Genomic DNA, 72,089 nt, shown 5'->3' on the forward strand with positions numbered 1-72,089 from the left:
GTTCTCTCTGTATTAGGTAAAATGAGCTAATGCACTAGACTGGGAGGATTGTCCCAAATCAAATTTACAGTAGGGGCAGGCAACTGTAAAGACACCAAGTATAACTCCAAAGACACCAACACGGGGGGAGGGTGGTGAACAATACTGAAGCTAGTAGCCTACACTCTTTTAGACAGTAAACACTACAGAAATGTTTATCACAGCAGTGAGACACAAAATGAAAGTTTTTAATCCTATAAAGGAGCAAGGAGACTCTACAGAATGCTTTTAACTGCAAACAAATCAGTTATATGATACACTTCTTGGCAGGAAATCAGAACAAACAAATAGGTGCTCAACTAGTACAGAAAATTTCCCGTTAATACATTTCACACAGTGAAACTAGCTATAAAGCTTTACAAACAGTGTGACAGTAAAAAACTTATTTCTCAGGTTCTGTAAGGCAGACAATTTTAGTTTAACCGTACAGATTAGTTAATAGCAATAAAATACAGTAAAAAGTATGCAGCAGGCAATAAAAAGTGCTATATATATACATTACCAGAAGCAACAACCAGTAAAAATAAGCCAAAAAAGGATACTTGTTATAAATCTCAGATCAGAGTTGTAGTCAATGCCCCTCCTCCACTCGGCTCAGTGTGTATAGACCCAATGTTAATATAAGCTGTTGGTCGCATTGTAATTTACATTGAGAAATAATACAATCAAGGGTTCAAAAACAAATGTAGAATTAAACAGTACAAGATTGGCAGTAGATTGCTAAACATTTTACTGTATAAGGACATAGAGTAGCCTTTGCTATACTGCATAATTAATATTGTACCACACTGTGAACTCTAGTTACACATACTATGTTACATTGATCACATAATGAATATTGTACCACACTGTGAACTCTAGTTACACATACTATGTTACATTGATCACATAATGAATATTGTACCACACTGTGAACTCTAGTTACACATACTATGTTACATTGATCACATAATGAATATTGTACCACACTGTGAACTCTAGTTACACATACTATGTTACATTGATCACATAATGAGTATTGTACCACACTGTGAACTCTAGTTACACATACTATGTTACATTGATCACATAATGAGTATTGTACCACACTGTGAACTCTAGTTACACATACTATGTTACATTGATCACATAATGAATATTGTACCACACTGTGAACTCTAGTTACACATACTATGTTACATTGATCACATAATGAATATTGTACCACACTGTGAACTCTAGTTACACATACTATGTTACATTGATCACATAATGAATATTGTACCACACTGTGAACTCTAGTTACACATACTATGTTACATTGATCACATAATGAATATTGTACCACACTGTGAACTCTAGTTACACATACTATGTTACACTGATCACATAATGAGTATTGTACCACACTGTGAACTCTAGTTACACATATTATGTTACATTGATCACATAATGAGTATTGTACCACACTGTGAACTCTAGTTACACATACTATGTTACATTGATCACATAATGAATATTGTACCACACTGTGAACTCTAGTTACACATACTATGTTACATTGATCACATAATGAATATTGTACCACACTGTGAACTCTAGTTACACATACTATGTTACATTGATCACATAATGAATATTGTACCACACTGTGAACTCTAGTTACACATACTATGTTACATTGATCACATAATGAATATTGTACCACACTGTGAACTCTAGTTACACATACTATGTTACATTGATCACATAATGAATATTGTACCACACTGTGAACTCTAGTTACACATACTATGTTACATTGATCACATAATGAATATTGTACCACACTGTGAACTCTAGTTACACATACTATGTTACATTGATCACATAATGAATATTGTACCACACTGTGAACTCTAGTTACACATACTATGTTACATTGATCACATAATGAATATTGTACCACACTGTGAACTCTAGTTACACATACTATGTTACATTGATCACATAATGAATATTGTACCACACTGTGAACTCTAGTTACACATACTATGTTACATTGATCACATAATGAATATTGTACCACACTGTGAACTCTAGTTACACATATTATGTTACATTGATCACATAATGAGTATTGTACCACACTGTGAACTCGTTACACATACTATGTTACATTGATCACATAATGAATATTGTACCACACTGTGAACTCTAGTTACACATACTATGTTACATTGATCACATAATGAATATTGTACCACACTGTGAACTCTAGTTACACATACTATGTTACATTGATCATATAATGAATATTGTACCACACTGTGAACTCTAGTTACACATACTATGTTACATTGATCACATAATGAATATTGTACCACACTGTGAACTCTAGTTACACATATTATGTTACATTGATCACATAATGAATATTGTACCACACTGTGAACTCTAGTTACACATACTATGTTACAGTGATCACATAATGAATATTGTACCACACTGTGAACTCTAGTTACACATACTATGTTACATTGATCACATAATGAATATTGTACCACACTGTGAACTCTAGTTACACATACTATGTTACATTGATCATACCTCTCAACCTTGTAGTACAAGATATCTAGGCAAAGCCAAAATTAATGGGGAACAAAGGCCAAAACTAGGGACAAATTTTAAACATTGCTTGTACAATCTTAGAAGGTTGTTGGAATAAAAGGTTTTGTGTTACCATGCATTTTCTGAAGGATATGAAGGCTGAAACTGAAATGGCTGTCATTATTTTATTAATTCAGTCCTCGCTGATTTGCCAGAAAACCAAATGTTTTATCAGGAACTTATAAACAAAGACATTGGCAACCTTCTAACACTGGACCCCACCCAGTTTGGGTTCGTGAATGGCCGATCTCTCATCAACCTTATTGACTTCTCCGAATCAGTCTCCAGAGTCATGAACGAGGGTAAGATGGTCCACACAGCCTACCTGGACCTCGCCAAGGCCTTTGACACCATCCACCACTCTGGAATCATTGATAAACTTACTAAGCTGGGCATTAATCCCTACGTCACTTGATGGGTCGCAAACTGGCTTACTGACAGAACCCAGACTGTAAAAGTAGTCGACTCCAAATCCAGCTCCAGACAAGTGACAAGTCGAATACCACAGGGTTCAGTCCTGGGACCTCTCTTGTCTGGCATCTACTTCTTCAAAGTACAGACCAACACCAAGGGACTGTGGCTAACAAAGTTCACAGATAACTGCAAACTGGGAGCCATTATTGAATCCCCAAGTGATGTGGATATTCTGCAAAAGGGCCTTACAGAGACAAATGCTTGGTGACAGAGCCATGGGCTCAAGCTCAATGCCAAGAAATGTATAGTTATACCCTTTGGGAAAAAACATGTACCCATGAATTACCACATAAGTGGCAGTACACTAAACACTGAAAGTGTGATAAGGGACTTAGGGACACAAGTGGACAGTGGTCTCACCTTCGATAACCACATCACTACAACAGTCAGTAAATCCTTCTATGTGGCACATCTCATCACTAAGGGCTTTTCATCCATAAAAAAGGAGGTCATTGTCTCACTGTACTCATCCCTCATTAGACCCATTATAGAGTACAATGTCCCATTCAGTATGTACCTCATAAGACAACTCCAACAGTTGGAAAGGCTGCAGAAATACCTCACTAAAAGAATTACAGGCCTAAAGCAGATGCCTTATGCTGAATGTCTAAAAAACTCCAGCTATACTCTGTCACATATTGTCTACTCAGAGGCGATCTCTGCTTAACATACAAGGCCATGTCAAACCCAGAGCTGTTGGACATGCTACACTTAAAGAAATCCCAGTCCCTCAGAGCCACGTGTTCCAGGGATCTAAACCTGGTCATCACAATGAACAAAACATGCTGGAAGGATAGGTTCCTGTCCCAGAGACTGCCCATACATGTCAAACAGGGCGCCTCTTTGGCCCTCTTCAAAAGGAACCTTGACAGCTCGATGGGAGATAGGAAATTCACCCTGGGGATCACGTCAGTCACCCTGCTAGACAGGGGACCAGGGAAGTAAATGTCCTGGGTAGAAATAGCCGGAGAACTGTTATGGCTAGGCTTGTATAGACCCTAGGGCTGTTAGCCTAGTACCAACCTAAGAACCGATGAACCTAGGAACAGCTCTAAAATATGAGACACACAAACCCAGGAAAAAAAAAAAACTCCAAGACCGTCCAATGAAGACAATAATTCGATAAAAAGGCAAATCCTTTATTCAGTTGTTAAGTAATAAAAATCCAAAGGACAGCAGAATGAGAAACAGCAGTATCAGACAAGCGCTTTCGCTTGGGTAATACCAAGCTTTATCAAGTCAAAAACAGTTTCTTTCAAAGAAGCTACTGTTTAAATAGGAATCTTAATTGGTCACATGTTTAATTACAGCTGGGTCTCATTAAAGGAATCAGTTTGAAATGTCATAAGCAAGTAAATAAAGCAAATCATTCAAGTGTACATAAAAAAGTTTAACATCTGCACTACTTGTGAGATGATGCATAACTGATAAACCGTATTGGTACCATTATAAAATTTAACATACATGAATCGTCCAACAAAAAAAACAGTATTAAAAATGTAAATGAGAATTAAAATAAAAATAAAAATAAGGATTGTGTGTAAACCAAATAGATTTAAAATCAGCAATACAGAATGGGATAAGAATGTGTGTATTACATTTTTGTTGGTCATAAGAAAATGGTGTCGTAATACACATGAATAGCACCCAGTTTGTAAGTTGTAAGATGTGTGTAAAATATGTATGAAGTGGGGTGTGGGGTGGTAATGGTATGGTAAAACATATTACAGCCTGGCTCTTCTAAGCTTCAACACTGAGCCTATGCTAAGTGTACTGTTTAACCCCGGAGGCCTTCCTGCATCCAACCTGAGCTGCCAAATCAGCTCCCTGTATTCCAGGGTTGATTCCCAGTCACCTCCTCTAGTGCTAGGGTTCACTTGCTCAAGAATCATGAAGGACAGTTTGTAATTGTGACATATGAGTGAATGTTTGAAAAAGGCATTACTTTCCTTTTTCTTTTCAATGTCATAAATGTGCTCATACAACCTTTTCCTGAATTCTCTCGGTTTTACCTATATAAAGGCACCACAGGTGATGCAGAGCCGATATAGACCACTCCTTTGGTTCCACATGAAAAGTGGCCAGGAGATCTAATGTGAGTGTGTCTGGATTTTAGATAAATGTAGGATTTATTTGTAATAAGAGGACACTGCTTACAGGCACCACATTTGAAGGTGCCTTTGTTATGTTGTGAGTTATGGGTGGTTGTTGTGAGTTTTTTCTCAAAGATTTCTTTGAGGTTTTGCCCCCTCTTCCTCACAAAATTAGGTTTGGCTGGAATGATGTTCCTGAAATCATCATTGCTGGCCAATACAAACCAGTATTTGGAAACAATGGTTTCAATTTGTTCGGAGTTATCAGAAAAAGTGTAGATGAAGTTGCCATCCTTCTCTTTGTTTTGTTGTTGTGTAAGGTTGGGAATCTGCACTTGTGTACATCCAAGCAGTGGAGGGTATAAGGTGTCTCTTTTGGTAAGAATTTCATCCGTTAGTAAATTGAGCAAATTGACGGGGTAACCTCTTTCAATGAACATACGGTGTAGATTTTGGATCTCCTCTAAGAAGTCAGAAAATCTGCTACACATTCTTGATGCTCTTATGAGTTGTCCCTTTACTATGCCTTTCTTTTGGTGAATTGGATGCTGACTCTCATAGTGTAAAAGAGAGTTTGAGAAAGTAGGTTTCCTGTAAACCTTAGAATGTAATTCCAAAGATTGAGGGTCCCTGTGAATAGTAACATCAAGATAGTGCAATTCTTCATGGCTAATATTGTGTGTGAAGGTCAAGAACTCCAACGATGGGTGCCTCCTGCGCTACCAATTACGCCAACGTGGTATTACACAGATGGGAGCAAGAGTATATACTTGGCACGAATTGGGCACAGTTTCTCACCTTCTACTGCAGATACCTTGATGACATCTGCCTCATTTGGAAAGGCACTGAAGACCAGTTATCGACCTTCCTGCAACACATCAACAGCACCACGGAGTTCTTGACCTTCACACACAATATTAGCCATGAAGAATTGCACTATCTTGATGTTACTATTCACAGGGACCCTCAATCTTTGGAATTACATTCTAAGGTTTACAGGAAACCTACTTTCTCAAACTCTCTTTTACACTATGAGAGTCAGCATCCAATTCACCAAAAGAAAGGCATAGTAAAGGGACAACTCATAAGAGCATCAAGAATGTGTAGCAGATTTTCCGACTTCTTAGAGGAGATCCAAAATCTACACTGTATGTTCATTGAAAGAGGTTACCCCGTCAATTTGCTCAATTCACTAACGGATGAAATTCTTACCAAAAGAGACACCTTATACCCTCCACTGCTTGGATGTACACAAGTGCAGATTCCCAACCTTACACAACAACAAAACAAAGAGAAGGATGGCAACTTCATCTACACTTTTTCTGATAACTCCGAACAAATTGAAACCATTGTTTCCAAATACTGGTTTGTATTGGCCAGCAATGATGATTTCAGGAACATCATTCCAGCCAAACCTAATTTTGTGAGGAAGAGGGGGCAAAACCTCAAAGAAATCTTTGAGAAAAAACTCACAACAACCACCCATAACTCACAACATAACAAAGGCACCTTCAAATGTGGTGCCTGTAAGCAGTGTCCTCTTATTACAAATAAATCCTACATTTATCTAAAATCCAGACACACTCACATTAGATCTCCTGGCCACTTTTCATGTGGAACCAAAGGAGTGGTCTACATCGGGCTCTGCATCACCTGTGGTGCCTTTTATATAGGTAAAACTGAGAGAGAATTCAGGAAAAGGTTGTATGAGCACATTTATGACATTGAAAAGAAAAAGGAAAGTAATGCCTTTTTCAAACATTCACTCATATGTCACAATTACAAACTGTCCTTCATGATTCTTGAGCAAGTGAACCCTAGCACTAGAGGAGGTGACTGGGAATCAACCCTGGAATACAGGGAGCTGATTTGGCAGCTCAGGTTGGATGCAGGAAGGCCTCCGGGGTTAAACGGTACACTTAGCATAGGCTCAGTGTTGAAGCTTAGAAGAGCCAGGCTGTAATATGTTTTACCATACCATTACCACCCCACACCCCACTTCATACATATTTTACACACATCTTACAACTTACAAACTGGGTGCTATTCATGTGTATTACGACACCATTTTCTTATGACCAACAAAAATGTAATACACACATTCTTATCCCATTCTGTATTGCTGATTTTAAATCTATTTGGTTTACACACAATCCTTATTTTTATTTTTATTTTTATTCTCATTTACATTTTTAATACTGTTTTTTTCGTTGGACGATTTATGTATGTAAATTTTATAATGGTACCAACACGGTTTATCAGTTACGCATCATCTCACAAGTAGTGCAGATGTTAAACTTTTTTATGTACACTTGAATGATTTGCTTTATTTACTTGCTTATGACATTTCAAACTGATTCCTTTAATGAGACCCAGCTGTAATTAAACATGTGACCAATTAAGATTCCTATTTAAACAGTAGCTTCTTTGAAAGAAACTGTTTTTGACTTGATAAAGCTTGGTATTACCCAAGCGAAAGCGCTTGTCTGATACTGCTGTTTCTCATTCTGCTGTCCTTTGGATTTTTATTACTTAACAACTGAATAAAGGATTTGCCTTTTTATCGAATTATTGTCTTCATTGGACGGTCTTGGAGTTTTTTTTTTTTTTCTAAAATATGAGACAAAAATCTAGACATTCTGCGAAAATCTGAACAGTTGGGAGCTGTCACTGATATACTGTATGTTCAGCAAAACTAAGAAAACGTAAATTCGCACAACTTCTCATTGAAAGACTAGTAAACACACTATTGTACACAGAGATATATAAATCTGGAAGGGGAGGCAGTAGGAGAAGGATTTCTGAATGAAACAGATGAGAAGGGAAAGTATAGCTGGGTGTGGTGAGGTTGGGAGGAGTGAGAAAGTTGAAGGCTTGGTACGCAAAGATTCAGGGTAATGAATTATACAAGTAGAGGAGGAAAAAGATAGAAAGGGGAGATTTATGAAAAGGACCTTTATAGGGGATGGCAGCAAATTGTTTGTTTTCTGGGGTAGTCCAGACACCACTACATTTCTACCACTACATGCATAGTCTGTAAGAAAACAAAGTACTCTAAATATCTTTGAGGTGCATATGCAGAATCAGATGGAGTTTCCTATCTGCCAGTTCTGCTCATACTGAGCATTCTTGGTACATGCCATGGAAGGCCAGGTTGGTTTTGTAAGTAATGCTGCCATAGAAGAGGAAGTATTGCTCTTAGACCACCACCATAGTAGATCCCATGGTTCTTTGTGGAGCAATGGCATATCTTATGAAGTTTCCCACAGAAGGGTTGGTATTCATTACATTTTGGCATAGTCGGACTTTCCCAGTAAATGAATTTTAATAAATAATAGAGAAGATGGTAACACCAGTCAGACGGGGTATTTTGATGTAGCGCGCGTATACAATCACAGTATTTACAGAGTCTGTGGCTCTGCCATAGAAGCTAAGACCACCTGAATCAATGTGAATGGCTAAAAAATATTTTTGACAAGTGTATATCATGTTTTCCCTTTTGTGAGTCCACCACTGAAGTGGGTGTCCATTATGCGATAAAGGCTGGTAAAATGACAGAGTATACAGAGCAGGCATTACGAAAAGAAACTAAGAAGTTGTCTTTCTGTGCAGACATTTATGCAAGCTACACGGGGTAATCTCTATGTCTTCCCTCTCATTACTTTATGAATATACAGTGGATTGTTCTGCCTTACTAGAAGTGCGCAGTCAGCATATAAGAACATGCATCCACAGACCCCAGGATTATAAACCTCTATAATTGTTGCATTGTTGCAAAGCTATGACTACAGTACTACCATAAAGAAAAAATATATGCTGTTTTATTGTGCAGGGTACTGTCACCAGGAATAACACAAATGCTATCATTCCTAAACAGTGATGGCTGTGTGTAGCAGCCTAATCAAAGAAATACCACTTGCAGAAGCAGTGTCACCTGTGAAAGAGATATTGGACTGAAATTGGGTAGCAAATATGAGAGGATGGTTTTAAAAATGCTGGTTGTGCATGAACTTGACCATAGTGGCAGCTTTGGAATTGAACCGATCTGCAGGACCATCTATTCATTATCTATCGTCAAAGTATATTGTTTTGTATTGTTTTACTGCACTTACAGTTTCATTACATTAGCAGCCATACTCTAGTTATACTTTCATAAGAAGCCTTTAGCTTTATTGTTTAGTTTATATGTTAGTCCCAGGTTAGCTTACTTCTGAGTAAAACATTAAGTATTTTCCAGTATCATTGTATCTGCCCCATCATTGCCACCAGCACGTATACTTTGTACACTGGGTGTGTTGTACCAGTTTTCTTTGACTGTTACCATGATTTTATATCACAGATTTCAATGTTCCACCATTCGGCTTCATGCTTGTTCTGTCTGTGCTGCATTCTACTTGAAGATCTTAGGATCATCTTGATTATATATCACCCACTAGTTGATAGTAAATAGGGTCTGGCCCCATATCTCTGATATACAGAGACAGTCAGTAACACCCAAACTAACATATCCTTCACATAATCTCTAAAAACTTCCCAACTAACATACCTCTCCTAATAAATGTCTATGATACATAAGGACACAGTTGGGTTGTGTTGCGTGACTAGGCTTATTAAGGCCATGGTAGTTGTTAGCCTATTTACTTGTGAACCTTTGTTAACTTGAGGCTGAACTCCCATAATAAGCCAGTTGTAAGTCCGGTGCTAACCCCCATTTTTATTCTCTAAGTCCGGTGCTAACCGCCATTTTTATTCTCTGTAAGTCCGGTGCTAACTCCCATTTTTATTCTCTGTAGGTCCGGTGCTAACCCCCATTTTTATTCTCTGTAGGTCCGGTGCTAACCCCCATTTTTATTCTCTGTAGGTCCAGTGCTAACCCCCATTTTTATTCTCTGTAGGTCCGGTGCTAACTCCCATTTTTATTCTCTGTAAGTCCGGTGCTAACCCCCATTTTTATTCTCTGTAAGTCCGGTGCTAACCCCCATTTTTATTCTCTAAGTCCGGTGCTAACCCCCATTTTTATTCTCTGTAAGTCCGGTGCTAACCCCCATTTTTATTCTCTGTAAGTCCAGTGCTAACCCCCATTTTTATTCTCTGTAGGTCTGGTGCTAACCCCCATTTTTATTCTCTGTGGGTCCGGTGCTAACCCCCATTTTTATTCTCTGTAAGTCCGGTGCTAACTCCCATTTTTATTCTCTGTAGGTCCGGTGCTAACTCCCATTTTTATTTTCTGTAGGTCCGGTGCTAACCCCCATTTTTATTCCCTGTAAGTCCGGTGCAACCCCCCATTTTTATTCCCTGTAGGTCCGGTGCTAACTCCCATTTTTATTCTCTGTAAGTCCGGTGCTAACCCCCATTTTTATTCTCTAAGTCCGGTGCTAACTCCCATTTTTATTCTCTGTAAGTCCGGTGCTAACCCCCATTTTTATTCTCTGTAGGTCCGGTGCTAACCCCCATTTTTTATTCTCTAAGTCCGGTGCTAACCCCCATTTTTATTCTCTGTATGTCCGGTGCTAACTCCCATTTTTATTCTCTGTAAGTCCGGTGCTAACTCCCATTTTTATTCTCTAAGTCCGGTGCTAACTCCCATTTTTATTCTCTGTAAGTCCGGTGCTAACCCCCACGGTGCTAACCCCCATTTTTATTCTCTAAGTCCGGTGCTAACTCCCATTTTTATTCTCTGTAGGTCCGGTGCTAACCCCCATTTTTATTCTCTAAGTCCGGTGCTAACCCCCATTTTTATTTTCTGTAAGTCCGGTGCTAACCCCCATTTTTATTCTCTGTAAGTCCAGTGCTAACCCCCATTTTTATTCTCTGTAAGTCCGGTGCTAACCCCCATTTTTATTCTCTGTAGGTCCGGTGCTAACTCCCATTTTTATTCTCTGTAAGTCCGGTGCTAACTCCCATTTTTATTCTCTGTAAGTCCGGTGCTAACCCCCATTTTTATTCTCTGTAGGTCCGGTGCTAACCCCCATTTTTATTCCCTGTAGGTCCGGTGCTAACCCCCATTTTTATTCCCTGTAGGTCCGGTGCTAACTCCCATTTTTATTCTCTGTAAGTCCGGTGCTAACTCCCATTTTTATTCTCTGTAAGTCTGGTGCTAACCCCCATTTTTATTCTCTGTGGGTCTGGTGCTAACCCCCATTTTTATTCTCTGTAGGTCCGGTGCTAACCCCCATTTTTATTCCCTGTAAGTCTGGTGCTAACCCCCATTTTTATTCCCTGTAGGTCCGGTGCTAACCCCCATTTTTATTCTCTGTAAGTCCGGTGCTAACCCCCATTTTTATTCTCTGTAAGTCCTGTGCTAACCCCCATTTTTATTCCCTGTAAGTCCGGTGTTAACTCCCATTTTTATTCTCTGTAAGTCCAGTGCTAACTCCCATTTTATTCTCTGTAAGTCCAATGCTAACCCCCATTTTTATTCTCTGTAGGTGCGGTGCTAACCCCCATTTTTATTCTCCAAGTCCGGTGCTAACCCCCATTTTTATTCTCTTTGGATTTAATTTATTCTTTTTAGGCCTGATGGGGCTGCCAGGATATCATCATTTGAGACATTCTCAGCTCCCAATATGCTTATATGGTACAGTTAACTACTTGACCAAAGTCCAGGTAGCATATGCCAACTATCTCTTGGAGTCATCTGACCAAAGAATGTTGTCATTTTATCCAAACTGTCCTACATGAGGAATTCCTTTGCATCTCTGAAAAAAAAATCTCTCATTCATACATGGCAATCAGTACATGAAAAGTAATGCAACCATAAAACAGAAACAATAACAGCAGTGGTTACTTTTGGCAACAAAGGGCACAGGCAGCATAATAGTAGAATCTTATAACTTGGTTTCCTTACCCACAAATGGTGCAACCCTGAAGGATATTCATATTAGCTAGAGGGATTTGTGAGGTGCAGCCACCCACAACATGTAAGACAACCTTTATGGAATCATTTGAGTAACAGGGGAGTTATATATAAAGGCAAAGTATGTTAAGGAGTTGGCACTTGAGCAGTACAAATAACTAGTACTAAAGAACATTAACATAGAGGTAAAAGACTACGGGCAGGATTCAGGAAGCCTCCGTGTAAGAGTTATAACTCTTACACGGAGGCTGCAGTTAAACGGTGTGATGTCAGCATGTCATGCATATGCATGAGATGCATGAGGCATGCTGAATCACACTGTAACTCTTACACGGTCCATGTAAGACAGTAGGGGGCGTGTCCGTAGGCTAAGCCCTGCAAGCGGACATGCCCCCGGAAGTCTAGAATGGCAGAAAGTAAACAGCCACGAGAGAGGCCATGGAAATGTGAATAAACACACTACACAACACATGCCCCCACAGACCAGCAATGTAAAAAGTGAGCAGATGTTATAAAATGAAAATGAAAACTGTTTTATTTTTTTTAAAACCCCATAAATGTTTGCTACTGCGTGCGCTCGTGTGCGCGGGTGTGCTACTAGCGCAACTGCAGTTAGCAATCAGTGGGGAAAAGGATATAAGAACTAAATATGCAAAGTAAGCCAAGAAGTAATAGCATAGTGGTAGAGTTGTCGGTTTAAGAGCAGGCAGGCAAGATTGGAGCCCACACAACTACCTTTTTTTTGTAAATAAGCACTAAAAAGGCCCCTGACAGTATTGTACAAATGTAAAAGTATTTCCTTTTGTAAAATGGAATGAAATGGAGCATATATTTTCAAGTAATACAATAATAAAAATATTTAGAAATGTACTGATAGCTAAGCTGCTGTGAGACAGAGTGCCCCTAGCTGAGTAGTGTTTCAAAGGCTGCAAATTGCTTGCCCGTAGCTATGCACTGGTTTAACAGGCTCAAACTGTGTGCAACTAACTGTGCTTAGCTTAACATGCGTGCTACTAGCCAATTAAGGTTTAACCCAGCGCACACCGTTTGCGCGGAGGTGCGCGCCGCGCCCACAACCTAACCGCCGGTGCGCATGCGTGAGCTCCGTGCAAACGAGCGCAGACCTGGTTTTAAGTGCTTAAAAGTGCCTTTGGCATGTTTGATTGACAGGTCCTGAATTCATTTCTAGACAGTCATGAAAATTAAAAATCAGTGGTCAGATTCAAACCCAGGATACCATGCACTAGAGTCAAGGTACTAAACCACTAAGCCATGACAGCAGTACTTAGAAATGCAGAAATAGCATTTATATAGGATATAATCCAAAACGGAGCATGATAAATCAGTTTCTGTGAAGTAGATACAATTCCAAAACGGCCAATCATAGAAATGTGTGGGAAAATCGGCATATATAAGCCCCATAGGCGGGAATACACAGCATAAACGATTGTAGAATTGACCTGCAGGCAGAATGAGTGGAGTAGGGGAGGGACGTTGCTTTCGAGCACAGCGGTGGGGCATTGAGGAGTCCAGATACATGGTCTGGCTCCTAGTTCACCATCATGAGGCCCAACTCATGCAGGGCCAGGTCTCATGGGGAGCATACAGGGCGGAGGCATGGGACCAGTTGGCTCATGATCTCACTAGTGCTACTGGGATTCCACGTACTGGTGAGCAGGTCCGTCACCACCATGCGGACCTGAAGCGACGTAAAGAAGACCAGTTAACCCAATGGATCCAGGAGGCCTGGGATATGCCCAACGCCCCACTACTGAGTAAGTTACATTTTACTTATGTATGTAAGGAATTCAACTAGCTGATGCCATGGAGATGTGTATTCCAATATTACTTGTTTTGTATTACAGCTGCAGGTGTCTGCTCTGTGAATCGCAGGGCACATGACTGCAGGCTGGTGCGGCTGCGCCACCATGCAGGTTAGTAACCCCACCTAGTACTTGTAAATAAATATTATAGTGTAGCACGTAGCAGAACACTGCAGTGTATTGATTAAAAGTAATAGAATGTGCAAGCAACAAGTGAAAGTCTGCAGGTATGGCTGCAACAAGTTCATCAGTATGCAACTGAAACTGGAAATATAATTGATAGAAATAAATAGTTCTGTAATACAGATGTCCCACCATTAATTAAATGTAGTATAACCTGCAGTAGTCTCAAGAGTACAGCTTCAGAAGCTGAGTTAATCACATGTGAGATATATCCCCTGTTGAAATGCTGAATCATGACAGACGTGAGGCTGCTGGAAAGTGTTTGAATCACCACAGGTCTAATATGTGAACAAAGCCTAGAAGTACCAACCTGGACTGTGAAATAGCAGGATGTGTGAGAGTGACAGAAAGGGTCATGTATCAATAAATAAAGTAGTAATAACTCCTGAATATATAAGCCTCAGTGTGGTTCTACAGAACTAAATGCATGTGGGAATTAAAAATTAACATCCCAAACTGATTTCAGTGTGTCTGAATCTTGAATGTTTAAGCCAAAATCTGTATATGGTGATGACAGTCAACAATTTTCAGATAGAATGAATGATTGTCTGACATACTAAACATCCATAGTTGTCCCCTGCCCTGTCATCAAAGTGTAGCAGGATGATGTATCTGATCAAATTCAAAATAACTAGGATATTGATGTATCTGTAACAGGTCTAGCATGACAGTCAATTCAAAATCATTTGGAAACTATCACCCACAAGTTAATTGTGTTTCTATTACAAATGTATATTAATGTATAATTTATGAATGTGTCATCATTTTCTTTCTCCTCCCCACCCTATAATTGCAAATTAAAAAACTCACTAAATATTGGTATGTGAACATTTCATTAACCATGGACATTTGTCCTGTTGTTACAAAAATATATGCATGTCCGTTGTTGCATGTGCCCTGTTCATACCTGCAAACCTGATGGCCTGTTGCCATTAATCAACCCTGCATGTTGTTTGATTGTGTATTTCTGTTCAAATAATGCATGTGATATTGATATGCCTGTTGTTCAATGGTGTTAATATCTGGGTGTTTGTTTAATGGGAATACCAATGCATGCTGTTACAACTAATTTGAATGGAATAATATGCTACTAACCCAAACTAACATAACATACTCACAAACCTAGAACGCTTGGGAAGGTGGGTCCCAGGGGACCCACCTCTCCCACCTCATCTGGCGACTGCACCTGGCACTAGTGCCCAGGCCGGACCCTCCTCCGGTGGCCCTGTGCCACCTTCAGGTGGAAGCGCTGCAGGGGATGGGGCCTGTCCCCCCTCTGCAAGCGTGGCCGGAGGAACCCGTCCACTCACCCTCCAAGGTGTCCGGTCTGTGGTGTGAAGGGAGATTCAAGACTCTGTTCTTGGGCCCCTACGCCAGCTTGAGGCCTGGGTGGCACAGCTTACAGGCATGCCCGTTGTCCCGCCTGCACAGCTCCCAGCACAGCCCCATCCTGGGCTGTGAAGGAACAGTGGCAACTGCCTATGGGTGGGGATATCAGTTCCACTCTTGCCATCTGTGGGCTCATGTGCCCTGGACATCCCAACCTCCGTCCCCGTCAATTGTGTAACCCCCCCCCACATGTGTCATACACTGCCCCTGTATGCGTCTTGTCTGTCTTGTCTGTTAACCTACCCAACCTACCTCCCCAGCTATACCGACTACCTTCACCTGACATACCACTCTCACCTGAAAAAAAAAAAGGGCACTCTGTACCCACAAAAAAATTACGCCCCATACATAGCTGTCCATGTTGCACACATGAACGCCGGACATTGAAACTGTTAATTAATTGGCTGTACAATAGGTATTAATGTTGTCCTGACACCTCTCTCAGGGGTGGAAGGTTTCAAATGTCACACCAAATTACATACAAATGCACAGCTGTTGCTGAGAAAGACATGGGCAGCTATGGGCCTCACCTACATCCTTCCTGTAAATCCCAAGCTTGTTTCCCTACTGTCTTACCCTCTTTGTGACCCCTTTTTCAACACTTTCCTGTCACCCCTTTTGCTTTTCTTTCAAAGAAAATAGTGCGGGTGTGCGCTGGTGTGCGCAGAGCTAACCGCCAGTGCGCATGCGTGAGCTCCACGCAAACGAGCGCAGATCTGGTTTTAAGTGCTTAAAAGTGCCTTTGGCACTTTTGATTGACAGGTCCTGTACTCATTTCGAAAGAAAAATAAATTCCCACTGCCAGTCTCGAACCCAGGACCTTGGTAACTCTAGTCTGTATGACTTACCACTAAGCCATGACTCTCATACAAGAGCATAGTGCTAAAATAAATATAACATGTAATAGTAGGAATCAATATAAAGGCAATATAGGATGTGTAGTACCCAAAGCATGTCAGGTAGATTTTTAATGCCCGAATTACTGGATTCCCATACTAGTTTAGTGTTAACAGAAACAGCCCTGCTAATTGTTAGCTTGTACATAATAATGTAAGGTAATGTACATATATGAAAGTATTATATGTACACACACATATATATATATATATATATATATATATATATATATATATATATATATATATATATATATATTAATACATATGAAATATAGTGGTAGGTGTCAGTATTCATACACACTCACTACAGGAAACAGTGAAGATAAATGCAGCAACCAGAATCTACAGCACAGCCTGACTCCTGTGAGACCTACTAACCCTTTTAACTGCGTAAAGGTGCCTTCAGCACTTTGATTGACAGGTCCTGTACTCATTTTGAAAGAAAAATAAATTCCCACTGTCAGTCTTGAACCCAGGACCTTGGTAATACTAGTCTATAAGACCTACCACTAAGCCATGACTCTCATACAAGAACATAGTTCTAAAATAAATATAACATGTAATAGTAGGAATCAATATAAAGGCAATATAGGATGTGTACTACCCAAAGCATGTCAGGTAGATTTTTAATGCCCAAATTACTGGATTCCCATACTAGTTTAGTGTTAACAGAAACAGCCCTGCTAATTGTTAGCTTGTACATAATAATGTAAGGTAATGTACATATATGAAAGTATGTATATGTACACATACATACATATATATATATATATATATATATATATATATATATATATATATATATATATATATTAATACATATGCAATATAGTGGTAGGTGTCAGTATGCATACACACTCACTACAGGAAACAGTGAAGATAAATGCAGCAACCAGAATCTGCAACACAGCCTGACTCCTGTGAAACTTACTAACCCTTTTAACTGCTTAAAGGTGCCTTCAGCACTTTGATTGATAGGCCCTGTACTCAACTTGAGAGCAAAATAAAAGCATACTATTAGGCCCTACCACAAGACCATTGTAACACCAGTCTGTATGACCTACCACTAAGCCATGACTCTCATACAGGAATATAGTGCTAAAATAAGTAGAACATGTAATAGTAGGAATGAAGATAAAGGCAATATAGGATGTGTGCTACCCAAAGCATGTCAAGTAGACTTTTACTGTCCTAATTACTGGATTCCCATACTAGTTTAGTGTTAACAGAAACAGCCCTGCTAATTGTTAGCTTGTACTTAATAATGTCAGCTAATGTACATATATGAAAGTATGTATATGTACACACACACACACACACACACACACATATATATATATATATATATATATATATATATATATATATATATATATATATTAATACATATGAAATATAGTTGTAGGTGTCAGTATGCATACACACTCACTACAGGGAACAGGTGAGAGAAATGCAACAACCTGAATTTACAACACAGCATGAATCATGAGAGACTTACTAACCTTCACACTCACAGAACACTGTCGACAGCATAGCAGCATGGTCCACGCCCTTACAATCTGAAAGGGCAATGCCTATCTCACATACCCTTTTATAGCACTGTCCTGAAATCACAGTGAGACATGCAATCAGTACACAACTGGCTGCATGCAATTAGCAAATGCTGCCTTACAATTGGTGCAGAGGCCATCACATGGACCTATGCAGATACCTACAAAAGCATCAAGTACCAACACTCCACACATGCAATACATTCATTGCACCAAACCGACGGAGAGAGAGAGAGAGGGAGAGAGAGAGAAAAAAAGAAAGAAAGAAAGCAATAAAGGCAGTGATAAAAAAAACTGCATCATCACAGCAACAAAACCAGCAGCAGCAGCAAACAGCAAGTAGCACCAGTGACACAGCAACAGCTGACACAAACACAGGTAATGCAAAGTAGCAGGTTAATACTGTGTTTACTGTGAAACCTCCAAATGTATCATAGTTCACTATCTATAGGTATGTCCATGAGATAGGTTGTGTGTACATAGTCCTGATATATATATATACATATGTAATATTGCTGTACATGTCTTCCATACTTAAAACTTCCATAGCTTAGAACACAAGGCCAGTTATGCATATGATGCAGTAGTTCCCAGGGTCAGTAGAGGTTCCTCCTCATTGGTGTGGGACCACTGTGTATGTATGGCACTGTTCAGGTACATATCCTGTAGTATGGCCAGGGTTTAATATCAGTCTGTAATGTGGTGCTATGTCCTCTAGGGTGAACGTATCACACATCCAGGGATATCATTTTGTAACAGTGATGCTGTGTGTTCTGCAATGTTGAGGGTGGCCCTCATCTGGACATGTGAGATGATAGGGAGGTTACATTCATCTGTGATAACTAATTCCACTTGTGTAGGAGAATGGGGGGGGATACCTGCACCTAAACTGTCTGCAACAATGTTGCCAATATCTGTGCATTTGGTGAATGTGAAGCATCTTACCACTGCTGACCACAGATGCCTTGCCTTCATGTGAATCTGCTCTGTGCTGCAGTAGCCTCCTGCTATTGTTATACAATGTGCCTGTATCTGTAGTCCACTGGACAGGATAAATAAGTGGTGTGCATACGGTCTGGGTTAGATATGTGTGTGCACATTACATGCACTATGTGGGATGTCTGTGGTAAGCTTTAGCAAAGGGGCCAGCAGTGTGTGTTGTGGCTTCCACTGGCCCAGTGGGCTGCATGGATAGCATCACAGTCCTAACTAGAGAATAACTGTGTAATTACATACATACACAGCAAGGTAGTGTACTGTGCTTGTGGTGTTGTTGGGATATGTATATCCAGGCTGAGTAATGTGTGTCCACATCACAGTGTTGGATGGCAACACACATACAGTATGTTGGGATGAACACCCAGAGTGTTTCAGAAGTGTTGCCTGTGCAGAAATATCTGGCCATTACCTACACATCCCCCACAACACACACACATGCAACATATGGCAGAAGTAGTATAGCAGTACACACAGGTTTATAGGTTCATACTAGGCTATTTTCCCTAGGGCATTGATAAGCCTAGCAGAATGTGTTTGTCTTTTGCCACCCAATTAAAATTTATGTTGCTATGCCCTTTACCGAGGTTAGTATACTGTGCCTCTGTCTAACAGTGACATAGAAGTGATACCCGGGGTACAACTATGATCTCCATCCACTCATCCAGATTTCTATGGAAGAGAGTCAATGAGGGACTCTGCCTAACCTGTACTGTGAGTTCATTACAGAGTGAAGGGAGCCTCTGGGTTATGAATCTGTCCCTCCAGCATGTCCTATTTATTTCAGTGCTAAGGTTCAGGTCTCTTGAGCGTGTGGCTGTATGGGATTTTGATTTCCTGAGGTGCAGCATGTCCATTACTTTTGGGTTGGACATGGCTGTATATGGCAGGCACAGACTGCCTCTGAACAGGCAGTATGCCACTGAGTCCAGCTGGATTTTCTTTAACTGGGCAGCATATATGGCATCTGTTTGAGCCCTTTGATCCTCTTGATGAGGTACTGTTGGGGTTTTTCCAGTTGCTGTAGGTGTCTGGTTAGGTACATCCCAAAAGGGGCATTGTACTCAATTATAGGCCTGATGATGGTTGAGTAAAGAGGCACGATGACCTCCCCTGATGTACATGTACATCCCTTCATGATTGGCTGGGCTATATAACATGTTTTCCAATCCACTTTGGCCACGTGGTTGTCAAATGACAGATTGCTATCAAGTTTGTTCCCCAGGTCCCCAATTACTTCTTCTGTACTTAATGGCTTAACACCTATGTGGTACTTTGCCACCAATGTGGATGTGTGGGTACCTTTGATGAATATTGATACTCCCCCTCCTTTTGTTGTTTGGTCCAAGTGTTGAGGTCGACAAGAATGGTAACAGGTATAACCTGGTAGTGCTGGTGTGCTCTTGGGAAACCTAAACCAGGTTTCTGTTACTGCACAGATATCGATGTCCATAATGCTAAGTAGAGTTTTGAGTGCGTGTATCTTGAGGTTTAGACTTCTGGTGTTGAGTAGCATTACTCTTAGTTCCTCATCCTTTGTGATACGTATGGATGTGGGTTTGCCTTATGAGCCTTGCCTAATAAAGGCACTATGGGTGTAGCAAGAGCCTTTGCCAAAATCCAAAAGCCCAGGGGTGACAGGTGCAAGCTGTCCCTAGCAAAGCATCGTGGCTTGTACAGCATATCATCCCAAGCTGACAGGCATTGGATCACCTTTGAATGACACCAGTACTTCAGTCAATTGTTGAAAGTGATCATCTTGACTTGATATTGTGGCATCATTCTTGGTGAGGGTAAGATGCTACTCAAGGTCAAGGTCATACTGTCTTGGGCTACATGCTCAGAGAGCTCCTTTCTGTCTCTTTTCATGTAGTCCAGGGAGGTATGTGTCAGGTCATTCACACCAGCATGGACAATGAGTGAGTCATATTTGTACTTGCCTTGGAGTTACTTGAGTGCTTGTGTTATGTGGCGGGTCATAGTGCCCAACAGGCTGCACACTGTGACCCTCTCCTCGTTCAGCCTGGTGAACGTGACGTCAGTGTGCCTGATGATAGAGTCACCTATTACAAGTGTATGAGGTGTGTTTACTGTTAAGGGCTGTGAGTGTTCAGCACATTGGCTTTGTGAGATATGTGTTGCACGTGTTTGGTTTTGGGGTAGCGGTTGCTTGGGTGTCTGCTTTGGAGGTCTCTGCTGCTTAGGCAGATCTTTATTTTGAGCCTCCGAGTATGTTTTTGTGTGATTATGTGTTTGTTTTGCTGTCGTGGTAGGTCTATGTGAGACTGGAATTGTAGTGAGTGTGGTTTCCTTCTCCACCTGACTGTTTATGGCAGTATTGAGTAGAGAGAGCCTAGCCTCCAGTTTGGTATATGGTTGCATCACTCACATGTGTTTGAATTTGTTGTTAGGAGGAGGGGTTGTCTGTGTACATGAGGCTGTTATAACATTGCCTCTGGATTACCACACTCACCAGCTGGACTGGAGAGGAGATTGACAACTGACCTTTGGACATGCTAGAATACTATTGTGAATTCCGTAATAATTGAAAACAAGGTCCAGTGGGGAGTGAGGGTGTACTGATATTAATTTCTACTGCTGACTGATATAATAGCTTCAGTGAGCAAGTGCCAGGTAACTTAAGTGCAATGTGTTACAATTAAGTAAATGCAAAAAAACGACAATCAGTCACTTTCTGTCAAGTGTAACAAGGAAATAAGTACAGTAAGCAATGTAGATATCAGTAGTGATTCACAGAAGTGCTGAGAAGCTGTGTATTATGTGTAATTAGCATACCAGTGAAATAACAAGCTAACAAATAACAAGCATATAAACAAAGCTAGATTCAGGAGGCTTGGATGTAGTGTATGCTACAGCAAACAAGGTGTACCAATGTCAGTAAGATACAGTTCAGATATGCAGGCACTATAAACCTTAAACCAGAAGTTCCCAGCTATGAATGGCAGAGTACAGCCTATTCTCACACAAGAGTGCAGACCACGAACTTTGTTAATGTTAAATAACTGGCCTGAAGCCCAACTGCTTATACCAGAACTAATACACTTGGACACTGGGCTCTCAATCAGCAGTTCCCAACTTAGAAGGATGAAAGCTACCTGTCCTGCCACCACAGTGCTTGCCACAAACCTTCCTAATGTAAAACAACTGGTCTGAAGGCCAAGTGCTTAATCCAAAAGACTTAGAATGATAGCTACACTTTAATCAAGTTACAACCAAGCAGTAATAACTACAATTTAATACTTTATGTATAGAATGTGTACCATATATTGCTGACATACTCTGCTGATATCCTGTTTGTGTACTTTTCCAGGGAGATATGGCTCCAAAAAGGAACCCTGCCTACTCTGCTGCAGAGGATGAAGTGATCCACCAGAGCCTGGTGTGTGACTATGGCATCCTGTTTTCACGCACCACCCAGAATCAGCAGGAGAGGTCTGCACTGTGGCAAAACCTTGTCAGCAGGATAAATGATGTTGGCATGCATGATAGGACATATGAGCAGGTGAGACATCACTGCAGTGATTTGATTAGAAATGTCCGCCAGCGTGCTGCAGATATCCACAGGCAACAGGTTGCCACAGGTGGGGGTGCCACACATCCCCCCCTCACCAGACAGGAGGGGCTACTGCTAAGTGTCGTGGATCCAGCCCCAGAACAACAACAGCATCAGACTTGCATCATGATGGAGGTTGGATCCACACAGCAGCAAGACACTGAGCATGCAGGTAAGATGCCATATGTACATATGACTGTTCTGTACACTGTTACTTCATGCATGCATAAGGTGTGCACGTGGTATGTATCTGTCATCATGATATGTAATTGTGCATGTGTGATACTGACATTATGAGCAGCTGATGTGTATAAGGGAACTGGTGTACTACTGTACTGTATCATATGCAAAACAAATGGCACACTTGTGCCCACTGACATTACTTTCTTCATATTTCCAGGTCCCTCCCATCTAGCAACGAGGCAAGCCATACATGCTGGTGAGTGTGTTTATCATTACCTGAAAAACAATTTCTAATACTAGTAAGAGTAGTCTAACTCTGTAGTATACATGCTGGTGAGTGTGTTTAATAATACCTGCAATACTCAAGTTAATACTAGTAAGAGTAGTGTAACTCAGTACTGATGTGTGTGTGTACTGTGGGGTGTGCATGTGTGCAAGTGTGCCTGTGCCCATGTGTGCATGTGTGTGTGTGTGTGTCCATGAGTGCATGTGTCCATTTCTGAATGTGTGCATTTGTATTGAAGTGCATCACCATAAAATATGTGTTGAGACTGTAACCTGTGTTCCCTGTTTTCCTCCCGTAGGTTCTGGTGCTGCTCTGGTGACCTGCAGCAGGGAACCTGAATCTTGTGCCCCAGGTACTGATGATGATGAAATGTCTATAATGGTGCAGGAAGGTGTGTCTGGGTCCGCCATTGGTCAGCCAAGTGACAGTACACAGCTGTCAACCCCTTCAATGCGCACAGTCATCCTGCCGTTACATCCTTTGTCACCATTGTCCCTAGGTGATGGACAGTATGCACTGGGCATAGATCAGGGTAATGTGGTACCTGTGGTACATGCATCCCCACAAAGCAGCCATGAGCAGGGTCCTCCAATGGTACCATGCAGACAGTCGCCCATGGGTTCTCGTGGGGGCATCCGTGGCCATACTGGCTCTGGCCGACGTGCCCAAGGAGGTATATCAACCTCCGCTATGTTTCGGACTGTTATACAGGCACAGGTGCGTATGGAAAGGTACACCAGACAGGGTCTGAGGGAGCTGAGAGCATGTCGCACAGCCATGACAGATGGCATGCGTGACATTGCGAATGCTATTCGTAATTTCACAGATGTCGTTGACAGACGTTGTGGGGACATACAACAGCTGCTCCACAACCAGATGTCCATGGGCCAGGGCGGTGGTGTGCGTTTGAAGCGCCGACGTGGCCGTATGCCGGCAACAGCACCAGCTGGCAGTCGCCGCGGACGACAACCGGCCCACTCACGCACCTCAAGTGCCAGCAGCAGCCCCAGCAATGCTGGGTTAGTGCTGTCATCAGGACGCCCCAGGAGACCACGTGCACATGGCTCTGGACAGTCCCAACAGGGAACTGTGTCCAGTCAACACACACCCGCTTCCGATGACAGTACCCAGTCTGGGTTAGTACCGGATATGGTCCGTAGCACCCCTGCCAGGCACAGGTACCGTGTCCGTGCCCACAGACACTGATCTGGATGACCTGACAGCTGTAGTCTGTGGCTGTCCACAAATCCCTGTGCATGGCAGCCATTATGTGGGACTGTGTGCGTGCTTACAGACATGCAGTAATTTAACACCTAGGGCAAACACATACACACACACACTGCACCAACACTGGTCCACCCTGTACCGCTGCCCCTCACAAACACACATACACACACATGTCAATTGGTGATACCAGTGGCTGGCTTGGACATACCTAACCCACACCCTGTGCATATGATGACACTGTGCCACCTCCTGCATACTACAACATCAGTGCAGGAAAAGGTAAACACGTTGCTGATGCACAGGGTGACTACATAGATGTGTATAAGTAGTAACATGTTGGTAACTGTTCACTGTTCCACTATGATTGTGTGTATATCCCAGCATTCCTGCTGCAGTAACTGTATGAATGTCCTGAATTGTTATCTGCACCCATACTACTTACCAAAGTGTACCACCTGCACACCATCACATGCTACCATTGACTATGGGAATGTGCATCATGTGCTGTATTGTAGATTCAGCTATATGTATCTGTTCTGTCACACATGCATTTACACACACCCTGCTACCCCCACACATGCACACGCTCACCTGCCATTCCCATTATTTATTACCCTACATGAGTAGCTGTCGATACATGACAGGTACACATTTGAAAAGTGCACTATTTGGATTACTACCGAATTCCCCCTCTCTACCTGTATTCACAGGGTGCAGGCAACCTCATTAGTTTAAAAGTGTAATGTGCATCAGGTACTGTGGTTCCCTGATTGCCACATCCAACATGTTTTCCATACGGAAATGCACACACAGAAACATCCCACATCCACACACTTGCCACATTCAGGTTTCAAAACACTATCTAGGTATATTCTGGTACATGTGCGTGTTACAGTAGCATGTAGCACTATACTGAGTACTGGCAGTTGTCTGTTGTCATGTTGTTTGTATAGGGTGCTGTCAACATCACTGTTTGTTAAGGGAAATGTGCACCCTGCAGTGCGTAGCTCCATTTGGCAAAAGCCACATCCCACCCCCAGCATTGTGCACACACACTAAAACACATACTTTCCATTTGCAAGATTCAAACCCCTACCTAACTGTGTTATGACACTAGAGACAGACACATTAGCAGAGTGCGCTATTTGCATTAATGGGATAAATCCTTTCTAATGCTGTATTTAGAGGGTGCTGACATCATCTGTGTTTAGGAAGAGGGATGTGCACTCTGTAGTGTGTTCTCCCAGTTGGCAAAAGGCACTTTTTCTTCACAGCATTACGCACACACACAAACCACACTCACATACATTCCCTTTGCAGGATTCAAACCCCTACCTAACTATGTTATGACACTAGAGACAGACACATTAGCAGAGCGTACTATACGAATTACTGGGGAGTTTTAAGTCAGGTAATATAGTTATAGAGTGCCGACATCATCAGTGTTTCAAAAGGGGAATCTGCATCCTGTAGTGTACTTTCACAGTTGCTAATAGGGGCATTTCCCGCACACACATAGATGTGTTTGAGGTTTGCATATGTGGGGGATCCAGTACTCCAGTGTGATTAGTATATGGTTTGATTGCAACAATGAGGGATATACTTCAAGTGGTGAGCATTTTGTACTCATGTTTGTGATGATCAGGTCTAGTATATTTTCCCTCTTGTGGGAATGTTGACTACTTGTTCCATAGCTAAAGAGTTTCTGAACTATGGGAACCCTAGAGCTTGGGTATTGTGGCTTGAGTAATGTTAACAGTCTATGTTTGGGTAGTTGAAGTCACCCAGTATGATGGTGTTTGCAGAGAAATCTATACTCTCCTGTGTCGTCATGAAGGCTGTGGGGGATTCCTGAGTTTGAGAGGGTGATGTAAGAGCTCCTCTGTGTCTCTTTCCATGTGGTCCAGGGAGGTACGTCTCAGGTTGTTCACACCAGCATGGACAATGACTGCCTCATACTTATACTTGCTGTGGAGTGACCTGAGTGCTTGTGTTATGTGGCACATTCTATCACCCGACAGGTAGCTAAATGTGACCCTCACCTTGCTCAGTCTGGAGAGTGGGACGCCAGTGTGTCTGACTATGGCATCACCTATTATAGGTGTGTCACACATTGTGTTTGGCCTTATGGGCTGTGCCTGTTAAGAACACTGACTTTGTGAGGTCTGTGTTGCTTGTGATATGTGTTCATGTGGGATGCAGCGTGTCTGGCCATGTCATTTCTGTCCGTGGTCTGGTAAGTATCACCTTTGGTGACATAGGTATTCATATGTCAGCTGGTGAGCATTTGCAGTGTTACCTACTGAAAGTGGTACAGCTTGTTTGTTGTACAATGGACTACATGCAGCCCACCTTACAGTAGCTATGTTTGCATACATGTTTCCTTGCAGTTACCCTGGAATACTGATCCGACCTGCCATGCAGAGTTACACAGCTTCTGTGGACTCCTAGTGACATCTGCATAGCTTACTATATGTGTGTTCATGTCTCACTTGACAGAATGTCACTGTTTCTCCTGTTCACATGTACATTGCCTGTGACACATTGCATATGACTTACCTGGCATCTGTCCTCGTGAGCAGTCATATATGCCACTGCAGGACTCTAAACCTGATGATGCACACACTCAAAACATTCCTCAGCGTGGAGAACATCGTTATCTGTGCAGTAACAGATACCGGATTCAGGGCTACCAACAGCACCCCAGCACTACCAAGTTATACCTCATACCATGCTTTTCAGGCCCAAAACTTGCACAAAACCACAAAAGGAGGGGGGTGTATTGATATTCATCCAAGATACCCACACCTCCAGGTTGGTGGCAAAGCACCAAACATCAGAGACTATCCATATGCAAGTAACAATGGGTAAAACTGCCTTCCAGGTTATAGCCTGCTACAGACCACCCTCACAAACACAAGAACCGCACTTGGCCTTCCTGAAAACAGTTGAAAATATGTAGGTCTGTCTATACACCATTATAGTGGGTGAGTTAAACTACCCAAACATAGACTGGGAGCATGACTGTAGCTCCAACACCCTAGCCCAAAGATTACTAGAATTTATATACCAAAATGCTATGGAACAACTTGTTACCACTCACACAAGAGGGGAAAACATACTGAACCTGATCATCACCAACATGGGGACTCTATGCTCCAGACCAGAAGTGTATCCCTCACTGGTAAGATCAGACCATAAACTAATCTCACTGGATATTCACATCCCAAGGCCACCCCCTGCACAGAAGAATACAGTCAACAACTCATGTAAAGCATGTTCACACTCCTCATAAATGATGTGGAAACCTTCAAAGCCCCCAGGCCTGTTGAAAATATGGACCAGACTGCAGATACCTGTATAAAGGCATTCTATGGACACCTTCAGGAATGCATGGATCATGCAATCCCAAATAAAAGCAAGACCCAATCCTCCAAAGGCAGACGTCCTGTGTGGTGGACACCAGCCATAAACAAACTATACAACAGAAGGTTGAAGCTACTAAATGATACAACAAACTCCCAAAATGTGAAGGCATCACTGATGAGTATTAGAAGAAAACTACAGGCACTCATAAGATTGTCTAAGGCCATCTTTGAGAGAAGATTCCACAAGACACTGAGGATAATCACAAGGCTTTCTATAATTATGTTAGGAACCTGGGTGGTAATTCCCAGATATGCTCAGAGGTACTCCAAGATGTCAAAAGAAATACCAAACACACAGACATTGCCAACATCCTAGTGGACAGGTTCACTGCTAACTTCTGCCCCCCCCTCCACACCAAAGGGGCAAATATTTCACCCAGCAGAGTGCTGCCCCCCCCCTGACATCTCAGATGCTCAGGTAAGAGCTGCCCTCTCCATAGCAATAAACACTGCATCAATGGGACCAGACAGTGTCCCAGGCTGTGTCCTACATGAACTCCAAGAAGAGCTACACCCAGACATAACACTACTGTTCAATCCCAGCCTTACTACACGATATGTGGCCAAAGAGTGGTGTACAGCAACAGTGGTCCCTCTACATGTAGGTAGTGCCTTAACGGATCTTGGACACTATCGCCCCATAAGTCTGAATAGCTTGGTCTGCAAAGCTATGGCAAGGATCATCATGAACCTCATAAATATAGATATTGGGGACCTACAGACACTGCATCATACACAGTTTGGCTTTGTTAATGGCAGATCCTGCCTCTCAAACCTGTTTGATTCCTTTGAAACAGTCACCAAGGCCACTGTCAAGGGGAAGGTGGTCTACACAGCCTACCTGGACCTTGCATAAGCCTTTGATACAATACCCCACTTGTGCATTCTAGGGAAGCTCACCAGTGTACATATTAACCCCTATGTCACTACAGATATTGCACAGTGGCTCAAGGGCAGAACACACATGGTTAGAATTGCTGGAGCCATGTCAGCCTCCAACCAGGTACAAGTGGTGTCCCACAAGGCTCAGCCCTGGGATCTGTCTTGTTCAGTATATATTTATCAGAGGTACAGGCCAACATGAAAGGACTGTGGCTGAGCAAGTCGCAGATGACTGCAAACTGGACGCTATAATCAACTCTCCAGCCAACACACACATCCTCCAAAAGGGCCTCTTAGAAACAGACGACTTGTGCCACAGCCATGGCCTCAAGCTGAATGCCAAAAAGTGTATAGTCATCCCCTTTGGCAAAAACAAAGTGACCACAAAGTACCACATATGTGTTAATCCATTAAGTACAGATGAAGGAATTATGGACCTTGGGGTACACAAGTTGATAGCATTCTCTCATTTGACAACCACATGGCCAAAGTGGTTAGAAAAACATTTTATATAGGCCACCTCATCATGAAGGGATTCACATGTAGATCAGGGGAGGACATTGTGCATTTTACTCATCCCTCATCATGCCCATAATTGACTACAATGCCCCTGTCGGCATGCACCTTACCAGACACCTGCAGCAACTGGAAAGACCACAAAAGTACCTCAACAAGAGGATCAAAGGGCTCAAACAGATGCCACATACTGACTGGTTAAAGAAACAGCAGCTCTACTCAGTGGCATACTGCCTCTTCATAGGCAATCTGTGCCTGACATATAAAGCCATGTCAAACCCTAACTTAATGGTCATGCTGCACCTCAGAATATCCAAATCCCATCAAGCTACATGCTGGAAAGACGTGAACCTCAGGAGTGATATACATAGGACATGCTGGAGGGACACATTCATAACTCAGAGGCTCCCTTCACTCTGGAATATTATCCCAATACAGGTTAGGCAGAGTCACTCAGTGACTGTCATCAACAGGAATATTAATGACTGGATGGGACATTGTAGGTTTACCCTGGGTATCACTTATGTGTCACTGTTAGACAGAGGCACAGCATACTAACCTTGGAAAAGGGCATAGCAAGATAGATTTACAATGCATGGTGAAAGCCACACACATTCTGGCTAGGTTTATAAATGCCCTAGGGCAGAGAGCCTAGTATGAACCTATGAACCTATGTATCTTGTTCACCATTGGCCCTATGTGCTGTTAATCACCAATGCAATCTCAATACTATGGTAGCATGTGCAAAGGTCAGTTGTCAGTCATCTCTATGGTACAGTTGTGGAATATGTGAGTCATGTAGTAATGTCACAGCTGCCACATGTACACATTCAACCCTATCCCCTACCCATGGATGTACAACACATGTATGAGATGGAAACACATAGCCAAACTGTGGACTAAGCACTCTGAACCCAGTACTGGCATAACCTGTCAGGTGGCATGAAATACTACAGTGGCTGCAATACCAGTCTGATGCAGACCTACACTGACAGCAATACAAGCACGGGAACACACCGGGCCATTCGTGGAGCCTAAGAATGGCATCCTGCCTGAGTGGCAGACACCTCTGCAGCTGGCACACAGGCATATGTTAGACCTGAACACAGCACGCATAACACATAGCACACAAATCCTGTGTGCCAAACAAGCACAGTCTGTACAGCTATACAACACTACTGCTGCAGTTGTGTTAGGTACTTTTATTGTCCGGTACAGTGAGGTCATGCTCACCAGGCTGGACAAGGTGAAGGTCACAGTGATATGCTCATGGGGCACTATGGTCCACCACATAACACAAGCATACAGGTCAGTCAGATGCATGGACACATATGACTCAGTCATTGCCCATGCCACTACAGCTGATGTGTGATGTCCCTCACTGGAATACATGATAGGGAACATGGAAGGGCTCACTGAGCAAGTGGCACAGGCTGGTAGAACCCTGACCTTGGTTGGCATCAGACCCTCACAGGAATGCTGACATGCTACTGAATGCTAATGAATTACTGTAGCTACAACACCCTAGCTGAAAGGTTCTTAGCATGCGGTCACTGCATTTCTATGGAACAACTTCTTACCACTCCCACAACAGGTGGAAACATGCAGCACCTGTTCATCAACAACATGTAGACTATATGCCCCAGACCAGGTGTGTATCCCTCACTACTAGGTTGATAGCATCTACATCTCACACTGTATATACACATCTCACATGCAGCACCTGCACAGAAGACCACAGTCATAATGTTACCCAGTGCAAATACCATGTATTCACATGTGGCAGGCATCACACATGGTAACTATTGAAGGTCACAGGTACATATGTGTATTTGGCACACACATACATCATGTGTGCATTGCCATAACTGGTTTAATCGATGTCATGCATTATTGTGAGAAACAACCCGCACACATGGGCATTCTGTGTGAGCAAAACACACGTGACATGTCTGGAATCAAAAGCCATAAATAATTGTGATATTGTTTAGAAAGGGGTATGTGCATCCTGTAGTGTGTTTTCCCAGTTGCCAAAAGGGATGCTCTTTTCATACACACTTACTAACCCCCCTTCACACACACTTGCCACATTCAAACCCCTACTTAACTATGTTATAGCACTAGAGACGGACGCAGTAGCAGAGCGCACTATTCGGATTACTGGGAGATTTTTTTTCTCCTGATACACTTATAGGGTGCTGACATCATCGGTGTTTAGAAAGTCAAATGTGCATCCTGTGGTGTGTTTTCACAGGTGCCAAAAGGGATGTTCTTTTCATACACACACACAAACCCCCCTTCACACACACTTGCCACTTGCTGGATTCAACCCCCTACCTAACTATGTTATGACACTAGAGACGGACGCATTAGCAGAGCATGCTATTCGCATTACTGGGAGATTTCTTTTCTCCTGATATACTTATAGGGTGCTGACATCATCAGTGTTTAGAAAGGGGAATGGGCATCCTGTGGTGTGTTTTCACAGTTGCCAAAAGGGCTGCTCTTTTCATACACACACACTAACCCCCCTTCACACACACTTGCCATTTGCTGGATTCAAACCCCTACCTAACTATGTTATGACACTAAAGACGGACGGATTAGCAGAGTGCGCTATTCGCATTACTGGGAGATTTTTTTTCTCCTGATATACTTATAGGGTGCTGACATCATCAGTGTTTAGAAAGGGGAATGGGCATCCTGTGGTATGTTTTCACAGTTGCCAAAAGGGATGTTCCTTTCATACACACTTACACACACACTAACCCCCCTTCACACACACTTGCTGGATTCAAACCCCTACCTAACTATGTTATGACACTAGAGACAGATGCATTAGCAGAGCACGCTATTCGCATTACTGGGAGGTTGCTTTTCTCCTGATATACTTATAGGGTGCTGACATCATCAGTGTTTAGAAAGGGGAATGGGCATCCTGTGGTGTGTTTTCACAGTTGCCAAAAGGGATGTTCCTTTCATACACACTTACACACACACTAATCCCCCTTCACACACACTTGCCGGATTCAAACCCCTACCTAACTATACACACCAATGGATACAGGGTCAATGGCAGGAAGACTCCAAAATACAAAGAATATCCAAAGCATAAAATCCTACGAAACAACTTAAAGTTCCACTTAATAAAGCACAGCAGAGAATGCAAACCAGTTCTGATTTATTAAACAAACGTTAGCGCTTTCACCCAAAGGCTTCCTCAGATGTACAAACATATTAGATTACACAATGGGCCAGATTCAGGAAGGCTTACACGGAGTTTAAGAGAAGTGTAAGCCTCCGTGTAAGCCTCCCGATACAGAAACAGCCCAAACCTCCGTGTAAGAGACAGCTAACACGTCTCTTACACGGACTGGGCATGGAAATGCTCAATACCTCATTTGCAGCTGAAAGATATGCAAATGAGGTATTTGAGTGATACAAGAAACCCAAACCAGTCCATGTAACGGACGTGTTAGCTGCAGAAATGTACTCAGCTGACAACTGAGTACATTTCTGCAAAATTGAAAACGGAGCTATGTCAGCTCCAAATAAAGGGTGCATATGTTTCATTTAGCATGCCAATGGCCAAATATGTGGCCATTGGCATGAAAAAGTGTTGCAAGAATATTTTAAATAACTTTTTTTTTTTCCGTGGGATTATGATGTGTAACTGCAGCGCACACCCGCGCAAACGGGGTGCGCTGCCTAAAACTGAAAACCGAAGCTTATAAGCCCACAGTTGTGGGATTTATGTATTACATGGAATGTCAATGGAGGGACTAGCAGACCAAAAACAATATGGCCTCCGTGTAGTGGTTGTCAAGGGGGGGAAGCTCCGTGTAAGATATGTAACTAAGCATTACTAGGCAATCCTATGTAAATGAGGGTTACAATACTGAATCACACTGCCACATAGGTAATGAGCACTTTCTGAGTAGTGTAAGAGTTACAGAAGGGGGAGGAACAGAGTAAGAGGTAGGTGACATCACGGGGGGAATGATAGAAATAAATGTATCAGATTGGAGGGCAATGTAAGGTGAAAGATGACAGACAGATATCAGGGAGAGAGGTGTGTCCCAACAGAACACTAGAAAAGTCAAGAAACAGAGGGTGCACACTATCCCTACACTCCAACTTTCTTGATATACGTGCATGCACGCGTGTGCGCGCGTGTAAGGCAGGTTCAACATGTGGGAGCGTGTTGCAAACCGTTTACAACGGTTTGCGTGCACGTGTGTAAGGCTGTGTGCGTGCGTTTTAACATGAATCAGCCAAGTTCACACCGTGTAAGGATGTGTGCGCGCGTGTAACACCGTGTAAGGATGTGTGCTCGCATTTAAGCAACTGTGAGCGTGCTTCAGCTGGTGTGCACATTGCTCCCCCTGAGGAAACAGAGAGGAAACAGGAAACAACCAAAATACAGGGAAACTGCCAGAGGATACTGCTGGAGTTAATTGCTGGAAACAATTGGAAGCAGGCAATTACACAGGCAGACTAGAAGCCCAACCCAGCACTTAAAACACTGCAAAGAGCAGTGCAGGGTGTTTCTCAGAAGAGATACTGCAAGAAGGTAAGCTATCAGAATTGAAAACTGAAAAAAGCTGAACTCAGAGCAGAAATGCTAGGGGCTGCCATAGCTGTTATAATCAGGCATAGGCGAATTGCTGAGGGTGGTGACAATGCAGATGCTGACAGACAACCCAGAGTGAGAAGAAGGAGAAGAGTATACAGGCCCAGGGTCACCTACCATGGGTTACATGGAGATAGTAGAGTGCTACAGAGTGGACAGAGACCTTCTGCAGCAAATTGTTGAGCTGTGCAGGCCACGCCTCACACACAGAACCAACAGAGGGGAACCCATCCCAGTGGAAACCAAGGTATGTGTTGGCCTAAGAATACTAGCAACAGGTACCTTCCAGAGACCAACTGGTGATATGATGGGGATATCACAGGCATCAGCCTCCAGGGTACTGCACCAGTTCCTGGATGCCATGTCAGCACATGTCGGTGATCATGTATATTTCCCCAATGCCCGTGAGGTTGTGGCCAGCAATATGCGTCTCTTCCAGCAAATAGCGGGATACCCTGAGATATTGGGTGCAATAGACTGCACGCACATATGCATCAAAGCACCAGCCGGTGAGCGGGGTAGAGCCTACATGAACCGCAAGGGCTTCCCCTCCATCAACTGCCAGGTCATGTGTGATGCCCAGGGCATAATAATGAATGTGTGTGCTGGCTTCCCTGGGCGCTACCATGATTCCCACATCTGGCATCTGACGCAGCTGTACCAATCATTTGCCAGTGGGGACTTCCCACACGGACACCTAGTTGGGGATGCAGGTTATGCACTTGAGCCATGGCTGATGACACCCATCAGAAATGCACACACACCTGAACAGGAACGCCATAATGAGGCACATGCACAAACATGTAATGTCATAGAGCGTGTGTTTGGGCTGCTCAAGTCACAGTTCCGGTGTCTGGACACATCTGGTGGAGCCTTGCAGTACACACCAACTACATGTACCCAAATGATCATGATATGTGCTATGCTACATAATATGATCCTGCGGAAACAGCTGCAGCAGGACCAGCATAGGGCTGGGCCAAACATACCCCCACCATTGCCAAGGCCACCACAGGCAGAGGGTGACTCGGAGGAGGAACAACCTGACCTTGCCCCAGTAGGCAGAAGGAGGCTTACCCAGTATGCCCTGGCCTTGGCAAAGAGGCAACGCATAGCACATACACTTGGTCAGTAGGAACACTGGGACTGATACCCACTCTGACTCACTCATATAGTAACAGGGATGCCTAACATGACACAACCTGCTTCCAAACATGTACAGGGAGTGTAGTATGTGCATCCGACAGAGGCAGCCCTGCAGCACCACCTGAGGCATGAATGCCATGTGTCAAGTAATGTAACACCATGTACCATATGCACACCTGAGGACCCTGACTAACATCCACCCTCACCAATCACAAACCACAAAAACACAAACCCACATTCATAGGTACCACAAGGGATAGGAACCTAGATGTAATGCTACCCAATGCCAGAAGTATAAACAGCAAGATGTGTGCAGTGTAAACGCACACAGTATAGAGGATGCAGATATCAGTGCTGTAATAGACAACTGGGTCAAAGCCCACACCAGCACCCTAACACTACCAGGTCACACCTCATACAGGGATGTACATGTGCAAAACATGGAACAAGCTACAAAACGAGGGTGACTAGCAATAAATGTCATGGATAACCACACCCCCATGTTGGTACCACAACAAGAAGGAACATGGATTAGCCATGGTCAAATACCAATTGCTAAAACTGCCTACTACTAAATAGCTTGCTGCAGACCACTGTCCTAATAGCAGGAACTGCACCAGGCCTATGTTCATAGGTTCATAGGTTCATACTAGGCTATCTTCCCTAGGGCATATATAAGCCTAGCCCAGAGTTTTGTGGCTTCCGCCACCCCTTCAGTTCTAAGGATAATATGCCCATTATTTTGCTGTGCCTCTGTCAAGCAGTGACACTGATGTTATCCCTGGGGTATACCTGCAATCTACCATCCATTGGTCATGATTTCTCTCGAACAAAGCCAGCGAGGTGCCCAGCCTCACATGTACCAGGATGATGTTCCACAGCATAGGGAGTCTCTGGGTGATGAATCTGTCCCTCCAGCACGCCCAATTAATAGCCATGTTGAGGTTTAAGTCTCTTGCCCTTGTAGCTCTGATGGATTTAGAGGTTTGGAGGTGAAGCATGTTCATTAATTCCGGGTTGGACATGGCCTAGTATGTCAGGCACAAGCCACCTCTGAGCAGACGGTAGGTGACTGAATAGAGCTGGGGTTCCTTCAGTCGGGCAGCATAAGACATACATTTGAGACCTTTTATCCTTCTGGTGAGGAATGTTTGGGGCCTGTCCAATTGCTGCAGGTGTTGGGTCAGATACATTCCGAATGGGGCATTGTACTCAATCATTGGTCTGATGAGTGATGAGTACAGGGAAACAATGACCTCCCTTGATCTAGATGTGAATTCCTGCATGATCAGGTGGGCAATGTAGAAGGTCTTCCTAACTACTTTGGCAACGTGAGTGTCAAACGAAAGGTTACTGTCAACCTGGGTGCCCAGATCCCTGATAACCTCTCCTGTGCTTAGAGGAGTAACACCTATATGGGAACTAGGGGTAACCTTGTTCTTCCGGAAGGGTATGACTATGCATTGTTTAGCGTTTAACTTTAGGCCATGGCTCTGGCACCAGTTATCCATTTCTATGAGACCTGTCTGAAGGATGTCTGCGTCAGATGGGTTTTCAACTATGGTTCCCAGTTAGCAGTCATCTGCAAACTTTGTCAGCCATAATCCTCCTAAGTTTGCTTGTACTACTGAAAAGTAGATGCCGAACAAAAGTGGGCCCAGGACTGAGCCCTGTGGGACACCACTTGTGACAGGCTTGGAGTGTGACATGGCGCCAGCAACCTTGACCCTGTGGGTTCTGTTACTTACCAGTTTGTAACCCATCTTGTGACGTATGGGTCTATATTTAAGCTGGTGAGTTTGTCAATGATACCCGAGTGGGGCATTGTATCGAAAGCCTTTGCCAGGTCAAGGTAGGCTGTGTGGACTGCCTTGCCCTTGTCAATGGCCTTGGTGACCGTTCTGAAAACGTCAACCAAGTTTAAAAGGCATGATCGCCCTTGACAAAGCCAAACTGGGTTGGATCCAAAGTCTGCAAGTCCCCTATGTCTTCATTTATGAGTTCCATTATGATCCTCTCCATAGCTTTGCAGACCAGGCTGGTCAAGCTGATGGGACGGTAGTGTCCGGGTTGGTGGAGGCACCTCCTTTGTGAAGTGGGACCACCGTTGCCGTACGCCACTCCTTGGGTATGTATCCTGAGGTGAGGCTAAGATTAAACAGCTGCCCTAACTGCGGGTTTAATTCCTCATTGAGTTCATGGAGCACACAACCGGGGACACCATCTGGTCCCATGGATGCTGTGTTTCTCGCCTTGGATAGAGCAGTTCTCACCTGAGCATTTGAGATGTTTGGGGGGCTACAATCCCCTGGTATAGATATCCCTCCCTTTGGGGAATCTGCACTGAACCTGTCAGCCAGTATGTTGGCAATGTCTGTAGGTTCAGTGATTTTTACATCATTATGAACTAATTCTGAGCATATCTGGGAGTCACCTCCCAGGTTTCCAACATAGCTAAAAAAGGCCTCATGATTGTCTTCTGAGTTCCTAGCGAGTTTTCTCTCAAAATGTGCCCTGGATGATTTTATGGGAGATCTCAGTTCTTTACTTATAATGAGCAGGGGTGTCTTCCCTTCTACGGATTTTGCTCTATCTTGTAGTAGCTCCTTCCTTCTGATGTAGAGCTTGTTTATGGCTGGGGTCTACCAGACTGCACACATGCCTTTGGTACAAAGAGTCTCTGTTTTGTGTGGGATTGCCTGATCCATGCAGTCCTGGAGGTGCTGGTAGAAGGCATTTTTAAGTGATTCAGCGGCTTGGGTAATGGTTTCCGCTGGCTTGGGGGCCTTGAAAAAGACCACACCAGTCTTTAGAAGTGTCAAGTCGGCTTTTGAGAAGTTCTTCACGGTGGTCTTTTTTATCTGGGGTGGGGGTGGGATGTGGACTTCCAGTGAGATTAGTTTATGATCTGATCTCACCAATGATGGGTATACTTCTGGTGTTGAACATTGTGACCCCATGTACGTGATGATGTGATCTAGTATGTTGTCTCCTCTTGTGGGGATGGTGACTAGTTGTTCCATGGCATATGAGGTTATGAACTCTAGGAACCTTTGGGCTAGAATGTTGGGGCTTGAGTAGTGATCCCAGTCTATATTTGGATAGTTGAAATCACCCAGTATGATGGTGTTTGGAGATACATTTATCCCCTCCAGTGTTTTCAGGAAAGCTGTGTGAGGTTCCTGAGTTTGAGAGGGTGGCCTGTAACCTGCTACAAACTGCCGAGCAGCCTTGCCTACAGTTAATTGCACCTGGATGGCCTCTCATGCATCATATTTTGCCACCAACTTTGAGGTGAGGGTGTCCTTGATGAATATGGACACCCACCCTCCTTCCTTGGTGTCGTCTAGATTTCGGGGCCGGAATGCATGATATGAGGTAATACCTGATACTGCCGGGGTGCTGTCAGGAGCCCTGAACCAGGTTACAGTCACAGCACAGACATCGAAGTTCTCCATACTGAGAAGGGCTTCGAGTGCATGCATCTTGAGGTTGAGACGTCTGGCATTGAGCAGCATTACCCTTAGTTTATTTCCTTTTTTGTGTTCTAGGGTGGTAGGTTTAGAATCTGAGCCTTGCCTAAAAAAGGCACAATGGGGGTGGCAAGAGCCCTAGCAAAATTCCAGAAGCCCAGGGGTGACAGGTGCAAGCCGTCCCCTGCGAATCAGCGTGGCTTGTCCAGCATGTCATCCCAGGCAGATGGACATTGGATCCCCTTTGAATGACACCATAGATTAAGCCAATTATTACAGCTGGTCATCTTGTCTCTGTATTCTGGCATCATTCTTGGTGAAGGTAGGATACTGCTCAAGGTCAGGGTCATACCTGCCTGGGCTACATAATCAGAGAGCTCCTCTATGTCTCTGTTCATGTAGTCCAGGGAGGTACATCTCAGGTCGTTCACACCAGCATGGACAATGACTGAGTCATACTTGTACTTGCAGTTGAGTGACCTGAGTGCTTGCATTATGTGGTGGATTCCAGCGCCCAATAGGCAGCTTACTGTGACCTTCTCCTTACTCAATCTGGTGAGCGGGACGTCAGTGTGTCTGATGATGGAGTCACCTATGACGGGTGTGTCTGGCATTGTGTTTGGCCTTAAGGGCTGTGAATGTTTGGCACACTGACTCTGTGGTCTATGTGTTGCATGTGCTGTGCCCTGTGGAGGCAGTTGTTTGGGTGTCTGCTTTGCTGGCCTCTGCTGTTATGGTAGATCTGTGATCAGAGGCTCCGAGTATGTCTTTGTGTGTTTATGTGTATGATTTGAAGTTGTGATAGTGCTATGTGAGACTGGGTTTGTAGTGTGTGTGGTTACCTTCTCCTCCTCTCTGGTCCTGACAGTCCTATGTTGAGAGAGCTCAGCCTCCAGTTTGGCTATATAGTTGCATCTCTTGCATGCATTTGTATTTTGTAGGAGAAGGAGAGGGTTGTCTGTGTACATGAGTCAATTGTAACATTGCCTCAATATTCCCAGGTTCACCAGCTGAGCAGGAGAGGACACTAGCAACTGATCCCTTGACATGCTAGAAGGAATAGACAAAAAACTGTTGGAAGACAGGAAGATATCAAGCCCCCCAAACCACATTATATTGGTTGACTGACAATACCTACACATACACCATAGTTTCATAGTTTCATAGTTTACTACTAGGCTATCTGCCTTAGTGCATTTATAAGCCTAGCCATAGTGATGTGGCTATTGCCACCCCTTATAGTGGTAATAAGTGTACAGAATAGATTCCGAATATTGTGCCTCTCACTTAGTAGTGACACAGTATGACCCCCGTACATAATTGAATACCTTGACTGTGCCTCTGTCTAGTAGTGACACAGGGAGGACCCCTGGGGTAAAACTACAATCCCACATCCAGTTGTCCAGACTTCTCTTGAAGAGAGTCAGTGAGGGACTCTGTCTAACATGAACTGGGATACTCTGCTAGAGTGTGAGAAGCCTCTGAGTTATGACTCTGTCCCTCCAGCATGTCCTATACATGTATGTGCTGAGGTTCAAATCTTCGGCTCCCATGGTTCTAGTGGAGTTGGATTGCTTGCAGTGGAGCATGTCCACCACATCCTGATTGGACATGGTCTTGTATGTCAGGCATAGGTCACCTGTAAGTATGCGGTATGCCACTGAATAAAGCTGGATTTCCTTTAGTCTGGAAGCATATGACATGTGTTGTAGACCCCTGATCTCCTTGATAAGGTACTTTTGGGGTCTCTCCAGCTGTTGCAAGTGCTGGGTGAGGTACATACCAAATGGGGCTTTGTATTCAATCATGGGCCTGATAAGGGAGAAGTATAGTGGTACAATGACCTCCTGTGATCTGGATGGAAAACCCTTCATGATAAGGTGGGCAAGATAGAAAGTCTTTCTAACCACTTTGGCAACATGGGTGTCAAACGAGATGTCACTATCTACATGTGTCCCCAAGTGTCTGATTTGTATTCTGTGCTCAGTGGGTTGCTGTCTATGTATTGATTTGTAGGTACTTTGTTCCTCCCAAAGGGGATGACTACACATCAGTTGCAGTCAGTTTCAGGCCATGATTCCGGCACCAGCTATCTGTCTTTGTGACGGCATTCTGTGGGATGTGTGTGCCGGCTGATGTATTCACCTATGGTGCCTAGGTTGCAGTCAGCTGCAAACTTTGTCAGCCACAACCCTCCTATGTTTGCTTTCACATCTGAAAAGTAAATGCCAAATAAGAGGGGTCCCAGGACAGATCTTTGTGGGACACCACTTGTGACTGGCTTTGAATCTGACAAGGCACCTGCAATGTTGACTTTATGGGTTCTGTTTCTTAGCCATTTTGCAAACTATCCTGTGACATATGATGTTATATTTCAGCTGTTGAGCTTGTCTATGATGCCTGCATGGGGTATTGTGTCAAATGCCCTAGCCAAGTGCAGGTAGGCTGTGTGGACCGCATAGCCCTCATCAATGGCCCTACTGACAGTATCAAAATAGTCAACTAGGTGCAAAAGGCAGGATCTACCCTGTACAAAGCTGAACTGGGTGGGATCAAGGGTCTGTAGGTCACCAATGTCTCTGTTTAAGAGCTCCATAATGACTCTTTCCATAGCTTTGCAGACAAGGCTGGTTAAGCTTGTGTGGTGGTAGTTGCCATGGTCAGTGGAGGCATCTCCTTTGTGGAGTCGGACCACTGTTGCTGTACGCCAGTGTTCAGGTACATATCCTGTAGCAAGGCTAAGGTTAAATAGCATTTGTATATACGGGTTTAGCTCCTTCTGGAGTTCACATAGCATGCAACTGGGGATACCATCAGGTCCCACTGATGCTGTGTTCTTGTCTTTGCTGAGTGCGGCTCTCACATGGACATCTGAGATGACAGTGAGGTTACATTCATCTGTGATAACTATCTTCTGTTGAGGGTGAGGGAGGGGGAAAATTGCACTGAACCTGTCTGCCAGAATGTTGCCAATATCTGTCAGGTCACTGAAATATATGTTGTTGTGTACCAACTCAGAGCATATCTGAGGGTTCCCACCCAGGTGTCTGACATAACTGAAGAAGGCAGTGTGGTTATCTTTATCGTCTTTGGTGTTTATGTCTCAAAGTTGACCTTGGATGTCTTTATGAGAGAATGTAGCTTTTTACTAGTGCTGCTCACAGCTGCCTTCCCTTTAGGAGATGTAGCTCTGTCTTGCATTAGTATCCTTCATCTGTTATACAGTTTGTTTATGGCTGGGATCCACCAGACAGGCCACTTTCCCTTGGTGGAGACGGTCTTGGTTTTATTTGTGATTGCATGGTCCATGCTATCTCGGAGATGTCCGTAGAAAGTGTCTGTGAAGGAGTCACCACTGTGTGTTGTGGTTTCCACTGGCCCAGTGGGCTTAATGGATACCATCTCATCCAAAGAAGTGTGAAGTCAGCTTTTGAGGTGTTTGTCACTATACTCTTTGTATTATACTAGCACTGACACAAGTGTAGACAATTTCCCAGAATCCATCAAACAAAACGGACATGCAAAATGTAACACTTCCACAAGAGGGCTAAACATACTGGATGTGATAATCAGAAATATGTGTACCGGATGTCAAGATGAGAAGTGTATCCCACACTGGTAAGACCAGACCATAGAGTACTCACACTGTAGTTACACATCACGACCCCAGTCCCTGGCCAGACTACCACAGTGAAACACATGTATAAAGCATAGCTTGCACCCCTACAAACCAATGTGGAATCCATGAAAAGCCCTGTGCAGGTCCAGAATATGGGACACACTGCAGAACATGTTATACAGGCATACCATGAACACAGCCAAGAGTGCTTGGAGTCTGCAATCACAAATAACAACAAGACACAATACCATACACCCAGGCATCTGACATGCCGGACACCATCAATTACTAAACCATTGAAGAGAATGAGGAAGCTACCACATGACAGATCAAACATGAAAAGTGAAGTAATCAGTGATCACTAGTATGGCAATAAAATGTGTCCACACATACAATCCACTAAGGCCAGGCAAAACAAGTAGAATCTGTGAATCCAGTGGCAATGTGACACCTGTCCCAAGTACACACACAACAACAACTCACCCCAATAAATACAAATGTATGTGATAGACGCAACCAGGTAGCCAAACCGGGGCCTGAGTACCCCCAAATCAGTACTGTCAAAAGTAGTCAGGAGGACAAGGTAACCACATACACCACAAACCCAGTCCCACATAGACCAACAACGACTGTAAACCAAACACATAAACACAAAAACATTCCCAGAGGCCCTAATTACAAACACACAACACCAACACAAGCCTCCAAAGCAGACACCCAATAAAACAAACCCCAGACATAGCACATGTAACACATAGTACACAAAGCTGGTGTGCCAAACAGTCACAGGACAGAAGGAGAAACAACATGCCTGATACAGTTGTAATAGGTGACTCCATAGTGAGACATGCTGCTGTCCCAGGGATGGCTTGCACCTGTTACCCATGAGCTTCTGGATATTGCCTAAGGCTTTTGCAAACTACAGATATCCTCCCGTAGTCAAGGCCGAAAAGAGGAACACACCACCATAGAACACAAAACTGGAAAGAAACAGAAGGGTAATGCTGATCAATGCCAGATGTGTAAACCTCAATATGCATGCTCCTGAGGCCCTCCCCAGTATGGAGAACATTGATGTCTGTTCAGTGATAGAAACCTGCTGCAAGCCTCGTGACAGCACACCAGCACTACCAGGTAATACCACATATCATGTGTTATGGCCACAATACCTGGAACAAAACATAAAAGGAGGGCGAGTATCCATATTCAGCACAGACACCTATACGTCCAGTTAACTGACAATGCTTATGTCATTGCAGTCCACCCATGTGCAACTAACCATAGGCAAGACTGCTGTACAGTCTGTAGCATGCTACAGACCACACTCTCACACACAGGAACCCCACCCCACTGTCCTGAAGACAGTGGACAGTATGAATGTACCACCAAATACAAAACAAGGTACACACAAATTACCACATAGGTGGTAAACCATTATGTGTGGAAGGAGTAATCAGGGACCTAGTGACACAAGTGGACAGTCACCTGTTATGTGACAGCCACATCGCCAATTTGTCTAGGAAGACTGTCTATATTGGACACTGTATCATGAAAGGATTCACATCTACATCAACAAAGGTCATTGTGCCCCTATACTGTTCCCCTATCAGACCATATTGTAATACAATGCCTCATGTGGGATGTACATTACCTGGCACCTGCGGCAGTTAGAAAGACCTCAAAGGTACCTCAGCAAGAGTCAGAAAGGGTCTCAACTATATCTCATATGCTGCCTGGCTGTAGACACCACAGCCGAATGCAGTCACATACTGCCAACACAGAGGCATTGTATGTCTGTTGTACAAGTCCATGTCCAACACAGAAGTAATGGACATGCTCCACCCCAGAAAACTCAAAGCCATCGGAGCTGTGTGAGTAAGAGATGTCAACCTCAACACATAATCAAATAGGATGTGCTGGAGGGACAGATACCTAACCCTGAGTCTCTCCACACCCTGGAACAGAATACCACTACATGTTAGGCAGAGACCCTCACTGACACTCTTCAACAGGAAGTTAGCAAAATGGATGGATAATTGTAGATGTACACTGGGGGTCTTTACTGTGTCATGTCCAGACAGAGGCACAGCTAAGTAAATCATAAGTGGCCATAATATTTACATAGCAAGGGGTGGCAAAAGCCACATGCACTGTGGCTAGGCTTACAAATGCCCTAGGGTGGATAGCCTAGTATGAACCTATGAACCTATTATGATACAAATTGTACAGGACACTAAGGATAACCCCAAGGCTACTGCAACTGATGGTAGTAAGTGTGTTGTGAATTCCTGGATATGCTCTGGATCACACAAATATTACAAACAACATACCAAACACACACACGTATTGCCAACATACATCCTGACAGGTGCAGTGCAACCCCCCCCCCTCATAATGCCAAATATCTTTCCCAGCAGACTGCTGCCTCCCTGACATTATGTCAGCCTTACCACAGGATATGTACCCAAAGAGCAGTGTACAACAACAGTGGGTGTTCTCAAGAAAGGTGTTGCCTGAATGGATACTAAAAACAACCACCACAGAATCCTGAGAAGCTTGGTCTGCACAGCCATGGAAAGGAACAGCATGTACTGCAGACATAACGATATTGGGGATCTATTGACACCCGACCCTACCCAGTGTGGGTTTATGACGTGCAGACCCCGCCCCTAAACATGTGTGACTCAGTTGAAATAGTGATTGAGGTCACTGATGAGGGCAATGTGGTACACACAGTGTAGCTGGACCTTGCAAAGCCTTCCATACAATACACTACGTGTTCAATATAGATATGCTCACCAGCTTATATATACACCTCAATGTCAATAGAGGGGTTGCAAACCAGACCAATGACAGAACTGACATGGCCAGACATGCTGCAGCCATGTCAGACTACAAACCACATATAACAGGTATTCCACAAAGCTTGGTCCTGGGACCTTCCCTGTCTGGTATATATATATATATATATATATATATATGCCCCATAGGTACAGGCCAGCATGTAAGGACTGTGCCTGAACATGTTTGCAGAGGACTACAAACCACCTAACATATATGACACTCCAGCTGACACAAGCATCCCACAAAAGGGCCACATAGAAACAGACAACCGGTGCCATAGCCATGTCAGCATGTGAAATGGAGAAAACTGTATAGTCAACCTCTGTGGATATACAGTAAGTGACCACCAATTACCACATAGGTGTTAACCCATTACATACTTCACATGTAATGACGGACCTGGGTACACAAGGTGATAGATATCCTGCATAGGACAAACATGTGGCTGTAGTGTTAACAGAAACAATCCATATACCAACCTAATCATGAAGGTTATGACATCTAGATAAGGGGAGGTCATTGTGGTTCTGCAGTTATCCTTCATCAGCATTACAAATGACCACAATGGCCCCTGTGGGGTGTACCTCAGCAGACACTTCCATCAACTGTAAAGTCCACAACAGTACCTCACCAGGAGTATCAAAGAGCTTGAACACATGTAATGTGTTGCCTGATTAAACAGAGTGCAACTCCACACACTGCCATGCTGGCCACCCAGACGCAAGCTGTGCCTGATGTAGAAAGCCATGTCCAAGTTGGAATCAATGAACATGCTGCACCTTGTACAATCTGAATGGCAGTGAGCTATGCACATGAGGGACCTGAACCTCAGCACTGACATACATAGGACAAGCTGTACTGCATTATCCATAACACAGAAGCCACCCCCACACATGAGTAAACTACCAGTACAGGTTATCCATAGAGTCACTCATTGATTCTCCTCAACAGGAATCTTAATGAGTGGATGGGAGATTGTAGGTTTACCCTGGGTATCAATGTTATGTCACAGGTAGACAGAGGCACAGTATACTAAACAAGACATATGTCATGGCAAACTACACTTACAATGTGTCGAAGGACAAACACACTCTCTGACTAGCATTAGAAATGGCCTAGGGCACATCAGTATTGTTTGCCAATGTACACCTATGTTGTGGAATACACTACTGATGTTGGATGAGGCAGTTGTAAGTAGTTCATATCCGAACATAATGCAACATGGTCATATAGGTTCATAGGTTCATAGGTTTATACTAGGCTATCTGCCCTAAGGCAGTTATAAGCCCAGCCCAGAGTTTTGTGGCATACGCCACCCCTTATATGGAAATACTGTGCCCATTAGTTTGTCATGCCTCTGTCCAGCAGTGACACAGAGACGATCCCCGGGGTAAACCTATGATCTCCCATCCACAGGTAAAGATTTCCCTTGAACAGAGCCAGTGAGGTGCTCTGCCTCACATGGACCGGGATTGTATTCCACAGCATAGGGAGTCTCTGAGTGGTACATCTATCCCTACAATATGTCCTACTTATATCCCTGCTAAGGTTTAAGTCACTTGCCCTAGTGGTTCTGGTGGATTTGGCGATTTTGAGGTGGAGCATGTCCATTACTTCCTGGTTGGACATGGCCTTGCATGTCAGGCACATGTCACCTCTGAGCAGACGATATGTGACTGAATAGAGCTGGAGTGTCTTCAATCTGGCAGCATATGACAGATGTTGGAGACCCTTTATCCTTTTGGTGTGGGACTTTTGGGGTCTCTCCAATTGCTGCAGATGTTGGGTGAGATACATTCAGAATGGGGCATTGTACTCGATCATTGGTCTGATAAGTGAAGAGTACAGGGGAACAATGACCTCACTAGATCTGGATGTGAATCCCTTCCTGATCAGGTGGGCAATGTAGAAGGTCTTTCTAGCCATGTTAGCAATGTGAGTGTCAGGAGAAAGGCCACTGTCAACCTGGGTCCCCAGGTCCATGATAACCTCCTCTGTGCTTACAGGATTGCCACCTATATGGTAGCTTGGGGTTAACTTGCTTTTCCCGAAGGGTATGGCTATACATGTTTTGGCATTTAACGTCAGGCCATGGCTCTGGCACCAGCTATCAGTGTCTGTGAGTCCCTTCTGAAGGATATCCGTGTCTGATGCACTGTCCAGTATGGTGCCCAGTTTGCAGTCATCTGCAAACCTTGTCAGCCAAAGTCCTCCCATGTTGGCCTGTACCTCTGAGAAGTAGATGACGAGCAATAGGGGGCCAAGGACTGAGCCCTGTGGGACACCACTTGTGACCGGCTTGGAGTCTGACATAGCACCAGCAACTCTAACCCTGTGGGTCCTGTCCTTAAGCCAGTTTGCAACCCATCTTGTGACATATGGGTTTACATTTAGGTTGGTAGGTTTTTCTACAATACCCGAGTGGGGTATTGTGTCGAAAGCCTTTGCAAGGTCAAGGTAGGCTGTATGGACTGCCCTTCCCTCAGCAATGGCCTTACTGACTGCTTTGAAGAAGTCGACCAAGTTCAAAAGGCATGATCTGCCCTTGACCAAGCCAAACTGGGACGGGTCCAATGTCTGCATGTCCCCTATATCTTTGTTTATGAGCTCCATTATGATCCTCTCCATAGCTTTGCAGACTAGACTTGTTAAGCTTATGGGGCGGTATTTACCAGGGTCCGTAGAGGCACCGCCTTTGTGCAGATGTGCACAACTGGACCCTAACCAGGCTGTTGTGCACACTATGGAAATGTAAAGCAGTGATAGGACTAAAGCCCAGGATACTGTCCACCACAGTGAAAGTACTGAACCACTACACTATACAGTACTACAGTGTTAGGTCAGTATGAACGGATGTTGACAATTGTATGCAAAGTATCCTATGCAAAACCTGCAGGCACAGTATAATCCCTGTTGTGTTCACACAAAAAGCATTTGGACAGTAACTACACAACATGGCACAGAACACACAACCATAAACTGGAGATATTTGTTGAAGGTCACACTCATCCACAAATGTGATGGGCTGCAGAGTTCAACATATGGAAAGCTCACACTGGGCATGCTCACACACTTAGATAAATGAGACATATTTCACACAACATGCCATGGGAAGGCTGGACTGGGCATGCTCACACACTTAGTCCAAATGTTACTCTTAGCAACTGTGAAAACACATCAGAGGATGCTCATTCCCCTTTCTAGACACTGATCATGTCAGCACCCTATAAGTATATCAGGAGAAAAGGAATCTCCCAGTAATCCGAATAGCACGCTCTGCTAATGCATCCGTCTCTAGTGTCATAACATAGTTAGGTAGGGGTTTGAATCCGGCAAGTGTGTATGAAGGGGGGTAACTGTGAGTGTATGTAAAGAACATCCTTTTTGGCAACTGTGAAAACACACCACAGGATGCCCATTCCCCTTTCCAAACACCAATGATGTCAGCACCATATAAGTATATCAGGAGAAAAGAAATCTCCCAGTAATGTGAATAGCGCGCTCTGCTAATGCGTCCTTTTCTAGTGTCATAACATAGTTAAGTAGGGATTTGAATCCGGTAAGTGTGTGTGAAGGGGGGGTAAGTGTGTATGAAAGAAATATCCCTTTTGGCAACTGGGAAAACACACTACAGGATGCACATACCCCTTTCTAAATGATATCACAATTATTTATGGCTTTTGATTACAGACATGTCACGTGTGTTTTGCCCACACAGAATGCCCATGTGTGCGGGTTGTCTCTCACAATAATGCATGACATTGATTAAACCAGTTATGGCAATGCACACATGATGTATGTGTGTGCCAAATACACATATGTACCTGTGACCTTCAATAGTTACCATGTGTGATGCCTGCCACATGTGAATACATGGTATTTGCACAGGGTAACATTATGACTGTGGTCTTCTGTGCAGGTGCTGCATGTGGGATGTGTATCAGCCTAGTAGTGAGGGATATACACCTGGTCTGGGGCATACAGACTACATGTTGTTGATGAACAGGTGCTGCATGTTTTCACCTGTTGTGGGAGTGGTAAGACGTTGTTCCATAGCAATGCAGTGACTGCATGCTAAGAACCGTTCAGCTAGGGTGTTGTAGCTACAGTAATTCATTAGCATTCAGTAATATGTCAGCATCCCTGGTGAGGGTCTGATGCCAACCAAGGTCAGGGTTCTACCAGCCTGTGTCACTTGCTCAGTGATCCCTTCCATGTTCCCTATCATGTATCCCAGTGAGGGACATCACACATCAGCTGTAGTGGCATGGACAATGACTGAGTCATATGTGTCCATGCATCTGACTGACCTGTATGCTTGTGTTATGTGGTGGACCATAGTGCCCCATGAGCATATCACTGTGACCTTCACCTTGTCCAGCCTGGTGAGCATGTCCTCACTGTACTGGACAATTAAAGTACCTAACACAACCGCAGCAGTAGTGTTGTATAGCTGTACAGACTGTGCTTGTTTGGCACACAGGATTTGTGTGCTATGTGTTATGTGTGCTGTGTGCAGGCCTAATGTATGCCTGTGTGCCAGCTGCAGAGGTGTCTGCCAGTCATGCAGGATACTATCCTTAGGCTCCACGAATGGCCCAGTGTGTTTCCGTGCTTGTATTGCTGTCAGTGTAGGTCCACATCAGACTGGTATTGCAGTCACTGTAGTATTTCATGCCACCTGACAGGTTATGCCAGTACTGGGTTCAGAGTGCTTAGTCCACAGTTTGGCTATGTGTTTCCATCTCATACATGTGTTGTACATCCATGGGAAGGGGATAGGGTTGACTGTGTACATGTGGCAGCTGTGACATTATTACATGACTCACATATTCCACAACTGTACCATAGAGGTGGCTGACAACTGACCTTTGCACATGCTACCATAGTATTGAGATTGCATTGGTGATTAACAGCACATAGGGCCAATGGTGAACAAGATACATAGGTCCATATGTTCATACAAGGATATCTGCCCTATGGCATTTATACACCTAGCCAGAATGTGTGTGGCTTTCACCATGCATTGTAAATCTATCTTGCTATGCCCTTGTCCAAGATTAGTATACTGTGCCTCTGCCTAACAGTGACACATAAGTGATACCCAGGGTAAACCTACAATGTCACATCCAGTCATTAATATCACTCTTGAAGATAGTCACTGAGTGACTCTGCCTAACCTCTATTGGGATAATATTCCAAAATGAAGGGAGCCTCTGAGTTATGAATGTGTCCCTCCAGCATGTCCTATGTATATCACTCCTGAGGTTCAAGTCTTTCCAGTGTGTATCCTGATGGGATCTGGATATTCTGAGGTGCAGCATGGCCATTAAGTCAGGGTTTGACATGGCTTTATATGTCAGGCACAGATTGCCTATGAAGAGGCAGTATGCCACTGAGTAGAGCTGCTGTTTCTTTAACCAGTCAGTATGTGGCATCTGTTTGAGCCCTTTGATCCTCTGGTTGAGGTACGTATGTGGTCTTTCCAGTTGCTGCAGGAGTCTGGTAAGGTGCATGCCGACAGGGTCATTGTAGTCAATTATGGGCATGATGAGGAATGAGTAAAGAGGCACAATTTCCTCCCCTGATCTACATGTGAATCCCATCATGATGATGTGGCCCATATAAAATGTTTTCCTAACCACTTTGTCCATGTTGTTGTCAAATGGTAGAATGCTATCAACCTGTGTACCCCAAGGTCCATAATTCCTTCATCTGCACTTAATGGATTAACACATATGTGGTACTTTGTGGTCACTTTGTGTTTGACAAAGGGGATGACTATACGCTTTTTGGCATTCAGCTTGAGGCCATGGCTGTGGCACAAGTCGTGTGTTTACAAGAGGCCCTTTTGGAGGATGCGTGTGTTAGCTGGAGAGTTGATTATGGCGTCCGGTTTGCAGTCATCTGCGACTTGCTCAGCCACAGTAATTCCATGTTGGCCTGTACCTCTGATAAATATATAATGAACATGACAGATCCCAGGGCTGAGCCTTGTGGGACACCACTTGTAACTGGTTTTGAGGCTGACATGGCTCCAGCGATTCTAACCATGTGTGTTCTGCCCTTGAGACACTGTGTTATATCCATAGTGACATAGGGGTTAATATGTACACTGGTGAGCTTCCCTAGAATGCACAAGTGGGGTATTGTATCAAAGGCTTATGCAAGGTCCAGGTAGGCTGTGTAGACCTTCTTCCCCTTGACAGTGGCCTTGGTGACTGTTTCAAAGAAATCAAACAGGTTTGAGAGGCAGGATCTGCCATTAACAAAGCCAGACTGTGTATGGTGACATGTCTGTAGGTCCACAATATCTATATATGTGAGGTTCATGATGATCCTTGCCATAGCTTTGCAGACCAAGCTAGTCAGACGTATGGGGCGAATAGTGTCCAGGATCCGTTAAGGCACCACCTGAATGTAGAGGGACCACTGTTGCTGTACGCCACTCTTTGGCCACATATCGTGTAGTAAGGCTGGGATTGAACAGTAGTGTTATGTCTGGGTGTAGCTCTTCTTGGGGTTCATGTAGGACACAGCCTGGGACACTGTTCGGTCCCATTGATGCAGTGTTTATTGCTTTGGAGAGGGCAGCTCTTACCTGAGCATCTAGGATGTCAGGGGGGGCAGCACTCTGCTGGGAGACATATTTGCCCTTTTGGTGTGGTGGGGGGGAGAAGGTAGCAGTGAACCTGTCCACTAGGATGATGGCAATGTCTGTGTGTTTGGTATTTCGTGTGACATCTTGGACTACCTCTGAGCATATCTGGGTATTACCACCCAGGTTCCTAACATAACTACAGAAAGCCTTGTGATTATCCTCAGTGTCTTGTGGAATCTTCTCTCAAAGATGGCCTTAGAAAATCTTATGAGTGCCTGTAGTTGTCTTCTAATACTCATCAGTGATGCCTTCACATTTTGGGAGTTTGTTGTATCATGTAGTGGCTTCATCCTTCTATTGTATAGTTTGTTTATGGCTGGTGTCCAGCACACAGGACGTCTGTCTTTGGAGGATTGGGTCTTGCTTTCATATGTGATTGCATGATCCATGCATTCCTGAATGTGTCCATAGAATGCCTTTATACAGGTATCTGCAGTCTGGTCCATATTTTCAACAGGCCTGGGGGCTTTGAAGGTTTCCACATCATTTATAAGGAGTGTGAACATGCTTGACATGAGCTGTTGACTGACGTCTCACCCTCCAGACTGAGCAAGGTGAGGGTCACATTTAGCTACCTGTCAGGTGATAGAATGTGCCACATAACACAAGCACACAGGTCACTCCACAGCAAGTACAAGTATGAGGCAGTCATTGTCCATGCTGGTGTGAACAACCTGAGACGTACCTCCCTGGACCACATGGAAAGAGACACAGAGGAGATCTTACAGCACCCTCTCAAACTCAGGACTCCCACACAGCCTTCATGCTGACACAGGAGAGTATAGATTTCTCTGCAAACACCATCATACTGGGTGACGTCAGCTACCCAAACATAGACTGTGAACATTACTCAAGCCACAATACCCAAGCTCTAGGGTTCCCATAGTTCAGACACTCTTTAGCTATGGAACAGGTAGTCAACTTTCCCACAAGAGGGGCAGATATACTAGACCTGATCATCACAAACATGAGTACAAAATGCTCACCACTTGAAGTATATCCTTCATTGTTGCAATCGAACCATATACTAATCACACTGGAGTACTGGATCCCCCACATATGCAAACCTCAAACACATTGATGTGTGTGTGGGAAATGCCCCTATTAGCAACTGTGACAGTACACTACAGGATGCAGATTCCCCTTTTGAAACACTGATGTCAGCACTCTATAACTATATTACCTGAATTAAAATTTTCCAGTAGTTCGTATAGCGCGCTCTACTAATGTGTTTTTCTCCGGTGTCATAACATAGTTAGATAGTAGTTTAAATCCTACAAAGGGAATGTATGTGTGTTAGTATGAGTGGGGTTTGTGTGTGTGCATAATGCTGTGAGGGAAAAGTGCCTTTTGCCAACTGGGAGAACACACTACAGGGTGCACATCCCTCTTTCTAAACACAGATGATGTCAGCACCCTCTAAGTACAGCATTAGAAAGGATTTCTCCCACTAATGCAAATAGCACACTCTGCTAATGTGTCTGCCTCTAGTGTCATAACACAGTTAGGTAGGGATTTGAATCTTGCAAATGGAAAGTATGTGTTTTACTGTGGGTGGGATTAGTGTGTGTGCACAATGGTGGGGGTGGGATGTGGCTTTTGCCAATTGGGGCTATGCACTGCAGGGTGCACATTTCCCTTAACAAACAGTGATGTAGACAGCACCCTATACAAACAAAACAACAAAAGAGAAGGTGTTGGTACCAATAACGCATGTAAGGTAACACTTCTTCATGTAATGTCCACAAAACGAAGTAGGATAAACGAACAATCCTTTTACTCTATACAAACAACATGACAACAGACAACTGCTAGTACTCAGTATAGTGCTACATGCTACTGTAACATGCACATGTACCAGAATATACCTAGATACAGGTTTCCTAGGAGCACACCAGCACTACCAAGTTATACCTGTTACCATTCTTGTTGGCCCCAACACTTGGACCAGACAACAAAAGAGGGGGAGTATCAATATTCATCGCAGATTCCCACACCTCCACATTGGTGGCAAAGTACCACATAGGTGTTAAGCCATTGAGTACAGAAGAAGTAATTGGGGACCTGGGGAACAAACTTGATAGCAATCTGTCATTTGTCAACCACATGGCCAACGTGGATTGAAAGACATGTTATATAGCCCAGCTAATCATGAAGGGATTCACATGTACGGCAGGGGAGGTCATTGTGCCTCTTTACTCATCCATCATCAGGCCTATAATTGAGTACAATGCACCTTTTGGGATGTACCTAACCAGACACCTACAGCAACTGGTAAAGCCCAACAGTACCTCATCAAGAGGATCAAAGGGCTCAAACAGATGCCATATGCTGCCCAGTTAAAGAAAATCCAGCTGGACTCAGTGGCATACTGCCTGTTCAGAGGCAATCTGTGCCTGCCATATACAGCCATGTCCAACCCAGAAGTAATGAACATGCTGCACCTCAGGAAATCAAAGTCCCATACAGCCACACACTCAGGAGACCTGAACCTTAGCACTGACATAAATAGGACATGCTGGAGGGGCATATTCCTAACCCAGAGGCTCCCTTCACTCTGCAATGAACTCACAGTACAGGTTAGGCAGAGTCTCTCATTGACTCTCTTCCATAGGAATCTGGATGAGTGGATGGAGATCATAGTTGTACCCCGGGTATCACTTCTATGTCACTGTTAGACAGAGGCACAGTATACTAACCTCGGAAAAGGGCATAGCAGTATAAATTTTAATTGGGTGGCAAAAGACAAACACATTCTACTAGGCTTATCAATGCCCTAGGGCAAATAGCCTGGTATGAACCTATGAACCTATGTGTACTGCTATAGTACTTCTGCCATATGTTGCATGTGTGTGTGTTGTGGGGGATGCACAGGTAATGGCCAGATATTTCTGCACAGGCAACACGTCTGAAACACTCTGGGTGTTCATCCCTACATACTGTATTTGTGTTGCCATCCAACCCTGTGATGTGGACACACATTACTCAGCCTGGATATACATATCCCAACAACACCACAAGCACAGTACACTACCTTGCTATGTATGCATGTAATTACACAGTTATTCACTAGTTAGGACTGTGATGCTATCCATGCAGCCCACTGGGCCAGTGGAAGCCACAACACACACTGCTGGCCCCTTTACAAAAGCTTACCACAGACATCCCACATAGTGCATGTACTGTGCACACACATATCTAACCCAGACCGTATGCACACCACTTATTTATCCTGTCCAGTGGACTACAGATACAGGCACATTGTATAACAATAGCAGGAGGCTACTGCAGCACAGGGCAGATTCACATGAAGGCAAGGCATCTGTGGTCAGCAGTGTTAAGATGCTTCACATTCACCAAATGCACAGATATTGGCAACATTGTTGCAGACAGTTTAGGTGCAGGTACCCCCCCCCCATTCTCCTACACAAGTGGAATTAGTTATCACAAATGACTGTAACCTCCCTATCATCTCACATGTGCAGGTGAGGGCTACCCTCAACATTGCAGAACACATAGCATCACTGTTACAAAATGGTATCCCTGGATGTGTGATACGTTCACCCCTAGAGGACATAGCACCACATTACAGACTGATATTAATCTCTGGCCATACTACAGGATATGTACCTGAACAGTGCCATACATACACAGTGGTCCCACACCAATGAGGAGGAACCTCTACTGACCATGGGAACTACTGCATCATATGCATAACTGGCCTTGTGTTCTAAGCTATGGAAGTTTTAAGTATGGACAACATGTACAGCAATATTACATATGTATATATTTCAGGACTATATACACACAACCTATCTCATGGACATACCTATAGATAGTGAACTATGATACATTTGGAGGTGTCACAGTAAACACAGTATTAACCTGCTACTTTGCATTACCTGTGTTTGTGGCAGCTGTTGCTGTGTCAGTGGTGCTGCTTGCTGCTTGCTGTTTGCTGCTGCTGTTGGTTTTGCTGCTGGCTGTCTTTATTTCTGTTTTTTTCTCTCTCTGTCTCTCTTTCTCTTTCTCTGTCGGTTTTGTGCAATGAATGTATTGCATGTGTGGAGTGTGGGTACTGGATGCTTTTGTAGGTATCTGCATAGGTCCATATGATGGCCTCTGCACCAATTGTAAGGCAGCATTTGCTAATTGCATGCAGCCAGTTGTGTACTGATTGCATGTCTCACTGTGATTTCAGGACAGTGCTATAAAAGGGTATGTGAGATAGGCGTTGCCCTTTCAGATTGTAAGGGCATGGACCATGCTGGTATGCTGTTGACAGTGTTCTGTGAGTGTGAAGGTTAGTACGTCTCTCATGCTTCATGTTGTGTTGTAAATTCAGGTTGATGCATTTCTCTCACCTGTTCCCTGTAGTGAGTGTGTATGCATACTGACACCTACAACTATATTTCATATGTATTGCTATATATATATATATATATATATATATATATATATATATATATATATATATATATATATATATATATATATATATATATATGTACATATACATACTTTCATATATGTACATTAGCTGACATTATTGGGTACAAGCTAACAATTAGCAGGGCTGTTTCTGTTAACACTACACTAGTATGGGAATCCAGTAATTAGGACAGTAAAAGTCTACCTGACATGCTTTGGGTAGTGCACATCCTATATTGCCTTTATCTTCATTCCTACTATTACATGTTCCACTTCTTTTAGCACTATATTCCTGTATGAGAGTCATGGCTTACTGGTAGGTCATACATAATAGTGTTACAATGGTCTTGTGGTAGGGCCTACTAGTATGCTTATATTTTGCTTTCAAATTGAGTACAGGGCCTATCAATCAAAGTGCTGGAGGCACCTTTAAGCAGTTAAAGGGGTTAGTAGGTCTCACAGGAGTCAGGCTGTGTTGCAGATTCTGGTTGCTGCATTTATCTTCACTGTTTCCTGTAGTGAGTGTGTATGGATACTGACACCTACCACTATATTTCATATGTATTAATATATGTATATATATATATATATATATATATATATATATATATATATATATATGTATGTGTACATATACATACCTTCATATATGTACATTACCTTACATTATTATGTACAAGCTGAAAATTAGCAGGGCTGTTTCTGTGAACACTAACGTAGTATGGGAATCCAGTAATTCAGGCATTAAAAATCTACCTGACATGCTTTGGGTAGTACACATCCTATATTGCCTTGATATTGATTCCTACTATTACATGTTATATTTATTTTAGCAGTATGTTCTTGTATGAGAGTTATGGCTTAGTGGTTGGTCATACAGACTTGGGTCCTGGGTTCGAGACTTACAGTAGGAATTTATTTTTCTTTCAAACTGAGTATAGGACCTGTCAATCAAAGTGCTGAAGGCACCTTTACGCAGTTAAAAGGGTTATTAAGTCTCACAGGAGCCAGGCTGTGTTGTAGATTGTGGTTGCTGCATTTATTTTCACTGTTCCCTGTAGTGAGTGTGTGTGAATACTGACACCTACCACTATATTTCACATGTATTAATATATATATATATATATATATATATATATATATATATATATATATATATATATGTGTACATATAATACTTTCATATATGTACATTACCTTACATTATTATGTACAAGCTAACAATTATCAGGGCTGTTTCCGTGAACACTAAACTAGTATGGGAATCCAGTAATTCAGGCATTAAAAATCTACCTGACATGCTTTGGGTAGTACACATCCTATATTCCCTTTATATTGATTCCTACTATTACATGTTATATATATTTTAGCACTATGCTCTTGTATGAGAATCATGGCTTAGGGGTAGGCCATACAGGCTAGTGTTACCAAGGTCCTGGGTTCGAGACTGACAGTGGATATTTATTTTTCTTTCTAAATGAGTACAGGACCTGTCAATCAAAAGTGCCAAAGGCACTTTTAAGCATTTAAAACCAGGTCTGCGCTCGTTTGCGCGGAGCTCACGCATGCGCACTGGCGGTGAGCTCCGCGCACACAAGCGCACACCCGTGCTATTTTCTTTGAAAGAAAAGAAAAAGGGGTGACAGGAAAGTGGTGAAAAAGGGGTCACAAAGAGGATAAGACAGTAGGGAAACAAGCTTGGAATTTGCAGGAAGGATGTAGGTGAGGCCCATAGCTGCCCATGTCTTTCTCAGCAACAGATGTGCATTTGTATGCAATTTGGTGTGAAATTTGGAACCTTCCACCCCTGAGAGAGGTGTCAGGACAACATTAATACCTGTTGTACAGCCAATTGTAATTAACAGTTTCAATGTCCAGCGGACATGTGTGCAACATGGACAGCTATGTATGGGGCGTAATTTTTTGTGGGTACAGAGTGCCCTTTTTTTTATCAGGTGAGAGTGGTATGTCAGGTGAGGTAGTCGGTATAGCTGGGGAGGTAGGTTGGGTAGGTTAACAGACAAGACAGACAAGACACATACAGAGGCGGTGTATGACACATGTGGGGGGGTTACACAATTGATGGGGACGGAGGTTGGGATATCCAAGGCACATGAGCTCACAGATGGCAACAGTGGAACTGATATCCCCCCCCCATAGGCAGTTGCCACTGTTCCTTTACAGCCCAGGACGGGGCTGTGCAGGCGGGACAATGGGCAAGCCTGTAAGCTGTGCCACCCGGGCCTCAAGCTGGCGTAGGGGCCCAAGAACAGAGTCTTGGATCTCCCTTCGCACCACAGACCGGACACCTTGGAGGGTGAGTGGACGTGCTCCTCTGGCCACGCTTGCAGAGGGGGGACGGGCCCCATCCCTTGCAGCGCTTCCACCCGAAGGTGGCACAGGGCCACCGGAGGAGGGTCCGACCTGGGCACTAGTACCAGGTGCACTCGCCAGCTGAGGTGGGAGAGGTGGGTCCGCTGGGACCTGCCTTCCCAAGCGGTCTAGGTTTGTGTGTATGTTATGTTAGTTTGGGTTAGTGGCATATTATTCCATTCAAATTAGTTGTAACAGCATGCATTGGTATTCCCATTAAACAAACACCCAGATATTAACACCATTGAACAACGGGCATATCAATATCACATGCATTATTTGAACGGAAATACACAATCAAACAACATGCAAGGTTGATTAATGGCAACAGGCCATCAGGTTTGCAGGTTTGCAGGTATGACCAGGGCACATGCAACAACAGACATGCATATATTTTTGAAACAGGACAAATGTCCATGGTTAATGAAATGTTCACATACCAATATTTAGTGGGTTTTTAATTTGCAATTATAGGGTGGGGTGGAGAAAGAAAATGATGACACATTCATAAATTATACATTGATATACATTTGTAATAGAAACACAATTAACTTGTGGGTGATAGTTTCCAAATGATTTTTACTTGACTGTCATGCTAGACCTGTTACAGATACATCACTATCCTAGTTATTTTGAATTTGATCAGATACATCATCCTGCTACACTTTGATGACAGGGCAGGGGACAACTATGGATGTTTAGTATGTCAGACAATCATTCATTCTATCTGCAAATTGCTGACTGTGATCACCATATACAGATTTTGGCCTGAACATTCAAGAGTCAGACACACTGAAATCAGTTTGGGATGTTAAGTTTTAATTCCCACATGCATTTAGTTCTGTAGAACCACACTGAAGCTTATATATTCAGGTGTTATCACTACTTTATTCATTGATACATGATCCTTTCTGTCACTCCCACACATCCTGCAATTTCACAGTTTAGGTTGGTACTTCTAGGCTTTGTTCACATATTAGACCTGTGGGGATTCCAACACTTTCTAGCAGCCTCACTTCTGTCATGATTCAGCATTTCAACAGGGGATATATCTCACATGTGATTACCTCAGATTCTGAAGCTGTACTCTTGAGACTACTGCAGGTTATACTACATTTAATTAATGGTGGGACATCTGTATTACAGCACTATTTATTTCTATCACTTATATTTCCAATTTCACTTGCATACTGATGAACTTGTTGCAGCCATACCTGCAGACTTTTACTTGCTGCTTGCACATTCTATTACTTTTAAGCAATACACTGCAGTGTTCTGCTATATGCTACACTATAATATTTATTTACAAGTACTAGGTGGGGTGACTAACCTGCATGGTGGCGCAGCCGCACCAGCCTGTGGTCATGTGTCTGTCGATTCATAGAGCGGACACCTGCAGCTGTTATACAAAACAAGTAATATTGGGATACACATCTCCATGGTATCAGCTAGTTGAATTCCTTACATACATAAGTAAAATGTAACTTAGTAGTGGGGCATTGGGCATATCCCGGGCCTCCTGGATCCATTGGGTCAACTGGTCTTACTTACATCGCTTCAGGTCCGCATGGTGGTGACGGACCTGCTCACCAGTGCGTGGAATCCCAGTAGCACTAGTAAGATCATGAGCCAACTGGTCCCATGCCTCCGCCCTGTACGCTCCCCATGAGACCTGGCCCTGCATGAGTTGGGCCTCATGATGGTGAACTAGGAGCCAGACCATGTATCTGGACTCCTCAACGCCCCACCACTGTGCTCGAAAGCAAGGTCCCTCCCCTACTCCACTCATTCTGCCTGCAGGTGTATTCTACAATCATTTGTGCTGTGTATTCCCGCCTCTGGGGCTTATATATGCCGATTTTCCCACACATTTCTATGATTGGCAGGTTTAAAATTGTATCTACTTCACATAAACTGCTTTATCATGCTCCATTCTGGATTACATCCTATATATATGCCATTTCTGCATTTCTAAGTACTGCTGTCATGGCTTAGTGGTTTAGTACCTTGACTCTAGTGCATGGTATCCTGGGTTTGAATCTGACCACTGAATTTTAATTTTTATAACTGTCTAGAAATGACTTCAGGACCTGTCACTCAAACATGCCAAAAGCACTTTTAAGCATTTAAAACCAGGTCTGCGCTCGTTTGCGCGGAGCTCACGCATGCGCACCGCCGGTTAGCTTGTGGGCGCATCGCACAAACGGTGTGCGCTGGGTTACACCTTAATTGGCTAGTAACACACATGTTAAACTAAGCACAGCTAGTTGCACACAGTTTGAGCCTGTTAAACCAGTGCTTAGCTCTGAGCAAGCAATTTGCAGATTGTGAAACACTACTTAGCTACGGGCACTCTGTCTCACTGCAGTTTAGCTTTCAGTACATTTCTAACAATTTTTATTTTTGTATTACTTGGAAATATATGCTCCATTTCATTCCATTTTACAAAAGGAAATACTTTTACATTTGTACAATACTGTCAGGGACCTTTTTAGTGCTTATTTACCAAAAAAAAGAAAAGGGTGTTGTATGGGCTCAAACCTTGCCTGCCTGCTCTCAAGCCGACAACTCTACCACTCTGCTATTACTTCTTAGCTTACTTTGCATATTTAGTTCTTATATCCTTTTCCACTGATTGCTAACTGCAGTTGCGCTAGTAGCACATCCGCGCACACGAGCGCACACAGTAGCAAACATTTACAGGGTTTAAAAAAAATAAAACAGTTTTTATTTTCATTTTATAACATCTGTTCACTCTTTACATTGCTGGCCTGTGGGGGCATGTGTTGTGTAGTGTGTTTATTCACATTTCCATGGCCTTTTTCGTGGCTGTTTACTTTCAGCCATTATAGACTTCCGGGGGCGTGTCAGCTTGCAGGGCTTAGCCAACGGACACGCCCCCTACTGCCTTACACGGTCCATGTAAGAGTTACAGTGTGATTCAGCATGCCTCATGCACCTCATGCATATGCAGGACATGCTGACATCACACCGTTTAACTGCAGCCTCCGTGTAAGAGTTATAACTCTTACACGGAGGCTTCCTGAATCTGGCCCAATGATTTAAATAGTAGTTAGCCAAATCCTATTGGATAGCACCAAAACATGATTAGATACTTAAAAAACTCTTTGTATATATCGCATGTGATGCAGCTCCTGAACAGAAAAAACGTATGTACTAAAACGCTCAGGTATAATAAATATAATAAATATATATATTTGGATACATTGTCAAAAAAACAACTGCATAAGAATGAGTAAGTGCACTAATCTGATGTGTATATATGTTTAAGTTAAATATATGTATGTGGAAATAAACGCAAAAAGTCTTCTCAAAAAAATCTTCTCAAAAAGAAACTTTAAAACTACTTTCAACAATGCATCAACAGTCTGTAGAACGTAGTACTAAAAATGAAGTATAAATAAATACATAAAAACATGTAGTACGTATAAAAAAAATGCATTTGAAACAGACCTAGCAAACAATTTATACATATGACCAAATGGTGAGTATCAACACTAAAAAACATCAACACAAAAAAATACACCTAGTGTGGTATAAACATACCAGAAAGTGTATTAATGTGTAGAGTCTGTATCATGTCATTTCTTGGGCCTAAAATATCTCCTTTTTCTAAGGATGGGTCTAATATTTACTCTCTCATTGAGACCTGGTGGTCTATCAGCCTTACACCTTATGATCCACCTCATCTCACATTCCAGGGTATAGTTAGTCAAGTCACCTCTTCTATTACTCTCAAACACTTCTTTTACCACTGAAAACAAAAAGGTATGTTGGGGTCCTGAGCAGGGGTCATCAGAAAAGGAAGGGTTCGGGCAACGAATTACAAGGCCCGACCCTAAAGAAAATGTGGAAAGAACAGGGATTTGTTGATTATTAATATTTCTAATAGGGTACTTAGCAAATATGAGGAACAAGTACTTAACAAAGGATTGAGCTTTATTCCTACTAGTAATGGTGACATGGTTAACTCTATTTTAGACGTCAAGACATTTGTGAGGAATGTACAGTTGAAGTTAGAATTTGGCAAGGATACTGCAGTTAGGACGGATGGGGAATTTCGCCCTAACAGCTTATATGTACCTCAATTACATCCCTTGTTGGACGTTTTTTCTAGATTAGTAGAGAATGACATCTACTCGTATTATGAGACAGGTACTAGACCTAGATACACATCCAATCTGAATTTCAGTCAAAGACAAGCTTTGAGTACATTGATGGCAGATACAACCATAGTCATCAGGCAAGCTGACAAGGGTGGACCCATAGTAGTGATGGACACTAGTGGGTATATTGATATTATGTGTGAACTCTTGAATGAGGACGTTTTTTATCAACAAGTCAATATGACCATGATTACTGAAATGGTTTTTGGTGTGTACAACATGTTAGATGATTTGTTGTTATCTGGAATAGTATCTGCAGACTTATATAATTATTTGAAGGTTAGGAATCCTAGATTACCTACAATACAAGGCCTCCCTAAGGTGCATAATTCCTTGATAAGACTACCCATGAGACCTATTGTTGCAGGTCAGGGATGGCTCACAGAACCCATGTCGGTTTATATAGAGCATTTTGTACGGCCCTTGGTAGAAGCGGTCCCACATATTTTAAGGGACAGCAAACAATTTTTATTAGAATTATATATGTATTTGAAACAGTTAAGGTGACTCTTGATGTGGTGAGTCTCTTTATGGTGATTCCTAATGATATGGGTGTTATGCACATGCAGCGTTTTTTACATGCTCATTCTACATACTCTGATGAGAAAATAGATATGCTCTGTTTATTTATGGAGACTATTTTGCACAATAATGTTTTTATGTTTGGTGAATCTATATTTATACAGAAAGATGGCGTAGCCATGGGCACTCCATGTGCCAACAGCTATGCCAATATAGTGATGGCATACTGGGAGGAGGATTTCTTCTTTCAAACTAGTGATTTCAAGGGAAAGGTGGGTTTTTATAAGAGGTTCGTGGATGACCACTTTTTTATTTGGCATGGAGATGTTGAGTGTTTGTTGTCATTTGTTGAAGAGATTAATAATTCCACTAATTTCTTGAAATTCACACTTTGTTATTCCAAAGACTCAATTAATTTTCTAGATGTATGTATGAATAGACTCCCCAGTGGGTTGCTGAACACGTCCATACATAGGAAGCTGTGCTATAAGAATACTCTTCTACACCGTCAGAGCATGCACCCTAAATATGTTCTGAAAGGACAACTAATGAGAGCCTCTAGGCTTAATCCTAGCAGTGATGGTTATCAAGAGGAGATAGTTAAGCTAAGGAGTATGTTCTATGAGAGAGGATATACCAAAGAAGCATTTGATAGTACGCTACGGGATGTCAGTGTTCTTAGATCCACCACAGCTAAACCGTATTTTTCTGATGGTTTTGAGATAGGAGATAACACTAATACTAATGTGACAGAGGTGTTGAGAGCTCCTTTATCTTATACCAAGGATGCTATGTATATTAGAAACTCCTTGATCAAACATTGGGAGGTACTTAGACTTGATCATGATCTAAGTGAATTGGTGGGTCCGGAACCTAAGATTGTATACAAGAATAAATCTAATCTTAGGAGTATGTTATGCTTTAGGAAGGTCTCTGGTGAAACAGTCAAACGTTGTGATTTTGATTACAATACCATACCTTGTGGTAGATGTAACCAATGTGTGGCTATTGACACTAGTACCACCTTTATTAATCCCAACAACAATTTTGTATATAAGTTTAATACAGGGACTAACTGTATGAGCAAGAATGTTGTATATTTAGCTAGATGTCAAGCTTGCACATCCTACTACATAGGAAAAACTAATAGGACCCTAAAGGAGAGAATCAGGGAACATTTGTATCATGTCAGAATTGGCTCTGACACCAGTGCCTTGGCTAAGCATGTTAAGAAATCAGGACCCCAACATACCTTTTTGTTTTCAGTGGTACAATAAGTGTTTGAGAGTAATAGAGGAGGTGACTTGACTAACTATACCCTGGAATGTGAGATGAGGTGGATCATAAGGTGTAAGGCTGATAGACCACCAGGTCTCAATGAGAGAGTAAATATTAGACCCATGCTTAGAAAAAGGAGATGTTTTAGGCCCAAGAAACGACATGATACAGACTATACACATTAATACACTTTCTGGTATGTTTATACCACACTAGGTGTATTTTTTTGTGTTGATGTTTTTTAGTGTTGATACTCACCATTTGGTCATATGTATAAATTGTTTGCTAGGTCTGTTTTAAATGCATTTTTTTTATACGTACTACATGTTTTTATGTATTTATTTATACTTCAATTTTAGTACTACGTTCTACAGACTGTTGATGCATTGTTGAAAGTAGTTTTAAAGTTTCTTTTTGAGAAGATTTTTTTGAGAAGATTTTTTGCGTTTATTTCCACATACATATATTTAACTTAAACATATATACATATCAGATTAGTGCACTTACTCATTCTTATGCAGTTGTTTTTTTGACAATGTATCCAAATATATATATTTATTATATTTATTATACCTGAGCGTTTTAGTACATATGTTTTTTCTGTTCAGGAGCTGCATCACATGCGATATATACAAAGAGTTTTTTAAGTATCTAATCATGTTTTGGTGCTATCCAATAGGATTTGGCTAACTACTATTTAAATCATTGTGTAATCTAATATGTTTGTACGTCTGAGGAAGCCTTTGGGTGAAAGTGCTAATGTTTGTTTAATAAATCAGGACTGGTTCGCATTCTCTGCTGTGCTTTACTAAGTGGAACTTTAAGTTGTTTCATAGGATTTTATGCTTTGGATATTCTTTGTATTTTGGAGTCTTCCTGCCATTGACCCTGTATCCATTGGTGTGTATCGTTATATTCATTTATTTCACAGGGTCAGAGCTCCGTTGGTTTGGTGCGTTGGTGTACGTGGTTATCAGTTAGTTACTTGTTTTGCACCGGCCCAGGAGGATGGCAGATAAGCTTGATAGCAATATTGAACAACCTTATGTTCCGGTGACGTCTGATGTGACCAATCAGAAGGGTGAACGTTTTAGGAGTTGCGTATTGGGAAGTGACAATTTACTGATGCTGTATGAGCCGAATTTGGAGCCGCTGGAAGATGACTTTAATGACGCTAACATCTTTAGCCTAACAGAAGATCTTAACCGCTTAGAAGTGGATTTCCTTAAATTAAAGAAACTGCAGCTACAACGCCAGCATTTTGAGGTCTGTCTGGCTAAGAAGGTTGTACCTCGTGGGCTGCGTGTGCTTAAGATGCCCACATCAGGTAATTCTCTTCCTGAACTGTTGTATAAATGGCAGCGACTCAACCTGGAGTTGAGTTTCAACTATATGCGACTGTTAAATGATTTCCATGCACCCGAGGATGATGCTTTACGGAAATCAGTTAATGACTTATATGAACATATTAGAGTGAAGTATGATAATGCTGCTACAGACTTGAGACTTGATAGAGTGCTTGATAACGTCTCTCTTTTTGAGAAGCGTTTATTGGAGCAGAAGAAAAGTAAGATACTAAGAGATGCCAAGGATTTTAAGAATAATAATGTTTTCACTTGGCCGCGGTTTCAAGATAATGTAGACAGAACAAATAATGCTGCCATGTTGGTAGAAATGGAAAAGCACCTGCTACCTCAATTAATGTGCTGAAATTGGTAATAACAATGTACATAATATAGGTGTGCAAGAGAGAACTACATGTAATGCTGTTAATAGTGATATGGTGAATCCACAATTTGCTGTTACTGGTTCTACAGCATTATCTGTCACTGATGTATGTAATGCACATATTGTTAACAGGGGTCTAGAGGATCCCATTACTACTAATGCAGGACAAACTTTGAATACTGAAACAGTAGTTAGAAGGAAGACACCTATGATAGATGTTCTTCCACTCACTCCCAATGCCCAGCCCACTTGTACCCCTTTCCCCATAGCACAACAACGACATGAAGGGGGAGACAGATCCATGAGTAGGGGTCGTCAGAAAAGGAAGGGTTCGGGCAACGAATTACAAGGCCCGACCCTAAAGAAAATGTGGGAAAGAACAGGGATTCATTGATTATTAATATTTCTAATAGGGTACTTAGCAAATATGAGGAACAAGTACTTAACAAAGGATTGAGCTTTATTCCTACTAGTAATGGTGACATGGTTAACTCTATTTTAGACGTCAAGACATTTGTGAGGAATGTAGAGTTGAAGTTAGAATTTGGCAAGGATACTGCAGTTAGGACGGATGGGGAATTTCCTTATATGTACCTCAATTACATCCCTTGTTGGACGTTTTTTCTAGATTAGTAGAGAATGACATCTACTCGTATTATGAGACAGGTACTAGACCTAGATACACATCCAATCTGAATTTCAGTCAAAGACAAGCTTTGAGTACATTGATGGCAGATACAACCATAGTCATCAGGCAAGCTGACAAGGGTGGACCATAGTAGTGATGGACACTAGTGGGTATATTGATATTATGTGTGAACTCTTGAATGAGGACGTTTTTTATCAACAAGTCAATATGACCATGATTACTGAAATGGTTTTTGGTGTGTACAACATGTTAGATGATTTGTTGTTATCTGGAATAGTATCTGCAGACTTATATAATTATTTGAAGGTTAGGAATCCTAGATTACCTATAATACAAGGCCTCCCTAAGGTGCATAAATCCTTGATAAGACCACCCATGAGACCTATTGTTGCAGGTCAGGGATGGCTCACAGAACCCATGTTGGTTTATATAGAGCATTTTGTACGGCCCTTGGTAGAAGCGGTCCCATATATTTTAAGAGACAGCAAACAATTTTTATTAGAATTATATACGTATTTGAAACAGTTAAGTGATTCTTGTGAATATTTATTGGTGACTCTTGATGTGGTGAGTCTCTTTACGGTGATTCCTAATGATATGGGTGTTATGCACATGCAGCGTTTTTTACATGCTCATTCTACATACTCTGATGAGAAAATACATATGCTCTGTTTATTTATGGAGACTATTTTGCACAATAATGTTTTTATGTTTGGTGAATCTATATTTATACAGAAAGATGGCGTAGCCATGGGCACTCCATGTGCCAACAGCTACGCCAATATAGTGATGGCATACTGGGTAAGAGGATTTCTTCTTTCAAACTAGTGATTTCAAGGGAAAGGTGGGTTTTTATAAGAGGTTCGTGGATGACCTCTTTTTTATTTGGCATGGAGATGTTGAGTGTTTGTTGTCATTTGTTGAAGAGATTAATAATTCCACTAATTTCCTGAAATTTACACTTTGTTATTCCAAAGACTCAATTAATTTTCTAGATGTATGTATGAATAGACTCCCCAGTGGGTTGCTGAACACGTCCATACATAGGAAGCTGTGCTATAAGAATACTCTTCTACACCATCAGAGCATGCACCCTAAATATGTTTTTGATAACGTTCTGAAAGGACAACTAATGAGAGCCTCTAGGCTTAATCCTAGCGGTGATGGTTATCAAGAGGAGATAGTTAAGCTAAGGAGTATGTTCTATGAGAGAGGATATACCAAAGAAGCATTTGATAGTACGCTACGGGATGTCAGTGTTCTTAGATCTACCACAGCTAAACCGTATTTTTCTGATGGTTTTGAGATAGGAGATAACACTAATACTAATGCGACAGAGGTGTTGAGAGCTCCTTTATCTTATACCAAGGATGCTATGTATATTAGAAACTCCTTGATCAAACATTGGGAGGTACTTAGACTTGATCATTATCTAAGTGAATTGGTGGGTCCGGAACCTAAGATTGTATACAAGAATAAATCTAATCTTAGGAGTATGTTATGCTTTAGGAAGGTCTCTGGTGAAACAGTCAAACATTGTGATTTTGATTACAATACCATACCTTGTGGTAGATGTAACCAATGTGTGGCTATTGACACTAGTACCACCTTTATTAATCCCAACAACAATTTTGTATATAAGTTTAATACAGGGACTAACTGTATGAGCAAGAATGTTGTATATTTAGCTAGATGTCAAGCTTGCACATCCTACTACATAGGAAAAACTAATAGGACCCTAAAGGAGAGAATCAGGGAACATTTGTATCATGTCAGAATTGGCTCTGACACCAGTGCCTTGGCTAAGCATGTTAAGAACTCAGGACCCCAACATACCTTTTTGTTTTCAGTGGTACAAGAAGTGTTTGAGAGTAATAGAGGAGGTGACTTGACTAACTATACCCTGGAATGTGAGATGAGGTGGATCATAAGGTGTAAGGCTGATAGACCACCAGGTCTCAATGAGAGAGTAAATATTAGAAAAAGGAGATGTTTTAGGCCCAAGAAACGACATGATATAGACTCTACACATTAATACACTTTCTGGTGTGTTTATACCACACTAGGTGTATTTTTTTGTGTTGATGTTTTTTAGTGTTGATACTCACCATTTGGTCATATGTATAAATTGTTTGCTAGGTCTGTTTTAAATGCATTTTTTTTATACGTACTACATGTTTTTATGTATTTATTTATACTTCATTTTTAGTACTACGTTCTACAGACTGTTGATGCATTGTTGAAAGTAGTTTTAAAGTTTCTTTTTGAGAAGATTTTTTGAGAAGATTGGTTGTGTTTATTTCCACATACATATATTTAACTTAAACATATATACATATCAGATTAGTGCACTTACTCATTCTTATGCAGTTGTTTTTTTGACAATGTATCCAAATATATATATTTATTATATTTATTATACCTGAGCGTTTTAGTACATATGTTTTTTCTGTTCAGGAGCTGCATCACATGCGATATATACAAAGAGTTTTTTAAGTATCTAATCATGTTTTGGTGCTATCCAATAGGATTTGGCTAACTACTATTTAAATCATTGTGTAATCTAATATGTTTGTACGTCTGAGGAAGCCTTTGGGTGAAAGTGCTAATGTTTGTTTAATAAATCAGAACTGGTTCGCATTCTCTGCTGTGCTTTATTAAGTGGAACTTTAAGTTGTTTCATAGGATTTTATGCTTTGGATATTCTTTGTATTTTGGAGTCTTCCTGCCATTGACCCTGTATCCATTGGTGTGTATCGTTATATTCATTTATTTCACAGGGGCAGAGCTCCGTTGGTTTGGTGCGTTGGTGTACGTGGTTATCAGTTACTTACTTGTTTTGCACCGGCCCAGGAGGATGGCAGATAAGCTTGATAGCAATATTGAACTACCTTATGTTCCGGTGACGTCTGATGTGACCAATCAGAAGGGTGAACATTTTAGGAGTTGCGTATTGGGAAGTGACAATTTACTGATGCTGTATGAGCCGAATTTGGAGCCGCTGGAAGATGACTTTAATGATGCTAACATCTTTAGCCTAACAGAAGATCTTAACCGCTTAGAAGTGGATTTCCTTAAATTAAAGAAACTGCAGCTACAACGCCAGCATTTTGAGGTCTGTCTGGCTAAGAAGGTTGTACCTCGTGGGCTGCGTGTGCTTAAGATGCCCACATCAGGTAATTCTCTTCCAGAACTGTTGTATAAATGGCAGCGACTCAACCTGGAGTTGAGTTTCAACTATATGCGACTGTTAAATGATTTCCATGCACCCGAGGATGATGCTTTACGGAAATCAGTTAATGACTTATATGAACATATTAGAGTGAAGTATGATAATGCTGCTACAGACTTGAGACTTGATAGAGTGCTTGATAACGTCTCTCTTTTTGAGAAGCGTTTATTGGAGCAGAAGAAAAGTAAGATACTAAGAGATGCCAAGGATTTTAAGAATAATAATGTTTTCACTTGGCCGAGGTTTCAAGATAATGTAGACAGAACAAATAATGCTGCCATATTGGTAGAAATGGAAAAGCACCTGCTACCTCAATTAATGTGCTGAAATTGGTAATAACAATGTACATAATATAGGTGTGCAAGAGAGAACTACATGTAATGCTGTTAATAGTGATATGGTGAATCCACAATTTGCTGTTACTGATTCTACAGCATTATCTGTCACTGATGTATGTAATGCACATATTGTTAACAGGGGTCTAGAGGATCCCATTACTACTAATGCAGGACAAACTTTGAATACTGAAACAGTAGTTAGAAGGAAGACACCTATGATAGATGTTCTTCCACTCACTCCCAATGCCCAGCCCACTTGTACCCCTTTCCCCATAGCACAACGACACGAAGGGAGACACAGATCCATGAGCAGGGGTCGTCAGAAAAGGAAGGGTTCGGGCAACGAATTACAAGGCCCGACCCTAAAGAAAATGTGGGAAAGAACAGGGATTCATTGATTATTAATATTTCTAATAGGGTACTTAGCAAATATGAGGAACAAGTACGTAACAAAGGATTGAGCTTTATTCCTACTAGTAATGGTGACATGGTTAACTCTATTTTAGACGTCAAGACATTTGTGAGGAATGTAGAGTTGAAGTTAGAATTTGGCAAGGATACTGCAGTTAGGACGGATGGGTAATTTCGCCCTAACAGCTTATATGTACCTCAATTACATCCCTTGTTGGACGTTTTTTCTAGATTAGTAGAGAAAGACATCTACTCGTATTATGAGACAGGTACTAGACCTAGATACACATCCAATCTGAATTTCAGTCAAAGTCAAGCTTTGAGTACATTGATGGCAGATACAACCATAGTCATCAGGCAAGCTGACAAGGGTGGACCATAGTAGTGATGGACACTAGTGGGTATATTGATATTATGTGTGAACTCTTGAATGAGGACGTTTTTTATCAACAAGTCAATATGACCATGATTACTGAAATGGTTTTTGGTGTGTACAACATGTTAGATGATTTGTTGTTATCTGGAATAGTATCTGCAGACTTATATAATTATTTGAAGGTTAGGAATCCTAGATTACCTATAATACAAGGCCTCCCTAAGGTGCATAAATCCTTGGTAAGACCACCCATGAGACCTATTATTGCAGGTCAGGGATGGCTCACAGAACCCATGTCGGTTTATATAGAGCATTTTATACGGCCCTTGGTAGAAGCGGTCCCACATATTTTAAGGGACAGCAAACAATTTTTATTAGAATTATATGCGTATTTGAAACAGTTAAGTGATTCTTGTGAATATTTATTGGTGACTCTTGATGTGGTGAGTCTCTTTACAGTGATTCCTAATGATATGGATGTTATGCACATGCAGTGTTTTTTACATGCTCATTCTACATACTCTGATGAGAAAATAGATATGCTCTGTTTATTTATGGAGACTATTTTGCACAATAATGTTTTTATGTTTGGTGAATCTATATTTATGCAGAAAGATGGCGTAGCCATGGGCACTCCATGTGCCAACAGCTACGCCAATATAGTGATGGCATACTGGGTAAGAGGATTTCTTCTTTCAAACTAGTGATTTCAAGGGAAAGGTGGGTTTTTATAAGAGGTTCGTGGATGACCTCTTTTTTATTTGGCATGGAGATGTTGAGTGTTTGTTGTCATTTGTTGAAGAGATTAATAATTCCACTAATTTCCTGAAATTTACACTTTGTTATTCCAAAGACTCAATTAATTTTCTAGATGTATGTATGAATAGACTCCCCAGTGGGTTGCTGAACACGTCCATACATAGGAAGCTGTGCTATAAGAATACTCTTCTACACCGTCAGAGCATGCACCCTAAATATGTTTTTGATAACGTTCTGAAAGGACAACTAATGAGAGCCTCTAGGCTTAATCCTAGCGATGATGGTTATCAAGAGGAGATAGTTAAGCTAAGGAGTATGTTCTATGAGAGAGGATATACCAAAGAAGCATTTGATAGTACGCTACGGGATGTCAGTGTTCTTAGATCTACCACAGCTAAACCGT

The sequence above is a fragment of the Protopterus annectens genome, chromosome 2.part1, assembly GCF_019279795.1.
Source record: "Protopterus annectens isolate FY-2018-M chromosome 2.part1, PAN1.0, whole genome shotgun sequence".
NCBI classification, from domain to species: Eukaryota; Metazoa; Chordata; order Ceratodontiformes; family Protopteridae; genus Protopterus; species Protopterus annectens.